The 72,089-nt window shown below is 42.7% G+C and overlaps 4 long non-coding RNA genes across 5 annotated transcripts; 3 read left to right on the top strand and 1 right to left on the bottom strand.

Annotated features, from left to right (window-relative positions):
• Positions 1-14,748: 14,748 nt before the first annotated feature.
• On the bottom strand, positions 14,749-17,075 carry LOC310840274. Its single transcript, XR_014561891.1, has 3 exons — positions 16,941-17,075; positions 15,886-16,009; positions 14,749-14,922 (listed from the first exon to the last, which is right to left on the bottom strand). It is a non-coding gene; the product is annotated as an uncharacterized lncRNA (long non-coding RNA).
• Positions 17,076-33,294: 16,219 nt separating this feature from the next.
• On the top strand, positions 33,295-45,492 carry LOC310842094. Of its 2 annotated transcripts, none has more exons than XR_014562855.1 (4): positions 33,295-33,425; positions 36,581-36,676; positions 44,345-44,468; positions 45,214-45,491. It is a non-coding gene; the product is annotated as an uncharacterized lncRNA (long non-coding RNA). The 2 variants fall into 2 exon arrangements; XR_014562854.1 differs by lacking the exon at positions 36,581-36,676 and adding an exon at positions 43,347-43,442 and having other exon boundaries at positions 33,303-33,425; positions 45,214-45,492.
• Positions 45,493-52,367: 6,875 nt separating this feature from the next.
• On the top strand, positions 52,368-56,585 carry LOC310842060. The gene is made up of 3 exons (XR_014562797.1): positions 52,368-52,526; positions 54,342-54,477; positions 55,790-56,585. It is a non-coding gene; the product is annotated as an uncharacterized lncRNA (long non-coding RNA).
• Positions 56,586-59,774: 3,189 nt separating this feature from the next.
• Positions 59,775-65,123, top strand: LOC310842059. The gene is made up of 3 exons (XR_014562796.1): positions 59,775-60,009; positions 62,048-62,177; positions 64,920-65,123. It is a non-coding gene; the product is annotated as an uncharacterized lncRNA (long non-coding RNA).
• The last annotated feature ends 6,966 nt before the right edge of the window (positions 65,124-72,089 follow it).

Genomic DNA, 72,089 nt, shown 5'->3' with positions numbered 1-72,089 from the left:
GGGCTGATTTCAGCCCCCGCGAGAACAGGGGAATCCCGGCCGGATCTGCCCTATTTAGGGCCGGCTCAGAGGGGGCTCGCCCTCTTTTCGCCGGCTAGCCCTCACGTTTTCCCACCCTCCCTCCCTTTAGGTATGGTTTAGGTAGGTCTTTGACTTAGCTATGGACTTCGGTCTGTCGCCGCAAGGGGCATGGTAGGATTTTTTCCCAATTGGCAATTTGTAGCCTTTTGGTTTTTCGCCTACCTCGTAGCAACTCGTCACAACTTTTCTGCATTGGCGGTAGGCATTGATAAGAAGTGGTTAAGAGGATGTGTGGGGGCGGGAGGAACGCCATCACCTCCCCCCAGTGAGCGAAGGGTGGTCAGTTAAAGGACTCTGGGGGGCGTGGCCCTGTCCGAAGCCTATGGAGGTGTGGGCCAAAGGCACGCCCCCGAGCGGTGACCCGGGGGAGCTCCTAGTCGACGTGCCTTGGCAGGAGACTCCCCCGGTAAAGTGTTAACCCTTCCCCGTGTCTCCAGCAAATGGGCTGGAGCCGGATAGTCGATAGGACCAATGCCTAAGCCAATGCCTCTCATTCCTGAATTCAATAAAGTTGTGGCCTAATTCGCCCAATTAACCTTAATTATGGTGTCTCGTGTCTTTATCCTGGTGGGGGGCGGGAACTCGCCACGCAAAGATGCTAGCACTATACCAGTAGCACCATTAAGTGGGTGTTTGGGATGAATCATGCACTAATCAGTGCTTTTTTCAACAACTAAAGGAGAAAATGTTTCATTAGCAAAGCATTTTTGAGATCAAAAAAAAGAAAACCTTCTTCCCTAAAGCAGAATATCTGTACATAAGAAAAGACTGCTTAAATGGGTCTTCTATTCCAGCATGCTCTTCTCACAATGATTGCCCAGAAGCCCATTGGAAATCTTCAAGCAGGGCATAACTGTCCACCCAACAACTGGTACTCAAAGGAATAATGAGCATATCTATTTTACCCCACCATGATCATTAGTATGTTCTCAATCGACCATACCTCCCCCACCAAGCCTCTTGAAAATCTACCATTAAAAAGTGGAGAGAGGTCTCCAAGTCTTACCAACTCGTTCTCCTGATTGCCTACAAATTCCAGTCCTCACTAGAGATGATCAGCTGGGCATATCAGCAAAAAGTGCACTATGTTACTCCATATATACACATCATAGGTTTTATTTCCCTCTGCAGCTATAATAATTATAATTTGTAATGATTTATCATTTATACCCCGCCCAGCTGGCTATGTTTCCCCAGCCACTTTGGGCAGCTCCCAACTGAATATAAAAAGACAATGCAGGATTAACCATTAAATACGTCCCTAAACAGGGCTGCCTTCAGATGTCTTTTAAAAGTAAGATAGCTACTTATTGCCTTGACATCTGCTGGGAGGGGGTTCCACTGGGCAGGCGCCACTACCAAGAAGGCCCTCTGCCTGGTTCCCTTTAAACTCACAGTGAGGGAACTGCCAGAAGGCCCTCGGCACTGGACCTCATTGTTCTGGGCTGAACAATGTGGGTGGAGATGCTCCTTTAGGCTATGTTATGCCTGGTCCAATCAAAATTCTACTAAACACAAAGGCCACACACACATCATCTACCGTTACACATTATCAAAGAGCTACTAAACTGATCTGTCATGTTTTGCAACTGGCAGCCCATTCTCTGGGACATGATGAAAATTGGTGATTTGATTCGACTAAATAGGGTTTTTTGTTTGTTTTCTTTTAATTTATTTATCTTTTCAAATAACATGTATGATGCAGTGGTAGATTTTTTTTCAATGACAGGCTGAATTATTATTTTAATATAAAGGGGGATTAATGGACCAGTAGGGTCATGGTTTGATTGGCTTAGGATTCGGGGGGGGGGGTTATTAGGCTTCTTGGGGTGTATACGAGGCCTCTTGGTCTTGAAGGCTTTCCAATTGGTCCATGAGGCATGACGTACTGAACCTTGTCACGTCTGTCAGAAAAAGACAATTTCATTTATTAGTTTGCTCTTACTTCATTATGCAACTCGCTACTACTTATGCTTTTCTTTTACTTCGTTACTTACTCATTTTTTTCAGTGTTTTCTTCTAGCATGTAACAAAATTTAATAAAAATAAGAGGGAAACAGGGACCTTCAAAGCACCACCACCAAGATAGTTCAGCGATTTTCATATATATATATTTTAAGAAAAGCTTTTCTCCCAAAATTTGGGCTCATTCTCAAATAAAAGAGCATTGTGAAGCAGCACATACCGCTGCTACATCAGTGTTGAGAGAAGGCATTGATCCTGTGGAGTGGGATGTCAGAATGGAAGGAGAGCCAAGCAGCATTGGGTCTACCTTCCACCAGGAAGATAAAGCTGGCAGACATATGGTAATGGAGCTTTTACAGTTTGTCTGCTTGAGGTCTGCCCAATACCTGCCTGGTGACCTGTCCCCTGACATCCCTGGATCCCTCTGGGCCATCCAACCTGGGCCATCCAAGTGTTCAACAAAAGACAGTTGAAAATGTTATATCCATGAGTGATCTCAGGGTTTCTAGGGACTAGGTCTTTCAGCAGTCAAATATCAACGTAAACACTGTGAACTGGGCTGGCCACAGTGACAGCCTCACCAAGGTCTCTTCTGCCAGTTGTAGGATCTGAGATTGAGTTGGACACTATGGGTGCTTTTCCATATTGTTTATTAAAGCTCTTATTAAGTCATTATGTTTTCTGTCTTCAAATAGGTTTGTGATATCTTTTTTTGCTTTACCATTCTTCAAATGACAGCACGATTTATTTGAATAGATACAATAGGGGTATGAAAGAGATTGTAGCTCACTCCTGAAGGTAACAATGTTTTAGCACAACCATTTTTGACTCAAACTTTCTTTTTGACACATGAAACATTGCTCATTGACGACACATTCATTAATTTACTGCTAGTGATTGTTGTTCTCACCGCAGGCAGCAAATCCATTCCTCCATTGGCTCACACATTCCGATGGCAATAAAATTGGGATAGCATTTCGAGACGCCACAGTAGCCCCCAACCTTATGACACATGTTAGCAATACCTATTCACATGATAACAAAAACAGCAAATGGAAGAGGACTATTCATTCATTTATTATTTTCTTTATTACATCCAAATATCTCAAGGTGGTTCACAATATGAAATAAGACCAAATACCTAGTACTAAGCTGCTATTTCTACCTCTACCACAACTGCCAATGGTGTTTTTTGTATACAGTGCCCTAGAGTGGTGGGCAGGGGGCACACACAACGTTCCATGAGTGGCTGGGGCAACCCAGCCAGATGGGTGAAGTATAAATAATAACATTATTGTTATTATTGTTAAAAAATAAAATACAACTAATAAATAAAAATAGAATAAAATAAAATTTAATAAGTTTGTTTTTTATTTATACCCCTCCCATTTGGGTGGGTTGCCTCAGCCTCTTTGGACACATATAAAATAGAATAAAACATTAAATATTAAAAACTTTCCAATACAGGGCTGCTTCAGATGTCCTTTTAAAGTTCTGTAGTTCTTTATATCCTTGACATCTGATGGGAAGGCATTCCACAGGGAGGGTTCCACTAACCTTAACCAGAGACACCCTCTGCCTGTTTACGAAACCTTCTCCCTCACCACAACCTTGGCCATGTGCAGCGTGAGAGAGGAGACCCCTGCCCAGCTTGGTACATCTTTTCTTGAGGGTGGGAGTGGGAGATTCAACATCTATCACAGAGATTGCCTTCTCTCGGGCCACCACAACTCAAGCTTCCAATGGTGTCCAAATGTCAAGAGGGCCCCGTCTGTTGATCTTAACAACCAATAAGGTTTGTGAGGAAGGAGACAGTATTCCAAATGATTGGGGCCTAGGTCATTTAAGATTTAAACACTGCTGTAAGCACTTTGACTGGGACTTGGAAACACCTTGGTTTAAGAACGGTTTTGGTTCAAGAATGGACTTCTGGAACAGATTAAGTTTTTAAACGAGGTACCACTGTACATTACTTCTGGTAAATGAGACAACTTAGCCGCTAGAGGGCCATGAAAAATTGTGTTCTGGGTTTTTCAATCATCTACCCATGTACTACGTGAAACCTAATGTGAAATATTTTGGCATTAATTTTAGCTCTCCTTCCCCATAAGATGGCTATTTGACAGTCTGACACACCTTCTCTCTATTATTGCCAAGAGAATCAACATTTTACCTAACCGGAGCAGGTTTAGATGCTCTAATGGTTGAGGTACAGTCCTAGCAGTCCTCTACCCCTTCAACCTACTAAGGATCTTTAAAAAAGTATTTCAAAGATTCCCCTGTGGGGAAAATGGTCCTGGTGGCCAACATCAAAAGTGGGTGGAGCAAAACCAAAGTGGGTGGGTATACTTCCTCCTCCTTTTCCTCTCTTCTTTCTCTCCTTCCCCTTTTTTTCTCTCTCATACACACACACAGAAACATTCACTAAATTTATCAAACACAAACACCACACATCATCCACCTTCACACATTATCAAAGAGCTACTAAACCAATCTGTCAAGTTTTGCAACTGGCAGCCCATTCTCTGGGAGATGCTGAGAATCAGTTATTTGATTCAGTGTAGCTGCCCTTTCAACTAAGTAGGCCTTTTTGTTTCTTTTCTTTACATTTTCTTTATATTTTCACAGAACATGTACGATGGAACGGCTGATCATTTTCAATGACAATATTAACTATATTTTTTTAAAATTTGGGCCGAGAGGGTGTTGGTTTGAGTGGCTTAAGCTTCCCAGGAGGCCTCTTGGTGGGTCTTGGTGGCTTTCCGATGGGTCCATGAGGGTTGGCCGGTTGAATCAAGTCACGTCTGTCAGAGAAAGACAATTTGGTATATAAGTTTGCTGTTATTTCATTCTGCAACTTTCTACTATTTAGGCTTTGCTTTCTCTTCGTTACTCATTTTTTGCAGTGTCTTCTTATGCCATGTAACAAAATTCAATAAAAATTGGGGAGAGACTGAGAGATTCAAAGCACCACAAGATGGTTCAGACTTTTCTTTTCGTGTGTGTGTGTGTGTGTGTGTGTGTGTGTGTGTGTATATATAACCAGTGTGGAGCAGCATGTGCCTCTGTTGCATCAGTGTTGAGAGAAGGCATTGATCCTGTGAAGTGAGATGCAAGAAAGGAAGGAGAACCAGGCAGCTTTGGGTCTGCTTGAGGTCTGCCCGATACCTGTCTGGTGACCTGTCCCCTAAAATTCCTAGATCCCTCTGGGCCATCTAACCTGATTAATGCATTTCTCAACCCAAGCTTAGGATGAATCCTGCTCAATAGACCCAACTTGTCTTGGGATTTGGCTGAATTTGGTGCACAGTCCAACAAAAGACAGTTAAAAGCATTATCTCAATGAGTGATCTCAGGGTTGCTAGGGACTAGGTCATTCAGCAGTCAAATAACTAGGTAAACATTGTGAACTTGGCTGGCAACAGTGACAACCTCACCAAGGTCTCTGCTGCCAGTTTTCGGATCTGAGATTGAGTTGGACATTATAGGTCAGGGGTGTCAAACTCAAATTCATTGGGGGCCGCATCAGCAGTTTGGTCACCCTCAAAGGGCCGGTTGTATCTGTAGGACTATGTGTCCACTCTTTATTATCATAAATTATTGTCACTGCATTCAATTATTACTGTAAGTAATAACTAGCTCTGAAAGCAGAAACATAGTCAGAATAATGGCAAGTAGATATTCAAATGTACAATTATTGTACAATTTATTGAAAAATGATTTTTGGTAACAGACAGTAATTTTTTTTAAAAAAACACACATACAAATATTGCCAAACACTGTTTATTACACATATGGCAAACACAAGGCATTAACTTTTTTTTAACTTTTCTGACTAGATGGCTGACATCGTTTTCCTGAGGTCAGTCCATCAATGTCTGGCGTTAGGTCTTGTGCTGTTGTTGTTGTTGTTGTTTAGTCGTTTACTCGTGTCCAACTCTTCGTGACCCCATGGACCAGAGAACGCCAGGCACCTCTGTCCTCCACTGCCTCCCGCAGTTTGGTCAAACTCATGCTGGTAACCTCGAAAACACTATGCAACCATCTCATCCTCTGTCGCCCCCTTCTCCTTGTGCCCTCCATCTTTCCCAACATCAGGGTCTTCTCCAGGGAGTCTTCTCTTCTCATGAGGTGGCCAAAGTACTGGAGCCTCAGCTTCACAATCTGTCCTTCCAGTGAGCACTCAGGGTTGATTTCCTTCAGTATGGAGAGGTTTGATCTTCTTGCAGTCCATGGGACTCTCAAGAGTCTCCTCCAGCACCATAATTCAAAAGCATCAATTCTTCGGCGATCAGACTTCTTTATGGTCCAGCTCTCACTTCCATACATCACTACTGGGAAAACCATAGCTTTAACTATACAAACCTTTGTTGGCAAGGTGATGTCTCTACTTCTCAAGATGCTGTCGAGGCCTGTCATTGCCCTTCTCCCAAGAAGCAGGCGTCTTTTAATTTCGTGGCTGGTGTCACCATCTGCAGTGATCATTGAGCCCAAGAAAGTGAAATCTCTCACTACCTCCATTTCTTCCCCTTCTATTTGCCAGGAGGTGATGGGACCAGTGGCCATGATCTTCGTTTTTTTGATGTTGAGCTTCAGACCATATTTTGCGCTCTCCTCTTTCACCCTCAATAAAAGGTTATTTAATTCCTCCTCACTTTCTGCCATCAAGGTTGTGTCATCTGCATATCTGAGATTGTTGATATTTCTTCCGGCAATCTTAATTCCAGCTAGGGATTCATCCAGCCCAGCCTTTCGCATGATGAATTCTGCATATAAGTTAAATAAGCAGGGAGACAAAATACAGCCTTGTCGTACTCCTTTCCCAATTTTGAACCAATCAGTTGTTCCATATCCAGTTCTAACTGTAGCTTCCTGTCCCACATAGAGATTTCTCAGGAGACAGATGAGGTGATCTGGCACTCCCATTTCTTTAAGAACTTGCCATAGTTTGCCGTGGTCGACACAGTCAAAGGCTTTTGCATAGTTGATGAAGCAGTAGATGTCTTTCTGGAACTCTCTAGCTTTCTCCATAATCCAGCGCATGTTTGCAATTTGGTCTCTGGTTCCTCTGCCTCTTCGAAATCCAGCTTGCACTTCTGGGAGTTCTCGGTCCACATACTGCTTTAGCCTTCCTTGTAGAATTTTAAGCATAACCTTGCTAGCGTGTGAAATGAGTGCAATATGTGCTGTAGCAATCCGCAAAACAGCATGGAGGTTATCATCAGTGATGCGTGATCTGAGCTTGGTCTTGTTCAGATTCATGACTGAAAACATCTGTTCACATAGATAGGTGCTCCTAAACATGGACAGAAGACGTGCAGCTTGAAGTTGGAGCTGTGGCATCAAAGCAGGGGGGAGGAGACGGTAAAAGTCGTTGACTGTCGCATCCTGGAACTTCGCTTTCAGGCTGCGGTTGCACTGAAGTTCTATTAATTCCATTTGAAGGTGATGTGGTACACTGTCAACATCGATGTTGAAGGGATTGGCAAAGCTGGTAAAGGTTAAGTTTTGTTCTTTAAAGTCAGAAAAGCGTCGATTGAATTCATCAATCAGCCGATTCACTTTGGTACCCAATCAAGCACATGAAAAAGTACCTGGGAATGAGGCTGAGATGCTCTGGCAGATAGGAAAGTGGGCAAGACTGTCTTTTTCAAGCTGTGACTTCCATAGGCGCAGTTTCTTCTGGAAAGCTGTTATTGCCTCATACATTGAGGTTATGACTTGTTTGTGGCCCCGCAGCCTCAGATTCAGTTGGGCGAGATGCTCTGTTATGTCAAACAACATGGCAAAATTGCACAGCCAGTTTGGATCTGACAGTTCTGACAAGGGCTTCCCTTTACTTTGCATAAAAAGAGTAATTTCTTCCAAAAGCTCAAAAAATCTCTTAAGAACGGTGCTCCTACTCAGCCACCTTACTTCTGTATGGTATGGCACATCTGTATGTTCCATGCCCACCTCCTTCAAAAATTGTTGGAACTGACGATGATTCAGACGCCGTGCATGCAGAAAAATTCACTGTTTTCGTGACTGTGGACATTATGTTATCCAGTTGCAGAACCTTGCCACACAGAGCTTCTTGGTGGATAATGCAGTGATAAGTTATCAGCGGCGTGTGGCAATTACTTTTTTTCATTTTCTCTTTTAACAGTCCAACCAAGCCATTTCTCTCTCCACACATTGCTGGAGCGTCATCAGTAGTAAGTCCCACCAACTTTTCCCAAGGTAATTTCATTTTATTTATGGATTCCTCCACTGCATTGAAGATGTCCCTCCCAGTTGTTGTCCCATACATGGCGACCACATCCAAGAGATCCTCACTGACAGACAAGTCTTCCTTCACACCTCTTACAAAAATAGCTAGATGAGCTGTATCAGTATTGTCAGTGCTTTCATCAACAGCTAATGAAAATGCCAGATAACTGCATGCCTCTTCAGCCAACTTTGTTTTAAGATTACAGGCTAGGTCCCTGACTCGGTCTCTGATGGTGTTTCTTGACAAGCTGACATTGTTAAAAGCCTGTCTCTGCTCAGGGCACACCTGTTCACATACCTTCAGCATACACTGCTTTACAAATGCACCTTCTGAAAATTTCACTTTGAAGCTTGCGCAATTTCTTCAGCCACAAGATAGCTGGCTTTCACTGCTGCATCATTTTTTGCTGTCATTTTTGCAAAAATATTCCGTTGAGAATGCAGGCTACCTTTTAATTCTTGAACCTTTTCTTGCTTTTCCTGGTGGCTAAGGTTAGCAAATTTGGCTCCATGTTTGGTCTCAAAATGCCAGCGTAAATTGTATTCCTTCATCACTGCCACTGCCTCATAGCAAATAAGACATACCGGCTTGTCTCCATTAATCACAAACATGTATTCACTTTCCCATCTCTCCTGAAATTGCCTTCCCTCTGCATCAACTTTTCTTTTCTTGGACATTTTTGGGTTATTTGATTGTAGTTTATGGTCCCTATACCACTGTAAAGTGAAACGGAAGTGGTCAGTATATCCAAAGTTTACCGCTCAGACTTTTAAGCAGAATAATAAGCAGACCCCCCTAATAAGCAGACCCCCCCCACATACATCATGTGTACTTACAGTACAGGAGAGAATGGTTCAGGCAGCCATTGGATCTGTCACATCACAGGATGGCATGCGCTCAATATAAAAAGAAGTGGAGGTTTCCTGAATGCATGTAAAGTGGAGTTTTCCTGTGTAGAACGGCCAGCGCCGCTAGAGGGCAGACGTTCTCTGACTTGTAGGCTGCCGCGCATGCGCTGAAGAGGCGGCTTTCTTGTGTCAAAAAAAAAAAGCAAGAATAAAAGGTGAAGGCTGGCGGCCGGTGGCGGCTACCTGGGCCACATGACGAGGTCTGGCGAGCCGGATTCGGCCCGCGGGCCTTGTTGTTTGACACCTGTGTTATAGGTGCTCTTCCATATTGTTTATTAAAGCACTTATTAAATTGTTACGTTTTCTGTCATCCAATGGGTTGGTGCTATGTTTTTTTGTTTTACTATTGTTCAAATGACTGCAGGATTTATTTGAATAGATGCATTAGTGGTATTAAAGAGATAGTACCTTCCCTCCTGGAGGTAACAATGTTTTAGCACAACCATTTTTGACTCAAAAATTCTTTTTGACACATGAAACATTACTCATTAATGACACATTGATCTATTTAGTTTTTGTGATTCTTGTTCTCACCTCAGGCAGCAAACCCATTTCTCACCACAGATTCCGATGGCCACAAAATCACCATAGCAGTTCAAGACGGCACAGTGGCCCTGAAAGGCATGGCACATGGTCTGGTCTGTTAAATTAGTAAAACCTATTCACAAAAACAAGAAATGGAACAGGACTATTCATTAATTTATTATTTTCTTTATTTCACTCATAGGTTTCAGGGTGGTTCACAATATGAAATAATACCAAATACCTAGTACTAAGCTGCTATTTCTACCTCTACTACAACTGCCAGTGGTGTTTTCTGTATACAGTGCCCTAGAGTGGTGGGCAGGGGGGTATACACAACTTTCCATGAGTGGCTGGGGCAACCCAGCCAGATGGGTGGGTTATAAATAATAACATCATTGTTATTATTCTTTAAAAATGAAATATTACTAATAACTAAATAATATTTAATTTAATAAATTTAATTTTATTATTTATACCCCTCGCATCTGGCTTGGTTGCGCCAGACATTTTGGACCATATAAAAACATAATAAAACAAGCATTAAAAACTTCACAATGCAGTTCTGCCTTCAGATGTTTTCAAAAATTTCTGCACTTCTTTATCTCTTTGACAACTGATGGAAAGGCATTCCATAGGGAATGTGCCACTAACACTAACAAGAGGGACTTTCTGCCTTCTCTCTCACCTCAACCTTGGCCATGTGCATCGCACGAGAGGGACCCCCCTTGCCCAGATTATAACATTTTTTGTGGGGGGTTCTACCTCTATCTCAGAGAATGCCCTCTCCTGGGCCACCACAACCCAAACTTCCAATGGCGTCCAAATGTCAAGAGGGCCCCATCCATTGATCTTAACAATCAATAAGATCGGTTAGGAAGGAGACAATATTCCATATGATTGGGGCCTAGCTCTTTTAAGACTTTAAACACTGCTGCGTGCACTTTGAGTGGGAATTGGAAACGAACTGGCAATCAACTGTACACAATACTTGGCTGTAGTGCAAAACTGAGAGGTTTCCTTTAATCTAGAGGTGATGAAAGAACTTACTTGGATCTGAAAAGAGCACCAAGACAATAAGGTACCAGGTCTTCATAGCTATGATAGGTCAAGGTGAGGTGTTTGGTGAGGGGGCTTGTGGTACCTGGGAAGTGGAAACCAAGGGGGAAACATGAGGCTATGGGGTTCCTCCACCCTCCTTTAGGTTGTAGAACTCTGTAGATTGCAACTTATTGAGTTATCCATTGGCTCTTCAGGGTGGGAGTGGGAGATTCAATAGCTATCACAGAGATTGCCCTCTCTTGGGCCACCACAACTCAAACTTCCAATGGCGTCCAAATGTCAAGAGGGCCCCGTCTGTTAATCTTAACAACCAATAAGGTTTGTGAGGAACGAGACAATATTCCGAATGATTGGGGCCTATGTCATTTAAGATTTAAACATTGCTTATTTATTTACGAGAAATGAAGATTATCACCACAACCTTGTCTTTCTGCTAAAAATGCAGAGAAACCTTGCATAATATATGAATGGCTACATACTAGGAATATGCATATACTCCTTTGTAGATGGGAGCAGACTCACCTACCCCAACAGAGCAAACACTTGCAGCCATTGTATAGCAACAAGGCAAGAGAGTGCCTTGGGTGAATGTGCTATGCTTCATCATTCAAAGCTTGGTGGGAGGGGCAGGAGAATTTGTGGCACCATCTTTGTGGCTTCCATCCAGTTCTGAACTTATTGCTCTGGACCATAATCCTTGGGTAGTGATTCCTGAGTGTTCTGTCTGCTGCTCAGCCTGTACTGTTACCTGGATGAATAATTAAGCTCCTCTGCATCCATGCATATTTTTGGTAGAAGGGTGGAAGGAGGTCATTGCTACAGCAAGCAGAGTGTAATAAAGAATGGACATGTAATTTTCTGCTTGAACTGTAAGAGAATGAGATAATCAATGACCTGTTGCTGAACTGAAGTTATGATGCCACATTATTTTGAAAGCAAAGATTATAATGTGCAGAACTCATGAACCTTGCTTCATGAGAAGCATTAGAGTTGGATTGAAATATTTAGGATTCCAATGGAGTGCATCGGACCAAATGCTATCTGTTCTTTGAATTGTTTTCAAAAGGGCTCTTTGTTTTTATAATACAATGGTTCCTTGGGTTACATACGCGTCAGGTTACAGACTCCGCTAACCCAGAAATAGTGCTTCAGGCTAAGAACAGAAATCGTGCTCCAGCAGCACAGAAGCAGCAGGAGGCCCCATTAGCTAAAGTGGTGCTTCAGGTTAAGAACAGTTTCAGGTTAAGAACGGACCTCCGGAACGAATTAAGTACTTAACCCAAGGTACCACTGTACACATTTCCTCCTGTGTACAGGCCATTCCCATCCTGAAATCAATTGAGTTTTAACTCTCTTGGAATTCATAGAAGCATAAAAATGTAAAGTTGGAAGCGACCTCCAAGAGACATTTAGGCCAACCGCTTGCAATGCCAGAATCTCAACTTACATTTCTATGACACTTAAGGTATGGGTGGCTAACTTATAGCCCTGCAGAGGTTGCTGGTCTCCAACTCCCATCAACCCTGACCATTGTCTATGATGACTGGAGTTGATCAGTACTGGTGTCCAATAACATTTGAAGGGCCACAGGTTCCTCACTCCTAGCTGTGTTTTCATTGGGTAGAGGAATAATTGTGAATTGTTTCTTGGAAATGGGAAATTTTCCTTCTGTAATAACTATTTTCTTTCTGTAATAATTTCAAAAAATTCTCAAGAGTGGCTGCAGGAATAGTGGATCTTTGTCTCTCACCCCTTTAACTGTATCGAACAGTGGGGGGGTGGTGGTCAGAGGAGAGTTCCAGCTGCTCAGAGTTTCCTTTTTAGACTGCCCCTTACAAAGATGCTAGCACTATACCAATAGCACCATTAAGTGGGTGTTTGGGATGAATCATGCACTAATCAGTGCTTTTTTCAACAACTAAAGGAGAAAATGTGTCATTAGCAAAGCATTTTTGAGATCAAAACAAAAGAAAACCTTCTTCTTCCCTAAAGCAGAATATCTGTACATAAGAAAAGACTGCATAAATGGGTCTTCTATTCCAGCACGCTCTTCTCACAATGGTTGCCTAGATGCCCATTGGAAATCTTCAAGCAGGGCATAACTGTCCACCCAACAACTGGTACTCAAAGGAATAATGAGCATATCTATTTTACCCCACCATGATCATTAGTATGGTCTCAATCGACCATACCTCCCCCACCAAGCCTCTTGAAAATCTACCATTAAAAAGTGGAGAGAGGTCTCCAAGTCTCTCCAAGTGGAGAGAGGTCACCAACTGTTCAATAAAAGACAGTGGAAATGTGATCTCAGTGTTTCTGGGGACTAGGTCTTTCAGCAGTCAAATATCAACGTAAACACTGTGAACTGGGCTGGCCACTATGGGTGCTTTATGAGACCCCGCAGTAGCCCCCAACGTTATGACACATGACCTGGCCTACTATGTTAGCAAAACCTATTCACATGATAACAAAAACAGCAAATGGAAGAGGACTATTCATTCACTTATTATTTTCTTTGTTACATCCAAATATCTCAAGGTGGTTCACAATATGAAATAAGACCAAATACCTAGTACTAAGCTGCTATTTCTACCTCTACCACAACTGCCAATGGTGTTTTTTGTATACAGTGCCCTAGAGTGGGGGGCGGAGGGGCACACACAATGTTCCATGAGTGGCTGGGGCAACCCAGCCAGATGGGTGAAGTATAAATAATAACATTAGTGTTATTATTGTTAAAAAATAAAATACAACTAAAAAATAAAAATAGAATAGAAATTAATAATCTTAAAACCAATGGGGCACATTGGTTGCCAGATGTGAAATATATTGGCATTAATTTTAGCTCTCCTTCCCCATAAGATGGCTATTTGCCAGTCTGACCCACCTTCTCCCTAATATTGTCTAGACAATAAATATTTTACCTTACCAAGGCAGGTTTAGACTCCCTAATTGTTGAGGTACAGTCCTAGCAATCCTCCATCTTTTCAACCTACTAAGGATCTTTAAAATAGTCTTTCAAAGATTCCCCTGTGGGGAAAATGGTCCTGGTGGCCAACATCAAAAGTGGGTGGAGCAAAACCAAAGTGGGTGGGTACACCTCCTCCTTTTCCTCTCTTCTTTCTCTGCTTCCCCTTTTCCTCTCTCTCATACACACATACAGAAACATTCACTAAATTTATCAAACACAAACACCACACATCATCCACCTTCACACTTTATCAAAGAGCTACTATACCAATCTGTCAAGTTTTGCAACTGGCAGCCCATTCTCTGGGAGATGCTGAGAATCAGTTATTTGATTCAGTGTAGCTGCCCTTTCAACTAAGTAGGCCTTTTTGTTTCTTTTCTTTACATTTTATTTATCTTTTCACATAACATGTACGATGGAACGGATGATCATTTTCAATGACAATATTAACTTTTTTTTCATTTTGGGCCGAGAGGGTGTTGGTTTGGGTGGCTTAGGCTTCCCAGGAGGCCTCCTGGTGGGTCTTGGTGGCTTTGCGATGGGTCCATGAGGGTTGGCCAGTTGAATCATAAGTTTGCTGTTATTTCATTCTGCAACTCTCTACTACTTAGGGACACATACCTGTGGTGGCCAATAGCTTGCCTTGGGTGAGGACAATATCAAAAGTGGGTGGAGCAAAACCCAAGTGGGCGGGTCCACCTTGTCCTCAGTTTCTCTCTTCTTTTTACCTTTTCTCTCTCTCATACACACACACACACACACACAGAAACATTCAACCAAATTTATCAAACACAAAGGCCACACATCACCCACCTTTACACGTGATAAAAGAGCTACTAAAACAATGTGTCATGTTTTGCAACTGACAGCCCATTATCTGGGAGATGCTGAGAATCGGTGATTTGATTCAATTAAGTAGCCCTTTTCGTTTGTTTCATTTTAATTTTATTTATCTTTTCAAATAACATGTATGATGGAGTGATTAATCCTTTTCAGTGACAGGCTGAATTATTATTATTTTCTATTAAGTGGAAGTCTCGGACCAGTAGGGTCCTGGTTTGATTATATTATGATTCTTGGCGGGTGTACGATGTCTCTTGCCAGGTCTTTGTGACTTTCCGATGGGTTCATGAGTTTTGGCCCGTAGAATCAAGTCACGTCTGTCAGAGAGAGACAATTTGGTATATTAGTTTGCTTTTATTTCATTCTGCAACTCTCTACTACTTAGGCTTTTCTTTTTCTTTCATACTCATTTTTTTCCGGTGTCTTCTTCTAGCACGTAACAAAATTCAGTAAGAATTGGGAAGAGACAGGGATTTGGGCAAATTCCCTGCAATAAAAGAACATTGTGAAGCAGCACATACCGCTGCTACATCAGTGTTGAGAGAAGGCATTGATCCTGTGGAGTGGGATGTCAGAATGGAAGGAGAGCCAAGCAGCATTGGGTCTACCTTCCACCAGGAAGATAAAGCTGGCAGACATATGGTAATGGTGCTTTTACACTTTGTCTGCTTGACGTCTGCCCAATACCTGCCTGGTGACCTGTCCCCTGACATCCCTGAATTCCTCTGGGTCATCCAACCTGATTTATGGATTTCTCAACCCAAGCTCAGCCTGAATCCCTCTCAATGGACCCAACATGTCTTGGGATTTGGCTGAATCTGGTGCACAGTCCAACGAAAGACACTTAAAAGCATCATCTCAATGAGTGATCTCTCGGTTGCTAAGGACTAGGTCTTTCAGCAGTCAAATATCAACGTAAACACTGTGAACTGGGTTGGCCACAGTGACAGCCTCACCCAGGTCTCTTCTGCCAGTTGTAGAATCTGAAATTGAGTTGGACACTATAGGTGCTCTTCCATATTGTTTACTTAAGCACTTATTAAATATTATAATTTTTGTCATCAAATAGGTTTATGAAATATTATTTTTTACCATTCTTCAAACGACTACACAGTTTATTTGAATAGATGAGTAGTGTTATGAAAGAGATTGTAGTTCACTCCTGAGGGTAACAACTTTTTAGCACAACCATTTTGGACTCAAACATTCTTTTTGACACATGAAACATTGCTCATTAATGACACATTCATTTATTTAGTGCTTTTGATTTTTGTTCTCACCGCAGGCAGCAAACCCATCTCTCACTACAGATGTCGATGACCTCAAACGCATCCGGGCACCTCAAGGGGGCGCAGTGGCCCCCAAAGGCAGTGCAGAGGATCTGCAGTGATATCATAGCAAAACCTATTCACAAGAGAACAAAAACAACAAATGGAACAGGACTATTCATTCATTCATTATTTCCTTTCTTACATCCAAAGGTGACAGCATGGTTCACAATATGAAATAATACAAAATCCCTAATATTAAGCTGCTCTTTCTACCTCTAATGCAACTGCCAATGGTGTTTTCTGTATACAATGCCCTTGAGTGGCTGGGGCAATCCAGCCAGATGGGTGGGGTATAAATAATAACATTATTGTTATTATTCTTAAAAAATAAGTTGGTAGTAATAAATAATTATAAAATAAAATAACATTTAATTTAATTTAATAATTCTAATTTTATTATTAATACCCCTCCCATCTGGCTGGGTTGCCCCAGATATTTTGTACCATATAAAAACATAATAAAACATCAAGCATTAAAAACTTCTTCATACAGTTCTGCCTTCAGATGTCTTCTAAAAGTTCTATAGTTCTTTATCTCCTTGACATCTGATGGGAAGGCATTCCACAGGGAGGGTTCCACTAACCCTAACCAGAGACACCCTCTGCCTGTTTACAAAACCTTCTCCCTCACCACAGCCTTGGCCATGTGCAGCGTGAGAGAGGGGACCGCTGTCCAGCTTGGTACATCTTTTCTTCGGGGTGGGGGTGGGAGATTCAACATCTATCACAGATAATGTCCTCTCTTGGGCCACCAAAACCCAAACTACCAGTGGTGTCCAAATGTCAAGAGGGCCCCATCTGTTGATCTTAACAACCAATAAGGTCTCTTTGGAATGAGGCAATATCCTAAATGATTGGGGCAAGGTGATTTAAGACTTTAAACACTGTTGTGAGGACTTTAAATTGGGCCTAGAAATGAACTGGCAATCAACAGTACACAATACTTGGTTGTAGTGTAAATCTGGGAGGTTTTCCTTTTATCTAGAGGTGATGAAAGAACTTACTTGGATCTGAAAAGAGCAGCAAGACAAGAAAGTACCAGGTCTTCATAGCTATGATAGGTCAAGGTCAGATGTTTGGTGAAGCGGCTTCTTGTACCTAGGAAGTAGAAACCAAGGGTGAAACAGGAGTTTTTTGGGGGGTTCCTCCATCCTCCTGTGTCCTTTAGGTGGTAGAACTCTGTAAATTGCAAGTTATTGAGCTATTCAATCCATCAGAGTGGGCTTATTTATTTTCAAGAAATCTAGATTATCCCCACAAATTTCTCTTTCTGCTAAAAATGCAGGCGAACCTTGCATATTATATGAATGGCTGCACACTAGGAATATGCATATAATCCTTTGCAGATGCGAGCAGACTCGCCTGCCCCAACACAGCAAATACTGGCTGCCATTGTATTCCCACAAGGCAAGAGAGTGCCTTGGGTGAATGTGCTATGCTTCATCATTCAAAGGTTGGTGGGAGGGGCAGGAGAATTTGTGGAAACATCTTTGTAGCTTCCATCCAGTTCTGAACTTATTGCTCTGTACCAGAAGCCTTGGATAGTGATTCCTGAGTGTTCTGTCTACTGCTCAGCCTGTACTGTTCTTTGGCTAAATAATTAAGGTCCTCTGCATCCATGCATATTTTTGGTAGGAGGGAGGCCAAAGGTCGTGTGATTTTCTGCTTGAACTATAAGAGAATTATGTAATCAATGACCTGTTGCTGAAGTGAAGTTATGATGCCACATTATTCTGAAAGCAAAGATTATAATGTGCAGAACTCATGAACTTTGCTTCATGAGAAGCATTAGAGTTAGATTGAAATTATTAGGATTTTAATGGAGTGCATCGGAACAAATGCTATCTGTTCTATGAATTGTTTTTAAAAGGGCTATTTGTTTTTATAATATAGATTTCCCCCTGTGTACAGATCAAGTTACAGGAAAGGAACATACGACTAAACACCAGGAATGACTTTCTGACAGTAAGAGCTATTCAGCAGTGGAACGAACTCCCTCGAGAGGCTGTGGTTTCTTCTTCAGTGTAGGTTTTGAAGCAATGGTTGGATGCACATCTGTCATGGATGCTTTAGTTGAGATTTCTGCATTACAGGGTTTTTGGACTAGATGACCCTCTGGATCCATTCTAAATCTACAGTTCTACAATTCTCCTTTCCCAGTGCCACACTCCATGAAGCTACTCAGGTTGTCTGTGTCCAATATCCCGTTATCAGAGGTGGCATCCCTCTAAGTACCAGTAGCTGGTCCAACTTGCAGACTTCCCCAGGGCATCCGGTTAGCCTGAGAACAGGATGATGAAGTAGATAGACCTTTGGCAAGGCTCATCTTCTTTTATTGTAATATTGTGTAGCCCCGCACTCTTTATAAATCACCATTCCCCCAAAGAGCTCAGGGCTTTCTAAAGTAATAGCATACCTGTATCAGAAAACATTATCAAGTCAAGGACAAATAGAAGAACTTAACAGGTTTCATCGTCATGATACAGCAGAGATAGGATGTTCAGTTGGGAACCATATCCCTAAAACAAGAGCAACAACAGATAAGGGAGATGTTGTTTTAATATCAGGGTCCATAATGGTAGAGGTTCACATGAGCCCCTCCACACTTAAGGGGTGAGGTGGAGAGAGCCACAAAGGCAAGTCCTAACTTTTGACATCACTGTATGTTGTCACCATGCTAACGCAATGTCAAAGGGAGCTCTGTTTGCAAGCCAAGGGATGCCATTTGCAGGAACAGCATATCCTCCCAAGTGGATGAGGTCTGCCAAACTACAAGCATGCCCATTAAGGGGCTTTCAGTATAGACAGCTTCATTCATAAATAAATTAATTAAATAATAATAATAATAATAATAATAATAATAATAATAATAATAATAATTTTTTATTTGTATCTCACCCTCCCCGGCCAAAGCCGAGCTCATAGCAGCTAACAACAGGTAAAAAAGCACAGTGTACATAAAATTGCACCGTCAATTAATTAAAATATATTCTAGAATCAATTTGGAATCAAATTAATGGCAACCAAGGGGTTAGAGTTCTATGAAGATTACAGAAGGAGAAAGGGAGTCAGACTGTGCCTTGGCCAAAGGCCTGGCAAACAGCTCCACCTTGCAGGTCCTGCAGAAAGATGTCAAGTCCCACAAGGCTCTAGTTTCTTGTGACAGAGTGTTCCACTAGATCGGGGCCACAGCCGAAAAAACCCTGGCTCTGGCTGAGGCCAGCCTAACCTCCCTGTGGCCCGGGATTCCAAGAGGTTTTTATTTGAAGACCGTTAGGTCCTCTGTGGGACATACCAGGAGAGGCAGTCCTGTAGGTACAAGGGTCCTAGGCCGTATAGGGCTTTAAAGGTTAAAAGCAGCACCTTAAACTTGATCCTGTACTCCACCAGGAGCCAGTGCAGCTGGTATAGCACTGGGTGAATGTGATCCCGCAGCAAGGACCCCGTAAGGAGTCTCGTTGTGGCATTCTGCACCCACTGGAGTTTCTGGGTCAGTCTCAAGGGCAGCCCCATGTAGAATGAGTTACAATAATCAAGCCTGGAGGTGACCGTCACATGGATCACAGTGGGAAGATCAGAGTGAGAGAGGTAAGGGACCATCTGCTTAGCACGGTGGAGATGGAAAAATGCTGCCTTTGTTGTAGCTGCAACCTGCGCCTCAATAGAAAGGGAGGTGTCAAAGATTACACTGAAACTCTTAACAGACAGCACAGGCACTAATTGCACCCCTGCAAGAGATGGGAGTTGGCCTCCTCATTATAATTGCTTTTAGCAAAATAAAGCATCTCTCTCTTTTTAAGAAGGTTGCCTGAAGAGTTCCTACCACAGGCCTGTCATCAAAGGAGGAATTGTGCTGGTTCATTTGTGGAAAAACATGCACAGTTCATGGCCCTTGGTTTATGGGAACAATTAGGTCAGCGTGAAATATTAAGGGTTTAAATGGAGCGCAACAGCACAAAGAACATCTGTTCTTTTAAATGATTTCCAAATTGATTTGTTACTTTTACCTCTGATTCTTCCTCAAATATGGTATACGTAGGCATTCTGGAAATTACCCATTGATGCAAAATTCTAAGTTCTCCCTCAGATTTCTAGGACTTCCTGAAAAGATTAGATAACTGTTATATAATATTATATCTGCATAGTATGTAGTAGCTGATCGTTTTTATATGTTTGTGGCACAGTGGCCATTGCAGAACATGGGAATAGTACAAGTACCTGCAATCACAAATTGGTAGCAGATTTAAACTCTTGCTAGGAGAAACATCTGGCAAGCAAGGGTAAGACATAGCACTATATAACACTACTAAGTATCAATACAAACTGATACTACTAAGTATCAATACAAATTGAGATTAACAACAATATCAAAATACAGGTGAAACTCGGAAAAGTTCATTTATTTCAGTAATTCAACTTAAAAGGTGAAACTAATATATGAGATAGACTCATGACATGCAAAGTGAGATATATCAAACCTTTATTTGTTATAATTGTGATGATCATGGTGTACCCCTGATGAAAACCCCAAATTATCAATCTCAGAAAATTAGAATATTAAATGAAATCAGCAAAACAAGGACTGCAAATAAAGCAACATTGGACCTCTGAGAAGTAGAAGCATGCATATGTACTCAGTACGTGGTTTGGGCCCCTTTTGCATCAATTACTGCCTCGATGCAGCATGGCATGGATGCTATCAACCTGTGGCACTGCTGAGATGTTATGGAAGACCAGGATGCCTTGCACAATTAAGTCTCCATCTATCAAAGCCAAAGTGAGAGCATTTGGGTCAAAATTAAGGGAGAGAAGAATAACAGTGACCTCATTGTGGGAGTTTACTATAGATCCCCAAGCCAAACAGAGGACATAGATGATGCCTTCCTGGAACAGGTGGCCAAGCATGCAAAAGGAAGGGAGATAGTAGTAATGGGGGACTTCAATTACCCGGATATTTGTTGGATGTCAAACTCAGCCAAGAACATAAGGTCAAACAGATTCCTCACTGGCCTTGCAGACAACTTCGTTGTCCAGAAAGTGGGAGAAGCAACAAGAGCAACAGCCATTTTAGATCTGGTCCTAACCAATGTTGATGACCTGGTTAGTGGGGTAGAAGTGGAAGGATCATTAGGCGTGAGTGATCATGCTCTTCTGAAGTTTACTATACAGCGGAAAGGAGCAGCCAAGGATACTAGGACTCAATTTCTTGACTTTAAGAAAGCCGACTTCATAAAACTTAGGGAAGTGCTGGGTGAGATCCCATGGACAGTAATACTAAAAGGAAAGGGAGTTCATGATGGCTGGGAGTTTGTTAAGAGGGAGATAGTAAAAGCACAACTTCAGGCAATACTAATGAGACAGAAACATGGAAGGTGCCTAAAGAAGCCAGGGTGGCTATCTAAAGAACTTTTAACTGAGTTAAGATTAAAAAAGAATGTGTACAAAAAATGGAAAAGGGGGGAAATCACCAAAGAGGAATTCAAACAAATAGCCAGCACGTGTAGACACAAAGTCAGAAAAGCTAAAACACAGAATGAACTCAGGCTTGCTAGAGAGGTTAAAAGCAACAAAAACGGCTTTTATGGGTATGTTCGTAGCAAAAGGAAGAACAAAGAAACAGTGGGGACACTCAGAGGAGAAGATGGTGAAATGCAAACAGGGGACACAGAAAGGGCTGAACTCCTCAATGCCTTCTTTGCCTCAGTCTTCTCCGATAAAGAAAACAATGCCCAACCTGAAGAATTTGGAGCAAATGATTCAGCAGAGGAAACACAGCCCAGAATAACTAAGGAGATAGTACAAGAATACTTGGCTAGTTTAAATGTATTCAAGTCTCCAGGGCCAGATGAACTCCAAGAGTATTAAAAGAACTGGCAGATGTGATCTCAGAAACATTGGCAGTCATCTTTGAGAATTCCTGGAGAACAGGTGAAGTCCCGGCAGACTGGAGGAGGGCAAATGTTGTCCCTATTTTCAAAAAGGGGGAAAGAGAGGACCCAAACAATTACCGCCCAGTCAGTCTGACATCAATACCAGGGAAGATTCTGGAGCAGATCATTAAGCAAACAGTCTGTGAGCACCTAGAAAGGAATGCTGTGATCACCAATAGTCAGCATGGATTTCTGAAAAATAAGTCATGTCAGACTAACCTGATCTCATTTTTTGACAGAATTACGAGCCTGGTAGATGAAGGGAACGCAGTGGATGTAGCGTACCTTGATTTCAGCAAGGCATTTGACAAGGTGCCCCATGATATTCTTGTAAAGAAGCTGGTAAAATGCGGTCTTGACTATGCTACCACTCAGTGGATTTGTAACTGGCTGACTGACTGAACCCAAAGGGTGCTCATCAATGGTTCCTCTTCGTCCTGGAGAAGAGTGACTAGTGGGGTGCCACAGGGTTCTGTCTTGGGCCCGGTCTTATTCAACATCTTTATCAACGACTTGGATGATGGACTCAAGGGCATCCTGATCAAATTTGCAGATGACACCAAACTGGGAGGGGTGGCTAACACCCCAGAGGACAGGATCACACTTCAAAACGACCTTGACAGATTAGAGAACTGGGCCAAAACAAACAAGATGAATTTTAACAGGGAGAAATGTAAAGTATTGCACTTGGGCAAAAAAAATGAGAGGCACAAATACAAGATGGGTGACACCTGGCTTGAGAGCAGTACATGTGAAAAGGATCTAGGAGTCTTGGTTGACCACAAACTTGACATGAGCCAACAGTGTGACGCGGCAGCTAAAAAAGCCAATGCAATTCTGGGCTGCATCAATAACAGTATAGCATCTAGATCAAGGGAAGTAATAGTGCCACTGTATTCTGCTCTGGTCAGACCTCACCTGGAGTACTGTGTCCAGTTCTGGGCACCACAGTTCAAGAAGGACACTGACAAACTGGAACGTGTCCAGAGGAGGGCAACCAAAATGGTCAAAGGCCTGGAAATGATGCCTTATGAGGAATGGCTAAGGGAGCTGGGCATGTTTAGCCTGGAGAAGAGGAGGTTAAGGGGTGATATGATAGCCATGTTCAAATATATAAAAGGATGTCACATAGAGGAGGGAGAAAGGTTGTTTTCTGCTGCTCCAGAGAAGCGGACCTGGAGCAATGGATCCAAACTACAAGAAAGAAGATTCCACCTAAACATTAGGAAGAACTTCCTGACAGTAAGAGCTGTTTGACAGTGGAATTTGCTGCCAAGGAGAGTGGTGGAGTCTCCTTCTTTGGAGGTCTTTAAGCAGAGGCTTGACAACCATATGTCAGGAGTGCTCTGATGGTGTTTCCTGCTTGGCTTGCGGACACCTGCCCGAAGCACGGGGCGTGCTCCACAGTGCGCCCCGAGCTTCGGGCTGCAGGCTGCCACCCCAAGCCTTGCACGCACGAGGCTTGCAGATAGCTTCCTGAAGCCTGGTGAGCAAGAGGGGTCGTTGCGCACCGACGCCTCTCGCTCTCTAGGCTTCAGCAAAAGCCTGCATTCGCCACATAGGATGCACACACATTTCCCCTTCATTTTTGGAGGGGGAAAAGTGCGTCCTAAAGCGTGAAAAATACGGTATTTTGTTCTGCTATTGTATCTAGTCAAAGAGACTGTGCATGCTCTTGAAACACTGACAATAAAATTCTTCATAAACCTGTAAGATCGTGAATGGGTATGGGAGAAAAGTACATACTATTGCATCTTGCTACCCCCAGCAGAAGAAACAATAGTTGTATTTTAATGATGACGGCAGGGTTTTCTAAGGTGATCTAGGGATCTTGGATAATTAATGACAGCAGAGGGTGAGACAAAGAGAGAAACCCAACCATTCTGAAGGGCTTATTTACCCAAACTTTCACCTGTATTGCTACAGCTATTTATTCAACATTGGACTACATCTAGAATAAAATTTAGGGTCTCTCCCACTTGAACCCTCATAGAGGTGGTCTTCGTTTTCTATGCCTGGTTCAGGAGCAATTTGGTATCATCTCTAACTCGACTGAGTACATAAGTAGAAACATCCCCACCCAAATTCTCCTGAACCATGCCTAGAAAATGAAGACTAATCCAGAACGCGGCAGCCAGACTGGTGACTGGGAGCGGCCGCCTAGACCATATAACACCGGTCTTGAAAGACCTACATTGGCTCCCAGTACGTTTCCGAGCACAATTCAAAGTGTTGTTGCTGACCTTTAAAGTCCTAAACGGCCTCGGTCCAGTATATCTGAAGGAGCGTCTCCACCCCCATCGTTCTACCCAGACACTGAGGTCCAGCACTGAGGGCCTTCTGGCAGTTCACTCACTGCGAGAAGCCAAGTTGCAGGGAACCAGGCAGAGGGCCTTCTCGGTAGTGGTGCCCTCCGTGTGGAATGCCCTCCCACCAGATGTCAAAGAGAACAACAACTGCCAGACTTTTAGAAGACATCTGAAGGCAGCCCTCTTTAGGGAACTTTTAATGTTTGATGTATTATAGTATTTTAATATTTTTTGGGAAGCCGCCCAGAGTGGCTGGGGAGGCCCAGCCAGATGGGCGGGGTATAAATAATAAAATTATTATCATTATTATTAAGACTACCTCTATGAAGGCCCAAGTGGGAATGACCTTTAATTTTATTTTGTTCACTTACTAGTTCAGAAAGTGCAAATTCCGGGTTGACTTCCGGGTTGGCGCCATCGCCGAATGGCGGACTCCCTCCGAGCTCCGGAGGGAGCCTGCTCGGCAGGGGCTGGGTCCTACCGCGCCGGCGACACGGGGACCCTCAAAAACCATGGGCGCTGAAACCCATGGACATGGTGACTCGGCTGGCACCTTTTGCACTCCCCCCCAGCCCGCGAAGGAGCCTTTTTAAAGGCTACGGAACGGGTGATGGGGGGGTGGTGCTTTGAGTCCTCCGCTTCCCCTGCCGAGCGAAGCCGCATGCCATTCGACGGAGAGCGCTGACTTCTTCTATTGAAAATCTGGACCTAAAAGAATAACCCGTGAGTAATTGGAACCTGGACTAAAAAGGGGGACAAATTTTTAAAAAATTCGGAGCGCAAAAAGGAAGTCAGCCCCCCCCCTGTTGTAGATGAGTTAAAGCAAAGGATTTGACATCTAAGATCGAGTGCAACCCTATTTTTACAAAGATATTAATTTCGCAACGGAAAACTATAAGACTGAGCTGGAGGAGAAAAGTGGAATTGATTTAAAAGTAAACCCCCCCCCCCCCGGAACCCTGGGAGCGTTTTGTGAGAGCGCCGGGAGAAGACAAAGAGAGGTTTTGACAGCTGTCAAAGAGCTGTCAAAGCAGAAGAACAAAATGAGAACTTTGTTACAAGGACTTTGCCGGTTACATTTGTTATAAATTGGATACAAATTGTTTAAAGCAAGGAATAACAAGCTATTTGGACTGATTGGGGTGATCTGGAAGGGAACTGAGTTATTGCAATCCACCTAGAGGAGCCGAGGGATATTACAAGTTGTTGACATGGAATTTGAATAGAACTTTCTATCTCCTGGGAAACTGCAGAAATGGAACACTATTTTGACTACAGAGGCTGACATACAATAGACTTATCTATTGAAAAATGGAAGGGACTTGGCATTATGTTTCGTTCCTGAATAACAGAGCCTCTGCAGCTGAATTTGAAGCTTTTGGAATTAGAACATTTGTGCAGGAAAACAGGGGGGGGGAAAGAAAAGGAGAGAGATCAACAAGAACAACAAGAATAACAAGAATAACAAGAATTGGATAAAGTTGAAAGAAGGAACATTTGGGACATCCAGACCTGAAAGGTTTTAAGAAATAAAATTGGAGTTTTTACTCCTAATGTATAAAAATCTGGATGGAAAAAATGGGCCTTTTTGAGACAGACTCCTTCCAAGATTGGACTTTCGAAATTAAAGATGACTGGTAAAGGGCTATGGCTTAAATAAATTGTGGGAGCTCCAGGAAGACATCAGATGTTGATAAATTTTGGGAACGCAACCGGGAAAAGGGGGAGGGAAATTTGGAATCCAAAGGGTGTTAAACTATATTTTATTTCATTATATTCTAATCTGTAATGTATGTTAAAGTGGGGAACGCGTGGAAGGGAACAGGTCGATTTTAGGAGATGGGAAAATATTTTTAAATTGGGTCAATGACAATAAGTTCATAATTTGGGATAAGAAATTGCTGAATTTATAAGTAAGAATTGGAATACAAGAGGGGAGGGGAGGGGAAGTCCTGGAAAGATGTTATGGAAAACAAGATTTTAAATTTGGATGTTTTGTTTTTTATTTGGTTGTAATTGGAAACTTTTAATAAATATTATTTAAAAAAAAAACAGAAAGTGCAAATTAGAAAAGCTTGCAAACCAAATGGTTTTCGCCCCACTCCTAATTGGGACATACATTTATTATTATTATTATTATTATTATTATTATTATTATTAAACTACATAAGAGGTCAAACTTTCATAAGAAGATCGCTGCTGGATCAGGCCAAAAGCCTATTTAGTCCAGCATCTAGTTCTCACCGTGGCCACCACATGCCTGTGAGAAGCCCAATGGCAGGAGTTGATTCCAACACCCCTCTCCCCACTTGCAATACCCAGCAATAGAAATTGAGATACATTCCACCTCCGACAATGGAGGTTTGACATAGCCATCCTGGGTTCTGCTAGGGGTTGATTTAAAAAGGAGTAAGTTGCCAAGCAGAGACACCACCTTGCCGACAAAGGTCCATATAGTTAAGGCTATGGTTTTCCCAGTAGTGATGTATGGAAGTGAGAGCTGGACCATAAAGAAGGCTGATCGCCAAAGAATTGATGCTTTTGAATTATGGTGCTGGAGGAGACTCTTGAGAGTCCTATGGACTGCAAGAAGATCAAACCTTTCCATTCTTAAGGAAATCAGCCCTGAGTGCTCACTGGAAGGACAGATCCTGAAGCTGAGGCTCCAAGACTTTGGCCACCTCATGAGAAGAGAAGACTCCCTGGAAAAGACCCTGATGTTGGGAAAGATGGAGGGCACAAGGAGAAGGGCACGACAGAGGACGAGATGGTTGGACAGCGTTCTCTAAGCTACCAACATGAGTTTGACCAAACTGTGGGAGGCAGTGGAACACAGGAGTGCCTGGCGTGCTCTGGTCCATGGGGTCACAAAGAGTCGGACACGACTAAACGACTAAACAACAACAATTTGCGTCGACATGCAATTTGTTCGTAGCTAATTTGTCCATATTATCAATCCATGTGCTCAATTGAATCTTTTTGCAGCTCTTCCAATTCATCAAAACAAGTTTTTTTGCTTCTTGTATAGCACGGTACATCCATTTTTTTTTTTACCACTTGAAATCTCCCACGTTTCTGGAATATAACTGAGAATTCAATGCAGTTCCCCTAAATAACAATTTCTTTTTATTACTCTCGCTATAAATATCCTCACCTCGCACCAAATGATCTTATCATCGGGCTGTTAATCATCATATGTACTAAGTTCGCATTTTTACTCCCACATCTCCAGCAGTTGTCTGCACTTGTTATTTTCTTTCTTTCTTTTTATTTTTTTTGGAAAATTTATTTAATTATTTTTTGATACAGAGAACAACCATAAAAGACACATACAACAAAAACCTGGGGGAGGGGGGATATCTATGAAGATCCAGTTCTTGGGGGCAGGGAGTGAATCAAGTGTACACATTATTTTATTTTTTATTTTGGCCTGGGCACCGCATAGTCCTTTCTTCCATCTGGACCCAATCAAGTACGGGGGGGTGGGGTGGGAGGGAGTATCCTTCAAGTCACAAGAGACTCTGTGCATAAAAGCTGCCTGTCAAACCAAATTCAGCCGGTGATACTTTCATCACTCTCTCTAATACACAACTCCAATTGCTCATTCAATCGCTTATTGGAAAAGGGCATCTGTGTTTTCCTGGGAGAAGGTAGGAGTGGGCTGGGGATAACTTGGGCTGCAGGGAGAGTCTTTCCAGCACAACCTTCAGTTGAGCCCAGTGTCAAATTTGCAGGGTTGAGTCCCAAGTTGGAAGAAACAGATTTCTACATGAAACCTTCGAAAGGTAGTGGGGGGGGGGGGAGTAAACAACAGGGAATGCTTACTGGTTAATGTTCTTAATATCCTCCACATACCTCTGAAATAGTTTTCCATGGCAGTTTTGAATGCTCTGCATCTGAGAGGGACAGAGTAGGAAAGTGAAGGATGCATACCATCACATTCCTATCCTAGATCTTATGGTATGTCATAGTTACTCCATCTCTTCAGGAAGCCATGAAAACAAGGAAGATCTGGGGGAGAACATTGTGCCCAGAGCACTTTATTGGCACAGGATCTGTTAGGATTCTTGCTCCATGCTTGTAGTCATGGGATTGTTGTCTATCACATGACGTTGTATGTTTTCATTCCACATAGTGGGAAGTGATGGAGACAGGATGTTTTGATGTTACTTTGTTCTGTGATGTGGGACTATTGTCCTTTGTCCTTTCTCTTTGCTGTCTGATGAGAAAGAGGAAGGAGCTGAGGTACAATGCTCCGAGTCTATTATATATAAATAAAGTAGATTAGCCAAAATACTGTGCTGCTGAATTTGTTATGTTAACTGCTAACACTCTGCAGGATCCTAGAGTGTGCTAATGCCACTTGGCATCAGTCGCTGTGATGTTAGGGCTGGAGAAAGCTTTTGAAGCTCCCGAATGACTTACCAGGAGGGAGAGAACATGCCAGTTGGGCATGTGTCTCTGCCAGGGTCCTATACACGAGTAGGACAATCCTAACACGATCACCCCCCCCCAAAAAAAAAAAACCTCTGATAATGCTACACATATAGTTGTTGAGGAAAAGGCAGCGGTAGAAGCAACAGACTATACAATTCTATGAATCTATGAATCTGCATAAGATCTAAAGAACAAACATACAGGCAAGATTTTTTTTTTTGTTAAAAAAATGGCTAGACAGAGAATCTGGGTTGACCATGGTAAGAGCTATGAGTTGTTTATTAATAGAGCATATGGCTTTAGATTGCTCTGTTTCATGGTTATATTGCATCTTTAAGTTTACTAGTCTTATATCTTCTTGTATTGTTCTTAATCATCTTTGTATCTTACAGTAATACTGCTATGTAAGATGGGTGTACAAAAAACTTTAATCATCATCATCATCATCTGTTCCTGGAAACAAATTGGTAGGCCCAGAATGTTCTCAGGTGCAGCCTGTTCTTAAATTCTAATTTAGCATCTGGCTTACTTTTGCGGGCGAACTTGGATTTCTACTAAGAAAGACAGTAGATCCAACAAGCTTAAACTATGCATGCCAGCATTATTATTATTATTTTTTAAAAAAATGTCTGCTGTTACTCTTCTTTTAGGTATAGAGTTCAAAGCTGAACATCTTGCTTCTGCCTTATCATGATGATGAAAACCTGTCAGCTACTTTTTCTGCTTTCCTTGATAATCTTTCCTGTTCCAGGTATGTTATTACGTAAGGGAGCCCTAAGCTATGTTGGGGAGCAGTGATTTATAAAGGATGCTATGCTATACAATATTACAATAAAATCAGCTGAGACCCAGCCAAGGTCCACCTACTCCATCATCCTGTTCTCTGCATGGTTTATCAGATTCCTCTGTGAAGCCTACAAGCTCAGAAAGAAATTTGTAGCCTGTATGGTCAAAGCAAGATTGATGAGTGATATGCTCAGAACTTCTGATCCTGGTCAGCAATTTGCACTAGCTGCAGTTTCTATACTATTTCCAAAGGTAGCCCCATGTAGAATTCATTCCAGTAATCTAAGATACCAGATGTGGGTCTGTCCCTGTTCAGAGAGGTGTGCGGCTAGGTCACCAGCCCAAGCTGATGAAAGACACTGGGCACTCCTAAGGCCACAAGTGACAGGTGTGGAACCAGAAGCACTCCAAGCTATGCAGCTGCTTCTTCAGAGGAGAGTGACCTCATCCAGAGCAGGTCCATGCCCTAACATCCAGTCTTGGGATTCAGATGGTGTAGAGAAGAATTTGAGCTTTGGAACATCAGCGAATAACTGATAATACACTTCAAAGCTCCGGATTCACAAGCACTGTAGTTTTGTGTAGATAGTCAATGTTTGGGGAATGCACTTGACCCCTGCAGCCTCCCACGCTGAATGCGCCATTGGACAGACCACAGAACTACTTGGAGCAATTCAGGTTGCTTCCCAAAGTGGCAGATGGAGATCTGAACCACATCATCAGGCCAGCACACTTACTTACTTACTTACTTACTTACTTACTTACTTACTTACTTACTCACTTACTTACTTTATTGAGTTCTGCTCTGTTGCAGGACAAACTGACATCGTTGGTGAACCAACATGTCATTTATTCAGTGGTTTGTGCTTCAGGTTTAGATGTTTCTTACTCATTCACTCTATTGCTTGTTGCAGGAAATACTGACGTTACTAATACACAAGACTGTCAATTCCTCAGTGGTATATGCTTCCGGTTAATATGTCCTTCATCACGTTTCAATGTTGGAGTATGTGGTCCGAACATGGTTTGCTGTGTAACGTAAGAATAATGAACCCAACACACACAAACACACGGTTTCACATGGATGTTATGTGTTTGGGGCAGGATGTGAGTGGGAATGCCACCCCTGTGGTGGTTGGTAGTGGGACATTTTGGCCTCTGAGGCCAAACACAAAATGGCACCACGGGTGGGAGGAAACCAGCAGTGCCTCCTATTCATCAAGAGGTTGCTGTAGAGGAGGCATTGCAGGGAGCAGCTGTGGAGGTGACAGATTCGCCCCTGAAGTACTATGCCCCAGTTATTCTTCCCACCACAGAAGCAGCAACAGACGATATGTTCCTTGTGGCCAGATCTGCTGCCCCTTTGGATCCTGCCAACCAAGGCAGTCACCTCACACCTTGCCTCATGAGTGGCCTGGCCCTGTGTGGTGGTGAGCAAAGTCATACAGGGTCGAGGAGTTAAGCTAGTCCCATCAAAACCCTTTCTTCCTCTCCTTCAACAAATATGTTTCAGAATCTGCAGACACAGCTCAGCCAACCCTCTAGCCTGGTAGTGCTGATGCTAGATCAGCCCAGAATAAAGCCTCAAATATCCATTATTTGATTGTGAATGACAGACCTGACATAGCATATGTAACTGAGAATTGACACCCCTCCCTATAGTCAATATTATGTTCTCCAAATATTTCAGTACTGCCTCTGAGTGATGGGAAGACACCTGATCTCTGCTTGAGGAATCAACAATTCCAGCTTTATCACGACCCTTGCCAAGAATGCACTTCTGGCTCTTCTGCAGCTGAAACACTAGGAATAAATCTCTGCTGTGAATGAGTTGAAGCTCCCATCTTAACAACAACGACAACAACAAGGACAACAAGGACAATAATACAAATCAGAAGGGACAAACAGTTCCTTTTATGTACCTTTCTTTCGGAACATAGTTATTAAATGATGGAGTCGTTATTCGATGATGGTGGTACATTCTATAATATATGTTTTTTAAAAATGAAAATGGGCAAAGTGCAAATCGGTCAAATGTGGAAGGGGAGGGAAATCTGCATTTTGCAATTTCAAAATCTATTTTTCATTGTCATTGTAAATTTTCTACAATCAGACCATAAAATACTGGGCTGGTTTAATATTACTATTATTACCACTAATTTTTAATCACTTTTCTTTTATGAAAAGAAAGCCAAAGAAACTTAAGAAATAGTACAAATATTATTACCAGTAGAATACCAAGTCAAAATAAAAACCTGAAAACTTATCAGTATTTGTGGTATATATATATGTCATGTGCAACACATCACACACACTGAAAGAAGCTGCAGGTTTTGAAATCCTGTCCAATGCATGGGCAAAAGTTGTGGGGAAAGACAAACATTTCCCCAGACCATCAAATCACCCAGACAGCATTAGATGGTCCTTAGGTGATGCCTCAAAGTCAAGAGGAAAGTGGGTGATGTTATCAATGATATCTAGTTAGCATTCATGCCTTTTGATTATACTACCCACATGAACCCTCTGCAAACCTGCAGAACACTTCTTATTTTAACTCACTGGTGGTGGGTGGGTGAAATGTTTGAAGTCTTTCCAAAGCATCCATGAAGCATTACACCCACGTCAACCATTCCAGAATGGTCACATCTGCCTGGAGAACTGACAGCAAATTCCTTGCTTCACAATGGTAGTTGGCATTAGAGTTAAGGACAATGGAAATCAAGACTGAACCCACGCAGTGAATTTAATCCATCAATAATGCCTCAAGCCCCTATAGATATCATTTTTCTTTAAATAGCATGGAGTTAATTCAAAATTCGGTCCCAGTAACACAATATCGTATTCAGGAGAACCTGTGAAACCCATTAGTAGAGTGGTCATCTAGAGAACTGTGTCGTTTTTACAACTCCCAGAAAGAAATACTATCAAAGAAGAAGAAACAAATTCATGGAGGAGAAGACTATCAATGACTACTAGCCATGAGGGCTATATTCTGTCTCTATGGTTAGAGGCAATAACATTTCTGAATGCCAATTGCTGGAAGTTTAAGGAGGGTAGAGTGCTCTTGAACTCTGGTCCTGCTTGCACAAGCATCTTGAGAAAGCCACATCTGGTTGGCGCGCGTGAGCACAGGATGCTGGATTAGAAGGGCAATTGACCTAGGTCAATAGCTCAATGGTAGAGAGATGCTGTGCATGAAGAGGCTCACAGGTCCAATCACAGCAGCAGCAAAATATGCCACACCTGAAACACTGGAGAGCTGCTGCCAGTCATTCTTGACAATTCTGACCTACATAGACCACTGGCTTGACTTGCAAAGCTTCCTTTGTAAATGTGTCTTGTATTTCTATTCAAATATGGATTATATTTTCTCTCCTATATAAGGAAATAATAATAATAAGTTCCAAATGCATTATACCTCACATTCTTTACCAATTTTGGTAGTGGGAAGCTGCAGACACCTGTCTAGTGTTTTTTGGAAAGCTGTGAATTCTGGTAGGAAGCTAAGAACTGATGATGTCATATCAGTTCCATCTGTATCAGATTTTGCCCCTTTCAAATGTCTCAAAACAGAGGTTGGTCAGGGAACCCAATGTGAGAAGACTCACTCAATGGGAAAGATTGAGGTTGGTTTTGTACAGGGTCCCTAGTTCAGGTGCTTGCAGGCTTGGGCGAGACTGAGGGGGAAAGTCGTTATGAAGGTCCACTTTATGGGGGCAGCGAGTCAATCAAATGTTTCGTTTCATTTTGGTCTGAGCACTGCATAGTCCTTCCTTGCATCTGGACTCATTATCAGACTTACCCAATCAAATGCAAGGAGTCTGGGAGGATGCTTTGTGCACCTTGACACCTGTGCTTATAAAAAAGCTTCCTGCCAAGCCGAATTCAGTAGGTGAAACTTTCATCACTATCGCTAACCCACCACCTGCAAGAAGTTATATTCAGATCTACAAATTTTCTCAAGTTGACTCCAATTTCTTATTCAACCACTTACTGGAGAAGGCCATTGGTGTGTTGCTGGGAGAAGGTAGGAATGGCCTGGGGATAACTTGAACTGCAGGGAGAGTCTTTACAGCCTAACTTTCTTCTGAGCCCATTGGCACTTAACACTCTCTGCTGTTTGCCAATGATGGAGAATATGGGGGTTTTCCTTGTGTTCTGTGGCAAACACAATATTTAAAAGAGGCTGGAGTTGCTTGTTATTCTGCTCTGACAACTAGCTGTGAAAATCAAATATCTTGCAGCTATTCAGTGATATTTAGAGAAAGTCATATTCAGGGAATGCTTACAGGCTAATGTCCTTAATGCTATGCACATACCTCTGAATTATTTCCCCATTGCACTTTTGAAAACATTTCGCATTTGAGACACACAGGTTAAGGTAGAGAAGGATGCACATCATCAGATTATATATCACAAGTCTTATGGTATATTGTAGTTATATTTTCAGGGAGCCCTGAAAACAAGGGAGATCTCAGGGAGAATACTGTGCCCAAGGGCCAACGAAGAGAATATTGTGCCCCTGGCCCATGATTCCCCAAACACTCTGAAAACGCTGCATGCACAGTTGCTGAGGAAGAGGGAGGGAAAAGCAACACATCAATTTGAAAATCATTTAAAAGAACAGACATTCTTTGTAACATTATACTCCACTAGAATCCACTAAAAGCTCATTTTGACTTTATGCTGGCATATTTCGTACATGAATATGGGGCTTACATCTGTGACTCTCCTACTTCCATATGTGTTAAACTTCATATGCTGCTTCACCCATAAGGAAAACCTCTAATATTTCGCTAGACATTTTCCAGAACACTCTTCTAGCACAACATCCATCTGCTACAGCTTTCGGAGTTTCATATTTTGCAAAATGAAAAATGGTAAAAATCAGGGGTGGACCAAGGGTAGATTAGGAATTACAGGCAGACCCCTTAATCACTCAAAGTAGCTTGGCATGGCTTCTGACTGATGACCTTTTAACAATATCAAAACAAAATCACTTTTCCTCGGACCTGAAATGAGACTCAGGGAAGTGGAGAACTATCATAGTTCCATCTCCCAAATAATGGTATATAAAGATATGGGACTCTGCAGAAATGGTGAAACTAGAAGAGAGACTGGGGGGGGGGCACAGGGTTCTGTCTTGGGCCCGGTCTTATTCCACATCTTTATCAACGACTAGGATGATGGACTCAAGGGCATCCTGATCAAATTTGCAGATGACACCAAACTGGGAGGGGTGGCTAACACCCTAGAGGACAGGATCACACTTCAAAACGACCTTGACAGATTAGAGAACTGGGCCAAAACAAACAAGATGAATTTTAACAGGGAGAAATGTAAAGTATTGCACTTGGGCAAAAAAAAAGAGAGGCACAAATACAAGATGGGTGACACCTGGCTTGAGAGCAGTACATGTGAAAAGGATCTAGGAGTCTTGGTTGACCACAAACTTGACATAAGCCAACAGTGTGACGCGGCAGCTAAAAAAGCCAATGCAATTCTGGGCTGCATCAATAGGAGTATAGCATCTAGATCAAGGGAAGTAATAGTGCCACTGTATTCTGCTCTGGTCAGACCTCACCTGGAGTACTGTGTCCAGTTCTGGGCACCACAGTTCAAGAAGGACACTGACAAACTGGAACGTGTCCAGAGGAGGGCAACCAGAATGGTCAAAGGCCTGGAAACGATGCCTTATGAGGAACGGCTAAGGGAGCTGGGCATGTTTAGCCTGGAGAAGAGGAGGTTAAGGGGTGATATGATAGCCATGTTCAAATATATAAAAGGAGGTCACATAGAGGAGGGAGAAAGGTTGTTTTCTGCTGCTCCAGAGAAGCGGACACGGAGCAATGGATCCAAACTACAAGAAAGAAGATTTCACCTAAACATTAGGAAGAACTTCCTGACAGTAAGAGCTGTTTGACAGTAGAATTTGCTGCCAAGGAGTGTGGTGGAGTCTCTTTCTTTGGAGGTCTTTAAGCAGAGGCTTGACAACCATATGTCAGGAGTGCTCTGATGGTGTTTCCTGCTTGGCAGGGGGTTGGACTCGATGGCCCTTGTGTTCTCTTCCAACTCTATGATTCTATGATTCTATTATTCTATAACTTATTATTTAGGAATTGGGATAGCTCAGCCTGTAGATATTAATATTCACCCTGAGACCTCCAGGTATAGGGTGGTATATAAATAAAAATCAATAAGAATAAGCATAAGAATAAGTTTAAGAATAAGAATAATAAATATGAGGGTCATGGATTTGAGCCCCATGTTGGACAAAATGGATTCCTACATTGCATGGGGTTGGACAAGTTGATACTTGTGGTCCCTTCCAATTATACAATTTTATGAATCTTTGAATTTACCTAAGATATAAGAAACAAACACAGAGACAAGATTTATTTATTTATTTATGCATACTTGCTTATGAAACTGGGTTGACATCTGTAAGAATTATTAATTAGTTATTAGTATAGCACAGGGCTTTGCAATTTGGTTTCGTTCCTGGTTCCTTTGTGTCTTTAAGTTTACCAGTCTCGTATATTATGGTATTGTTGATTAATCATCTTTTTATCTTGCGGTATAGTTGCTGTGTAGGGACGCAGGTGGCGCTGTGGGTTAAAGCCTCAGAGCCTAGGACTTGCCGATCGAAAGGTCGGCGGTTCGAATCCCTGCGGCGGGGTGCGCTCCCGCTGCTCGGTCCCAGCGCCTGCCAACCTAGCAGTTCGAAAGCACCTCCGGGTGCAAGTAGATAAATAGGGACCGCTTACCAGCGGGAAGGTAAACGGCGTTTCCGTGTGCGGCTCTGGCTCGCCAGAGCAGCGATGTCACGCTGGCCACGTGACCCGGAAGTGTCTCCGGACAGCGCTGGCCCCTGGCCTCTTGAGTGAGATGGGCGCACAACCCCAGAGTCTGTCAAGACTGGCCCGTACGGGCAGGGGTACCTTTACCTTTACCTATAGTTGCTGTGTAAGACAGATATGTAAAAACCTACGTCATCACCTGTTATTGGAAACAAAGTTAAAGGCACAGAATGTTCTCAGATTAAGTATGTTCTTTCATTCTGAAAGTGTTTTTTTGTTGGTGAATTTGAGTTTCTTGCAAAGAATACATACCAGCCTGAAGTATGCCCACCACCATCATTATTTTTAAAAAAGTATTGTCTGTTGTTTCTCTGATTTTCAGTTCCCAACTGAGCATCTTGCCTCTGCCTTATCATAATAATGAAAACCCGGTATGTTCTTCTGTCTCTCTTCACCTTCACAATCTTTCTCAATCCAGGTATGTTATTTCTTAAGAATTTCCTGAACTCTGTTGGGGAACAGTGATTTATAAAAAGGTTTAGGCTACACAATATTAGAATAAAATTAGATCAGAACTGCCAAAGGTCCACCTACTTCAGCATCCTGTCCTCTTCATATTCTATCGAATCCCTCTGTGAAGCCTGCAAATAGGTCTTGAGGGCATCAGCACTCCCCCAACCCATAATCCCCTGTATTGGGATCCAGAAACTAATAGAGCTCAGAAAGAAATCGAAACCCGGTATGGTCATACCAAGATTGAAGAGTGATATGCTCAGAAACTCTGATCCTGGTCAGCAATTTGCACTAGCTGCAGTTTCCATAATATTTCGAAAGGCAGCCCCATGTAGAATTCATTGCAGTAACCTAATATACCAGACGTGGGTCTGTCCCTGTTCAAAGAGGAGTGCGGCTAGGTCACCAGCCCAAGCTGATGGAAGACACTGGGCACTCCTAAGGCTGCAAGTGACACCTGTGGAGCCAGAAGCACTCCAAGCTATGCAGCTGCTTCTTCAAAGGAGAATGACCTCATCCAGAGCAGATCCATACCCTGGCATCCAGTCTTGGGAATCAGGTGGTGTAAAGAAGAATTTGAGCTCTGGAACATGAGTGAATGGCTGATAATACACTACAAAGCTCTGTATTCGCAAACGCTGTAGTTTTGTGTAAATATTCAGAGTTTGGTGCAGCCACTTGATCCCTGCAGCATCCCACACTGATGGCGCCATTGTACAGACAACAGAACTACATGGAGCAACTCAGGTTGCTTCCCAAAGTGACAGATAGAGATCTGAACCAAATCTTCTAGGCAGGACACATCCTTCCTTCCTTCCCTCCTTCCTTCCTTCCTTCCTTCCTTCCTTCCTTCCTTCCTTCCTTCCTTCCTTTCTTCCTTCTTTCCTTCCTTCCTTCCTTCCCTGCCTGCCTACTTTATTGAGTTCTGCTCTGTTGCAGGAAGAACTGACATCCAAGGCGTACGAACATGTCATTTATTCAGTGGTATGTGCTACTTCTTTAGGTGTCCTCTAACACGTTTCAAAATCGGAGAATGTGGTGTGGTTTACAAGTGCTGTGTGACGTAAGTATAATGAACGCAACACACCCAAACACACGGTTTCACATGGATGTCATATTTTTTGGGACACGGTCGAGGGAGGTAGGGTGCGAGTGGGAGTGTCACCTCTGGGGTGGTTGGTAGTGGGAAATGTGCAGGCAGGGTTGGCCTGAGAAATTTTGGGCCCTGAGGCCAAAGACAAAATGGCACCTCCCAGTCAGGCAAGAATGGCAAGTGAAGATCTACACTGGGAACACGGGTGGGAGGAAAGCAGCAGTGCCTCCTATTCATCAAGAGGTTGCTGTAGAGGTGACATTGCAGGGAGAAGCTGTGGAGATGACAGATTCGCCCTTGAAGTATTATGCCCCAGTTATTCTTCCCACCACAGCAGCAGCAACAGACAATATGTTCCTTGTGGCCAGATCTGCTGCCCCTTTGGATCCTGCCACCCAAGGCAGTCACCTCACACCTTGCCTCATGAGTGGCCTGGCCCTGTGTAGTGGTGAGCAAAGTCATACAGGGTCGAGGAGTTAGGCTAGTCCCATCAAAACCCTTTCTTCCTCTCCTTCAACAAATATGTTTCAGAATCTGCAGACACAGCTCAGCCAACCCTCTAGCCTGGTAGTGCTGATGCTAGATGCTAGATCAGCCCAGAATAAAGCCTCAAATATCCATTATTTGATTGTGAATGACAGACCTGACATAGCATATGTAACCGAGAATTGACACCCCTCCCTGTAGTCAATATTATGTTCTCCAAATATTTCAGTACTGCCTCTGAGTGATGGGAAGACACCTGATCTCTGCTTGAGAAAACAACAATTCCAGCTTTATCACGACCCTTGCCAAGAATGCACTTCTGGCTCTTCTGCAGCTGGAACACTAGGAATAAATCTCTGCTGTGAATGAGTTGAAGCTCCCATCTTAACAACAACGACAACAACAAGGACAACAAGGACAAAAATACAAATCAGAAGGGATGAACTGTTCCTTTTATGTCCCTTTCTTTCTGAACATAGCTATTAAATGATGGAGTCGTTATTCGATGATGGTGGTACATTCTATAATATATGTTTTTTAAAAATGAAAATGGGCAAAGTGCAGATGGGTCAAATGTGGAAGGGGAGGGAAATCTGCATTTTGTAGTTTCAAAATATATTTTTCATTTTCATTGTAAATTTCTACAATCAGACCATAAAATACTGGGCTGGTTTAATATTACTATTATTAACACTGCTTATTAATCACTTTTCTTTGACAAAAAGAAAGCCAAAGAAACTAAAGAAATGGTACAAATATTATTACCAGTAGAATACCAAGTCAAAATATAAACCTGAAAACATATTAGTATTTGTGGTATATATGTGTGTGTGTGTGGTGTGTGTGTGTGTGTGTGTAATGTGTAACACATCACACACACTGAAAGAGGCTGCAGGTTTCTAAATACTGTCCAATGCATGGACCAAAGTTGTGGGGAAAGACAAACATTTCCCCAGACCATCAAATCACCCAGAGAGCATTAGATGGTCCTTAAGTGATGCCTCAAAGTCAATAGGAAAGTGGGTGATGTTATCAAAGATATCTAGTTACTGTTCATGCCTCTTCATTATAGCACGCACCTGAACCCTCTGCAAACCTGCAGAACACTTCTTATTTTAACTCACTGATGGTGGGTGGGTGAAATGTTTGAAGTCTTTCCAAAGCATCCATGAAACATTACAGCCATGTCAATCATTCCAAAATGGTCCCATCTGCCTGGAGAACTGACAGCAAATTCCTTGCTCCACAATGGTAGCTTGCATTAGAGTTAAGGAAAATGGAATAATAATAATATTATAATATTTTATTATTTATACCCTGCCCATCTTGCCGGGCCTCGCCAGCCACTCTGGGTGGCTTCCAACAAAATACTAAAATACAGTAATGCATAAAACATTAAAAGCTTCCCTAATCAGGGCTGCCTTCAGATCTCACGACTGAACCCACAGATTGAAGTCAATCCATCAGTATTGCCTCCAGCCACTATAAATATCATTTTTCTTTAAATAGCATGGAGTTCATTCAAAATATTGTCCTAGTAACACAATATCGTATTCAGGAGAACCTGTGAAACCCATTAGTAGAGTGGTCATCTAGAGATTTGTGTCATTTTTACAACTCCCAGAAAGAAATACTATCAAAGAAGAAGAAACACATTCATGGAGGAGAAGACTACCAATGTCTACTAGCCATGAGGGCTATATTCTGTCTCTATGGTTAGAGGCAATAACATTTCTGAATGCCAATTGCTGGAAGTTTAAGGAGGGTAGAGTGCTCTTGAACTCTGGTCCTGCTTGCACAAGCATCTTGACAAAGCCACAAGCATCTGGTTGGCGCGCGTGAGCACAGGATGCTGGATTAGAAGGGCAATTGACCTAGGTCAATAGCTCAATGGTAGAGAGATGCTGTGCATGAAGAGGCTCACAGGTCCAATCACAGCAGCAGCAAAATATGCCACACCTGAAACACTGAAGAGCTGCTGCCAGTCATTCTTGACAATTCTGACCTACATAGACCACTGGCTTGACTTGCAAAGCTTCCTTTGTAAATGTGTCCTGTATTTCTATTCAAATATGGATTATATTTTGTCTCCCATATAAAGAATTATTAATAAGTTCCAAATTCATTATACCTCACATTCTTTACCAATTTTGGTATTTGGAAAGTGCGGACACCTATCTAGTTTCTTTTGGAAAGCTGTGAATTCTGGTAGGAAGCTAAGAACTGATGATGTCATATCAGTTCCATCTGTATCAGATTTTGCCTGTTTCAAACGTCTCACAACAGAGGCTGGTCAGGGAACCCAATGTGAGAAGACTAGCTCTATGGAGGAGATTGAGGGTGGTTTTGTACAGGGTCCCTAGTTCAGGTGCTTGCAGGCTTGGGTGAGACTGAGGGGGAAAGTCGTCATGAAGGTCCACTTTATGGGGGCAGGGAGTCAATCAAATGTTTCGTTTTATTTTGGTCTGAGTACTGCATAGTCTTCCTTGCATCTGGACTCATTATCAGCGTGACCCAATCAAATGCAAGGAGTCTGAGAGGATCCTTTGTGCCACTAGACACCTGGGCTTATAAAAAGCTTCCTGCCAAGCCGAATTCAGTAGGTGAAACGTTCATCACTCTCTCTAACCCACCTCCTGCAAGAAGTTATATTCAGAGCTACAAATTTTCTCAAGCTGACTCCAATTTCTTATCCAACCACAGTGTTGCTGTGAGAAGGTAGGAATGGCCTGGGGATAACTTGAACGGCAGGGAGAGTCTTTCCAGCCTAACTTTCTTCTGAGCCCATTGGCACTTAACACTCTCTGCTGTTTGCCAATGATGGAGAATATGGAGGTTTTCCTTGTGTTCTGTGGCAAACACAATATTTAAAAGAGGCTGGAGTTGCTTGTTATTCTGCTCTGACAACTAGCTGTGAAAATCAAATATCTTGCAGCTATTCGGTGATATTTAGAGAAAATCATATTCAGGGAATGCTTACAGGCTAATGTCCTTAATGTTATGAACACACCTCTGAATTATTTCCCCATTGCACTTTTGAAAACATTTTGCATTTGAGACACACAGGTTAAGGTAGAGAAGGATGCACATCATCAAATATATATCACAAGTCTTATGGTATATTGTAGTTATATTTTCAGGGAGCCCTGAAAACAAGGAGATCTCAGGGAGAATATTTCTTATCCAACCACAGTGTTGCTGTGAGAAGGTAGGAATGGCCTGGGGATAACTTGAACGGCAGGGAGAGTCTTTCCAGCCTAACTTTCTACTTTCTACTTTCTTTGCCAGTGATGGAGAATACAGTACTGTATGAAAGTTTTCCTTGTGTTCTGTGGCAAACACAACATTTAACAGAGGCTGGAGTTGTTTGTTTTTCTGCTCTGACAACTAGCTGCGAAAATCAAATATCTTGCAGCTATTAGGTGATATTTAGAGAAAGTCATATTCAGGGAATGCTTACTGGCTAATGTCCTTAATGCTATGCACATACCTCTGAATTATTTCCCCATTGCACTTTTGAAAACATATGGCATTTGAGACACACAGGGTAAGATAGAGAAGGATGCACGTCATCACATATGTATCACAGGTCTTATGGTGTATTGTACTTACCACATCTCTCCAGGGAGCCCTGAAAACAAGGGAGATCTCAGGGAGAACATTGTGCCCATGAGCCAATGAAGAGCCTTCTCAGCATTTCATTGACCCATGATTCCCCAGACACTCTGAAAACGCTACATGTACAGTTGTTGAGGAAGAGGAGGAGGGAAAGGCAACACATCAATTCGAGAATCATTTAAAAGAACGGACATTCTTCGTGACATTGTACTCCATTAGAATCCGTTAAAAGCTCATTGTGACTTTATGCTGGCATATTTCCTACATGAATGAAGGGCTTGCATTTGTGACTCTCCATACCTACTTCCATATGTGTTAAACTCCATATGCTGCTCCATCTACAGTGGTCCCTCAAGTTAAGTACTTAATTCATTCCGGAGATCCGTACTTAACCTGAAACTGTTCTTTACCTGAAGCACCACTTTAGCTAATGGGGCTTCCTACTGCCGCCGCGCCGTGGAAGCACGATTTCTGTTTTCACCCTAAAGCAAAGTTCTTAACCTGAACCACTATATCTGGGTTGGCAGAGTCGGTAACCTGAAGCGTATGTAAGCTGAAGCGTATGTAACCTGAGGTACCACTGAAGGAAAACCTCTAATATTTCCCTAGACATTTGCCAGAGCACTCTTCTGGCATGACATCTATCTCCTATAGCTTCCATGGTTTAATATTTTGTAATCTGAAAAATGTTAAAAATCAGTTGTGGACCAAGGGTAGATTAGGAATTACAGGCAGATCCCTTTATCACTTACAGTAGCTTGGCATGGCTTCTGACTGATGACCTTTTAACAATATCAAAACAAAATCACTTTTCCTCAGACCTGAAATGAGACTCACGGAAGTGGAGAACTATCATAGTTCCATCTCCCAATAATGGTATATAAAGATATGGGACACTGCAGAAATGGTGAAACTAACTAATTATTTAGGAATTAGGATAGCTCAGCCTGTATAGCACGAGCTCTTAATATTCAGACTGAGATCTCAAGGTATAGGGTAGTATATAAATTCAATCAATAAGAATAAGAATAAGTTTAAGAATAATAAATATCAAGGTCATAGATCTGAGCCTCATGTTAGACAAAATGGATTCCTACATTGCATGGGGTTGGACTAGATGACACTTGTGGTCCCTTCCAACTATACAATTCCATGAATCCTTGAATTTATGTAAGATATAAGAACCAAACACAGAGAAAGATTTATTTATTTATTTATTATTTCTTTCTTTCTGCTTGATTAAGAAAGTTGGTTGACCACTCTTAAAGTTATTAATTAGCTATTAGTCTAGCACAGGGCTTTGCAATTTGTTTTTTCTTCCTTTTTCTTGCTGAGAATGCTCTCAGATGCAGCCTGTTCTTTCATTCTGAAAGTGAAATATGCTCACCACCATTATTGTTTTTTTAAAAGTATTGTCTGTTGTTTCTCTTATTTTCAGTTCCCAACTGAGCATCTTGCCTCTGCCTTATCATAATAATGAAAACCCGATATGTTCTTCTGTTCCTCTTTACCTTCGCAATCTTTCTCAATCCAGGTATGTTATTACATAAGAATTTCCTGAACTCTGTTGGGGAACAGTGATTTATAAAAAGGTTTAGGCTACACAATATTAGAATAAAATTAGATCAGAACTGCAAAGGTCCACCAACTTCAGCATCCTGTCCTCTTCATATTCTATCGAATCCCTCTGTGAAGCCTACAAATAGGTCTTGAGGGCATCAGCACTCCCCCAACCCATAATCCCCTGTATCGGGATCCAGAAACTAATAGAGCTCAGAAAGAAATCGAAACCCGGTATGGTCATACCAAGATTGAAGAGTGATATGCTCAGAACCTCTGATCCTGGTCAGCAATTTTCACTAGCTGCAGTTTCCATAATATTTCGAAAGGCAGTCCCATGTAGAATTCATTGCAGTAATCTAACATACCAGATGTGGGTCTGTCCCTGTTCAGAGAGGTGTGCGGCTAGGTCACCAGCCCAAGCTGATGGAAGACACAGGGCACTCCTAAGGCCGCAAGTGACAGCTGTCAAACCAGAAGCACTCCAAGCTATGCAGCTGCTTCTTCAAAGGAGAATGACCTCATCCAGAGCAGGTCCATACCCTGACATCCAGTCTTGGGAATCAGGTGGTGTAAAGAAGAATTTGAGCTCTGGAACATCAGTGAATGGCTGATAATACACATCAAAGCTCTGGATGCTGAATAGATGTTTTGTGAAAATATTCAGAGTTTGGGGGATGCATTTAATCCCTGCAGCCTCCCAGACTGAAGGCGCCATTGGACAGACAACAGAACTACTTGGAGCAATTCAGGTTGCTTCCCAAAGTGACAGATAGAGATCTGAACTAAATCTTCTAGGCAGGACACATCCGTCCTTCCCTACCTACCTACCTACCTACCTACCTGCCTACTTTATTGAGTTCTGCTCTGTTGCAGGAAGAACTGACATCCAAGGCGTACAAACATGTCGTTTATTCAGGGGTATGTGCATCTACTTTATGTGTCCTCCACCACGTTTCAAAATCGGAGAATGTCGTCGGTATTACAATTGCTGTGTAATGTAAGAATAATGAACACAACACACCCAAACACATGGTTTCACATGGATGTCACGTTGTTTGGGACACAGTCGAGAGAGGTGGGATGTGAATGGCAGTGTCACCCCTGGGGTGGTTGGTAGTGGGAAATATGCAGGCAGGGTTGGCCTGAGAAATTTTGGGCCCTGAGGCCAAAGACAAAATGGCACCTCCCAGTCAGGCAAGAAGGGGCAAGTGAAGATCTACACTGGGAACATGGGTGGGAGGAAAGCAGCAGTGCCTCCTATTCATCAAGAGGATGCTGTAGTGAAGGGAGCAGCTGTGGAGATGACAGATTCGCCCTTGAAGTACTATGCCCCAGTTATTCTTCCCACCACAGCAGCAGCGACAGACGGTATGTTCCTTGTGGCCAGATCTGCTGCCCCTTTGGATCCTGCCACCCAAGGCAGTCACCTCACACCTTGCCTCATGAGTGGCCTGGCCCTGTGTAGTGGTGAGCAAAATCATACAGGGTGAGGAGTAGGGTTTGTCCCATCAAAGCCCTCTCTTCCTCTGCTTCAACAACTTCATTTTGGAACCTGGTGACACAGCTCAGCCGACCCTCTAGCCTGGTGGTGCTTTTGCTGAATGCTAGACATGCCCAGAATAAAATCTCAGTCATCCATTATTTGATTGTGAGTGACAGGGCAGACTCCGCAAGTGTAGCAGAAACCTGGCCGCCCCCCTTCCCTATAGTCAATGTTGATTTCTGTTTTCCAAATATTTCAGTGCTGCCTCTGAGTGATGGGACAACACCTCATCTCTGCTTGTGGAATCAACAATTCCAGCTTTATCACCACCCTTTGCAAGAATGCATTTGGGGCTCTTCAGCCCTCCCACCAGATGTCAAAGAGAAAAACAATTACCAGACTTTTAGAAGACATCTGAAGGCAGCCCTGTTTAAGGAAGCTGTTAATGTAAAATAGACTATTGCATTTTAATATTCTGTTGGAAGTTGCCCAGAGTGGCTGGGGAAACCCAGCCAGATGGGCGGAATATAAAAATAAATTATTATTATTATTATTATTATTATTATTATTATTATTATTAACAAATTTTCACTTTGAAATTATTAAAGATTCTATGCTAACGACAGCTACACAATAAAGATGGGTCATAGGGTTCTTTTGAAAGTGGTGGGAGTAGCTTATTACGGGATAAAGGTCCCTTTATGATATGTTTTGAAATGTCAATGGGTCAAATGTTCTTTGTGTGTTCCTTTGCATCTAAATGTTGTGGGAGGAAATTATTGCACAACGTGCTGTAATATATTCTCTTGCTGAAGCTTAGAAGGCTTACTACTCAGATAGCAAGAGGCTGAACACAATGCTGTGCTATGTTTGCAGAAATGAGGGCACATGATCTACCTGCTTGGCTTTCAAATATCCATCAGGGCAACCATGTGGGTGGATGTAGCATCCTCAGAGAAGCCACACAGGATAGCATCTCCCATTACCACACCAGCAGATAAATATATAGATATATGCAGATGACACAACATTGATGGCAGAAAGTGAGGAGAAATTAAAGAACCCTTTAATGAGGGTGAAAGAGGAGAGCACGAAATATGTTTTGAAGCTCAACATCAAAAAAACAAAGATCATGGCCACTGGTCCCATCACCTCCTGGCAAATAGAAGGGGAAGAAATGGAGGCAGTGAGAGATTTTACTTTCTTGGGCTCCATGATCACTGCAGATGGTGACAGAAGCCACGAAATTAAAAGATGCCTGCTTCTTGGGAGAAAAGCAATGACAAACAAACCTAGACAGCATCTTTTAAAGCAGAAACATCACCTTGCCAACAAAGGTCCTTATAGTTAAATCTATGGTTATCCCAGTAGCAATGTATGGAAGCCAGAGCTGGACCATAAAGAAGGCTGATCGCTGAAGAATTGATGCTTCTTTAATTATGGTGGTGGAGGAGACTCTTGAGAGTCCTATGGACTGCAAGAAGATCAAACCTTTCCATTCTTAAGGAAATCAGCCCTGAGTGCTCACTGGAAGGACAGATCGTGAAGCTGAGACTCCAATACGTTGGCCACCTCATGAGAAGAGAAGACTCCCTGGAAAAAACCCTGATGTTGGGAAAGATAGAGGGCACAAGGAGAAGGGGACGGCAGAGGACGAGATGGTTGGACAGTGTTCTCGAAGCTACCAACATGAGTTTGACCAAACTGCGGGAGGCAGTGGAAGACAGGAGTGCCTGGCGTGCTCTGGTCCATGGGGTCACGAAGAGTCGGACATGACTAAACGACTAAACAACAACAATATTCATTTCTAGGAAAAACACCCCCTCCCATGCAAGACCTTTGTAAAAGAGAAGACTCAAGGTACACACAACAAAAGCAACATACATACATATATTGAGGGCACAAGGAGAAGGGGACGACAGAGGATGAGATGGTTGGACAGTGTGAATAAGACTCCAATAACATAGGCCACTGGACCTCTAATTAAATAAAAACAGATAATATGGAATCAAGGACACAAGAAAAGGGGTCTGGTGTCAATTATAAGTCAGGAGTTTTTAAGTATAACTACTGGCCATTTAGAGAGCCTTAAAGCTACAAGGGGAAAGGATCTTAATACTAGTATTGAAGATTCCATATAGAACAGCATTTGGTCACCTAAACAGTTCAAACCTGCATCTGCATATATATGTGAAGGCTCTCTGAAAGTTATACCCAAATAGCCTTGTATGCCAGTTCAAATTTCACACACAAACTCTCAGTCTTCCCAACTTTGTTGTAGGTTTGCTCTCAAGAAGAAGAAGAAGAAGAAGAAGAAGAAGAAGAAGAAGAAGAAGAAGAAGAAGAAGATTATTTTATTTATACCCCACCCTCCCCAGCCAAGACCGGGCTCAGGGCAGCAGCTAACACCAAATATAAAATACAGTAAAAACATTTTAAACAACAAACAAACAAACAAACAAAAACAGTTGATTAAAATATAGGTTAAAATACAACTTAAAATACAGCCTCATTTTAGTGGTAGCCCATAAATCAATATCATAAGGGGAGAAAATGTCAAATATTCACCACGGTCAACTATCCATGCTGGTTCTACAAAGGCCAGCAAAAAGAGCCAGAGAAAATTTATATACAAAATCCCATATAAGGGGTTCAATCAAATAATAATAATAATAATAATAATAATAATAATAATAATAATAGGGGGCCAGACTGAGTCCAGCCCAAAGGCCAGGCGAAACAGCTTCATCTTGCAGGCCCTGCGGAAAGATGTCAAATCCCGCAGGGCCCTGATCTCCTGTGGTAGGGCATTCCACCAGGCCGGGGCCAGGGCTGAAAAGGCCCTGGTCCTAGTTGAGAACAATCTAACCTCCTTGCGGCTTGGGACCTCCAAAGTGTTGTTATTTATGGATCTTAAGGTCCTCCGCAGGGCATACCAGGAGAAGCAGTCCCATAGGTACGAGGGTCCTAGGCCGCATAGGGCTTTAAAGATCAAAACCAGCACCTTGAACCTGACCCTGTACTCCACCGGGAGCCAGTGCAGCTGGTAAAGCACTGGGTGAATGTGAAGGCACTTTTCTTTCCATTTCTTGTGGGAATGCCCACTGGTCTCAGCTTTTGGGATGGAAGTGTTTGCAGAAATATCATAGAGTTGGAAGGGACCCTAAGGGTTATCTAGTCCAACCCCCTGCAATGCAGGAATCTCAGCTAAAGCACCCATGACAGATGACCATCCAACCTCTGCTCATCTCCTTTCTTATAACTTGAAGCCATTGGTTGTGAAGCCATCACAAACATTTAAAGCTGAAATGGAGACATGCCCACAATTAGCACTATTAATATATAGGGTGATACTCTAAAATGACTTTTTTCTAAGAAAGATCTGCCTCTGGAAATGTAGTATAAGAACTTAGTGGAACCCTGCAATTGCTGAACAGATAACTCATGAGATTTGTGTAATGGAAGGTACAAAATGAGCAGAACAAGCTTATGAAATCTGGTAGGTTTACTGATTGCTATCATGCCTGAGGAGAGGTATTTTGTGCTGGAACCTGATTTAACAGGAAGTATGGTGTAAAGAGTATTGCCCTTTATTTACCCAGGTATGTCAAAATCAGCACCATAGTTGAATTAAGTATTTGGCAAGAGTAGTATTTTCCACCTCCAGGGGGGATTGGATTACCTACTGAAAGTCTCAACCTGGTCAATCATTGCTTTATCAGTTTCTGCCAATTCCTGTTCAGCTGTACCGTCTCAAGGTTGAAAGTGAGGTCACCTGGCTCTGGAGCTTGAGCTAATATGTAACAGGCTATCAGGGTGTGAGTCACAGCATGCCTCACTTTCCCATTTCAGTATATTGTATCTATGAAAGGGCTGGCATGGGCTGCCATTTCACATAACTAGTGGGGTAGGAGAGCTGGAAATAAAATTCAATCTAGCAACCAATGTGCCCCTTGGGTTTCAGATACTACATGGGTTGATGAGCCTAAAAAGCCAGAAACACAAATTTTCACAGCCCCTCTAGCCTCTTAGTTTGGTCAGAATCGAGTACCATATACTTTCAGAGTTAACACTAAATACATTACTTCTGGTAAATGAACCACCATAGCCTCTAGAGGGCCATGAAAATTTCTGTCCCAGGCTTTTTAGACTGGTCTAACCATTGTTGTAAATAAAAAATATGCCCTTTTCCCTTATGGGGTATCCAAGAGCCCATATAGAGTCCTTACATAGGTTCCCTATTGGTAGGAGAAAATAACAGAGGCCAACCAGAGAATATTGAGAAGCAAAGCAGCTAGTAAGCTTGATCTTTATTGATCTGTTGCAACAGGGTGCTCCCCTCACACGCAGGAGAGGAAGAGGACCCAGAACAATGGCCTGCAAGGCCTCATAAAGACTATTGAAATTGCCACCCTGTAGATCAAGACCACCCCCAGAAACATTATGCATTCATCACAGAAGGGGTGTAACCTAAGACCACCCCTCAGATAAGGCGGTCTAAAACAGAACATTTGCATGTTGTTTTCTCCTGTCGCTTTGTTTATTTCCTGTCTGGCAGGTTACTTGATTGGATTTCTTGGGGAGCCTGGGCAGTCTTGTAATGATAAGGCTCACACCCTTATTCAAAGACAGATTAAGACAGGATTTGTGAAGGAAGAGACAATGGGGAGGCTTTTCCATTTTGACCATGCAGAGAAACATTTGCTCAGTTTAGGAATCAAAATGGTTCCAGGTTGGTTTTCCTGTGCTGATCTATGTACGTGTGGTTATGAACGTTGCCATATATCTAAAACCATAAAATTCCTATCACATTATCCCCCCTTTGGGGCTAGAATTTTTCTTAAAAAATTTTGCCCCACAAATAATAACATCGTATGTTGTAAATGGATGCCTTTGTATAAATATATCATATAAAAATAACATATGTTGCATTTTGTTACTAAATTACTTGTGGCATTCTAGCTCTTGGGAGAAACATTTTCTCAATAGTGGCTATGCTTTACATTTAGCAGGAAGGTCCACTAATGACTGAAAAATGCAGTTGGTGTTTTGTCCTTTGCCATTTTTGTGTTTCTCAGGTGTCAAGCTAGCTCTTCTGTGGTCTCACACTGGCATAGTGCTACAGCAACACATCCTGTCTGTTGAATCCCCTCGGGGCTTTCATTTAACCATGTCGCCTGGCATTCACCATAGCTGGCACAGGTTTGCACATCTCATGAGAGAGATGTCTTTGCCTTGGCCTTTCTATGGGATTTGATTATATTGGCGTTGGTCTTGCACTCTAGGAAAGTTGCTCACTTGCTCTTAAAGGACCAAAAGCTAATTGCAGCCTGGATACACTTGCCCAATTCAAACTGAGTCCAATTATAATTTATCTTGCCCCGTGGTTCTCAACTCTTCAAACCAATCTGTTAAAAGAAAATCATTCTTAAGAAGGGCACTTGTCCAAATAAGTCAATTTAACTCTATAAGGGATCATTGCTGCTAAACCAAAACATATCCACCTTCATGTATCTTAGAAGCTTCTCCTTGGTAAAGCGAGTTTTAGCACATTTTAAAAATGGGTAGGGAAGGTTGGCATAGTGCCAGGTGGAACAATCTAAACATTGGACTACACAATAGCCTGGTCTATTAGAACGCATAAAATGTATGAGAATCCTCCACTGGGGTGTAAGGAATAAGACATTAAACATAAAAACAATTAAACACAAAAATAGCCCCCCCCCCTTTGTGGAAATAACACACTGTCAGACACATTTCAACATTCCCACATAATAACACATAATACCAAAAAAAACTAATTAAATATCAGTTGCATATCTTGAGACAATTGTGATCTTCTCAATCCTGGAGCACAGTCTTAAGGTTCAAAAGTGAGAAAATGTCCTTGCAATTCAACTCCTCCCGCCTTTGTCAGCCCCACTCCCCAGTCAGTCTATATCCTTTGAAAGAGATAGCTGTGGGCACTTTGAAAACTTTGGGTTTCAGATACTACATGGGTTGACAATCCTAAAAAGCCAGAGACACAAAGCCCCTCTAGCCTCTTAGTTTGGTCAGAATCGAGTACCATATACTTTCAGAGTTAACACTAAATACATTACTTCTGGTAAATGAACCACCATAGCCTCTAGAGAGCCATGAAAATTTCTGTCCCAGGCTTTTTAGACTGGTCTAACCATGTACAGTCATACCTCATGTTATGTTTGCTTCAGGTTGAGCGTTTTCAGATTGCGTCCCGTGGCAACCCAGAAGTTGTGCATGCACAGATGTGCAAAATGACATCACACACAAGTGCAGAAGCGGTGAATGGTGACCTGCACACAAGCAGACACGCAGACGCAGGTTGCGCTCTGCTCATATTGCGAACAGGCCTCCGGAATGGATCCCATTCGCAACCAGAGGTACCACTGTACTATCTGAAACCAAAGAGTCACATTGGCTGCCAGATGTGAAATAAATTTGCATTATTTTCAGCTCTCCTACCCCATTAAACTAAGAAGCATTTACTTGTTGCAGGGAATAAATGAAGAGGGGGAGAACCATATTGACTATCTTGATTGACCAACCAACCACCATTTCCATTTTTATCTGAACTGGGAAACAACAGTTACCACTTTCAGAACAGGCCAGGAATTCAAATTCATTTCCAACCATGCATTAATATCCTGGCCTGTTCCAAAATTGGAGACCACAGTCCCAGAAGCTACATATCAGATGGTACACTTTACATGGTTATGAATACTCGCTGTGCTGTTTGGAAACCAGTAATGATGGGAAATAGCGAACAAACAAACATCAGTTTTTTATTTACATTTTTCAGATAAATAACCACCCTTAATTGCTCTGATGTGGCGTAGAAAGATGGTGGGGTGGGCTAACTCTTAAGAAGACCAGGGAAAAGAAGGAGGAAATGAACAGGAAAGAAAGATCTCCACATGAAAGAATAGGACAGCATCAGAAGGCATTGGGAAACACCCAAAATGAGACTGGGGTCCACTGCTTGCCTGTTTGTGCTGTAGAAACCAAAACAGCTCCAATTGGGGCTTGGTTAATTATGGAAAATATATGCAGCTCCCCATCAGGCAGCCTTTATTGCAAAACAGAAATTATAGAAATGGACTTTGGGGTTTATGGAAATTGTGTCATGTTGGCTAAAGACCTGCATTGCTTAAAACCCACTACCCTTTAGGGGATTAGCTCACTCTCAGGTGGAAAATCTTACCTCAGTCACTTGGCTGTTTGCCACAGTTGAGAGCAGCAAAGGTGTTGTGTGGGTGCCAATGGAAGGACATTGCAATGTTTGTGTGTCACTGACCTCTGTGGTCAGAAAGGGCAATGGAGATTCTTTTGTACATAGTCAGATGTTCCCAAACTTCACCTTGTTCCGGAAATACTGTTTTGCAATTCTCCAAAAACCTTATATATATGGTCTCCTTTTTCATAAAGGACCTCATCTGGGCTTCAAATCATCTTCTCACTACACTGCCAAAGCGAGATAGCATCAAGCCTCAGCCATGAAGATCCTTTACTTTCTCTTTGCGGTCTTCTTAGTCTTCATCCAAATAATTCCAGGTAAGAGATGGGTGGATAATTCTGAGGTACAGAGTCCAACAATAGGTTTAGAGGTGATTCTATAAACTGGGCAGCATGGAGTCATTCAGCTGTGAATTACACTGTATTTAATAAATTTTTTTTCCATGTAAGTGTGCCTACAAAATAGAGAGCTACCACTCACTTCCTTGCAGCTGCAGGAACTGCAATCCTCAGATAAATTGGCTTACTGAGCCCATGTCAGTCCTGCTTGTACAATGTTATTTGTGCAACGGCTGTATATTTGCAAAGCTAAACAGGGTCCAGTATGGTTTCAAATTGGATTGGGGGGGCTACATGTTGAGATTCCTGCATTACAGAGGCTAGGACTAGATGACAGTAAGAGTAGTTCTACAGTGGAACGGTCTCCCTCCGGAAGTTGTGGACTCTCCTTCTTTGGAGGTTTTAAGTAGAGGTTGGATGGCCATCTGTCCTAGATGCTTTAGCTCAGATTCCTGCATTTCAGGGGGTTGGACTGGCTGACCTTTGTGGTCTCTTTCCAACTTTACAATTCTTTGATTTTTATGATTCATGAAGTCTGTTCCAACTCTACAATTTGATGAATCACTGATTGTATCTAAGCAAACCCCCATAAAAGGATACGGTTGCTAGAGACTTCCCCCAACAAAGGGACCTCAGATGTCCCTTTTGACACCTTCCAAGGCCACCAGACCACCCGCTTCAGTCATCATCATTATTAATTGAGGATATTTGTGTGTGCTTTCTTTGGTTGAAGAGGCTGCATTTGGTTGTGTGCGAGGTTAGCATGGTTCAGTGAAGGCTTCAGATTGGCTACGCACAGGGATTCATTAGTGAGGTTGAAGGGCTGCGGACCCCTCCTGCTGTTCCCTTGAACTCCAGAGAAAGCAGCAAAGGAGAATTGGAAAATGGTCCTAAGGCCTTGGCAAATTGCAGGTGTAATAATAAGGAGTGCTTCCAATGATTTACAGGGCCTTAACATATCAATTGAGCTCCCGTTGCTCGGTCCCAGCTCCTGCCAACCTAGCCATTCGAAAGCACGCCAAAAAAGTGCATGTAGATAAATAGGTACCACTCTGGTGGGAAGGTAAATGGTGTTTCCGTGCACTGCTCTGGTTTTGCCAGAAGCGCCTTAGTCATGCTGGCCACATGACCCGGAAAAACTATCTGCGGACAAATGCCGGCATCCTTGGCCTGTAAAGCAAGATGAGCGCCGCACCCCCAGAGTTGTCTGCGACTGGACTTAACTGCCAGAGGTCCTTTACATTTACCTTTTTTAACATATCAATAACATTAATGTCATATATACTTACAGAGGTCATCCCCCTGTGCATCCTTATTATTAGTATTATTAATAATAACAATATCTTGGGTGGGGGAACATAAAATCATGGAAAGGAAGGGTGGAATTAAGTATCCTGGCACAGGGCATGGCCTCCTTCTGGAATCTTGAGCAGGAGCCAACCCACAATGCAACATTTTGTTGCAGGTCTCACTCAATTGGTAATTTATTAACAGCAGTTCTGAGGGCAGGAGGGCAGGGGATATAACCTTTCTTCTTTTTAAGAGCATTAACAAGCCATAATCGCAATTAAAAAAGAAAGAAAGCAAAACAGGAACAGAAGTGCCTCCAGCACTAAAGTGGTTTGCACAGCTCAGGAGAGGGCAAGCTTCTTTCGCTGAGGGTGTGAGACGAGGTATTGCAGGCCAGTTGCATTCGCAAAAAAGTTTTCTGCTCTGCCCCCTGCATCTCCCCTACTCAGCTCCTACAAGCCAACTCAGGAGGTTCTTTCCCTTTCTCTTTTTTTATTGTAATAGGAAGGGCTGGATATCCTGCAGATGATACCATGGAATGCAGGCTTGTACGAGGTTTCTGTAAATATGGACAATGCCCTCCTAGGACACAACATACTGGGGGAACATGCCAAGACGGACGTCTATTGTGCTGCAAAAGGTAATGCAACTGTCACCAGGATGGTGTTGGGCAGTGTGGTGGCAAGGTTAGCATAGTTGAGGCATACTGCTGGGGGCATCAGATTGGCTCCACCAGTGTGCCTGGACCACCCAAACCTTTCCACTGCCATGCCATCCCCTCTTGCTTTCCTGATCTGCAGCAGGGATCTTGCTGCCAGGAAACCAGGTTTTGGGCACTGCGCCTTCCCACATGGGTCTTAATACAATCATGTTTTCAATTGGACCATTCCAACATCCTTTTCATTCATTCATTCATTCAATCAATCAATCAATCAATCAATCAATCAATCAATATCTGTATCCTGCCTTTCTACCAATTTGTAACCAAATTGTGGCCTTAAAAATCAGAGCATCCTGTGGCTCGACCTCTAATGCAGTACAAAGAGATGCTGTTAGAACAGGAAATCCAGAAGATCCGAACATGCTTGCAGAATTCTCTGAATCACAGACGGTGCTTTTATTCAAGCTCAGCCCCACCAAATGAGCACTGAATGGTAGAAATGTGAATAATTGGTTGCTTTCCTCACATACACTTTCCCCTACGCTGCGTCCTCTTTTGGCTTGAGCTTTTCAAGAGTTGCATAATGTTGGATGCTGCTACTATTATGTCACGGTTCCTCTACAATTCTATGATTCTGTCTCCAGTCTGCTGCTGTAAAGGGTTGAAAACGTGGCTGTCTGACATATAAACCCCTTGCTGCCAACTGTAATACTTGCAAGTCATTGCCATTCAATTCCCACATGAAAATGCTTCCTTTTATATACATGCCAACCAAGTTTTCACTTCACACGTCTGAAAAAGTGGACTAAAGTCTGTGAAGTCCATTATGCTGCAGTCAATTATAGCTAGTCTCCAAGACTCCAGTTGTTTTTTTTCCTGCAAGAGACTATAATGTCTACCCCTCTGCAAATTCCTAATTCTAGGAACTCATCAATAGAATCCTATTCATTTGTAACCAGAAGTACAAATGAAGTCTGGACTAGGATGCCTGAAAAACTCCTTACTCCCATCGTCATTACCAATGCAGACCATAATTGTGTTAGTCAATAATTAGATAAACTGCTCAGTTAATATGAGATGAAGCATAACCATTACGTCACTGCCTCCTTTATTTTGTCCCATAGGGAGAGATTAGAATCAAGACAGCTCCTAATTTTATCAGTATATCGTTGTCTTAGGTTAGGTTGTACGGCTGTAGAGTGTGGGAACTGTAGAGACTTGCCATTTAAGAGTGTATCAGACAAAGTATGACCAGAGTTGGGTATTAATGATCTGTCTTTTATTTCGGTAGTCCTTGGAGTCAATGAGCCAAGTACAGTCAATGCAAGACCTCTGATATTCTTCTCTGTCTACTTCTGAAATGGCTGAGATTAGCTTTGGAGTCAAGGGTGAAGAGCTGCTTATCTGAATGGATTTAAGTGCTGGAGAAAATCGACCCCTTCCTCGATTCACACAGTTCTGTATGCAACATTTTGGAAATGAAACAAATTCCCAATAGTTAATAAAAGGTTAAAAAAAGGGGATTTCTCTGCTGTGACATTGAAAACCAATGGTGTTGAAAGATGGAGAAGGAAAATATTTTTTAATAATAATAATCCGTTTTTCTAGATTTATTAAAAGTTATGTATTAAATTGGGGAATATTTGTTATAAAAATACATAAGGTGAAATGTATGATCTATTGCCTTATGATATGCATTATAACATGCATATTTTAAAAGTCTTCTCTTTCATGCACCTTTTAGTTTGGATTGGAGCAAGACTTCCAATCATGCTAGGAGAAGAACAATGGATTGTAATAGGTCTACTCTAAACATCACTAATTATGGTTTTATGTCCATATTTCCCAGTCCCTCTCTTTCTCTGGCACTCTGCAAGTACTATGTGGCATTGTCTTATATCCCATGTTAATTGTGATCCCTGTAGATCACCACAACCTCATATGGATCTTTGGACAGACACACTAGTCTAAAAAGTCTTTGGTCACTGTGAATGCAAACATGCAATATGGGGTGTGTTATTTGCATTGATTGATCATTCTGTGTTTTTTTCTCCTGCAAAACCTTAATAAAAAAAATTCATCTTCAACAGGACAATTTGAAGCATTTATTTTCTTTCTGTCTGTGGATCCACAAATAATGGCTTACTCTCTCCGTTTCTAATTCAAAACACTTATCCATCTCTTCCCCATTGCCAGTTCTCTCTCTTCGTAATACATAACTTATATGGATTGAAGGTGACTAACCTTGATCAAGCCAATGGCCACATTGATCCATGGCCAGCCCTCTGAGGCCCACATTTCAAAGGGAGCATGGCAAGAAATGCTGCTCTGAAGGTTGCCTTCCAAAAGAGTTTCTCAAGCAGTTATTTCTCTCTCCCTCTCCCTCTCCACCCCCCTCACACACACCACCCTTCCAAGTGTCCCTATTTTCCAGGGAGGGTCCCAGATTTACAGAAGCCATCCCACAATGTCCAGCTGAAGAAAGTGTGCTGGGGAGACAACACGTTCAGTAAACAATGAAGAAATGCAAAAATACATTTTGCTTGCCTTTAGTTACAAAACCAAAAAGTCTTCTTACATTAAATCTATAAGTATGATCAATCCATTCACCAGGGTACTGAGAGAGGTATACACTGCTCTTTATATACTATACCCAATTGCTGACACAGTTTAATTACCACAACTTAACAGCATCTGCTATACTGCTTCACAACTGTAAAACTAGGTCATGATATTTACTCTGGCCTTCTATCAGTTGAAGCTGATAGAAGGCACTCCAACCCACTGAGGCTAACTTAGCCTCAAGCAACAAGAAAGGATCCAGGAGGACCCCCAAGCTATGAACTTGCTCCTTCAGAGGAAGTGTAACCCCATCAAGAGCAGGCAACCTCCCTCCCATCTGGTCTAGGGAACCCCCCAGTAACAGTGCCTCAGTCCTATCTGGATTGAGCTTCAGTCATCCAGTCCATTACCAAGGCAAGACACTGGTCCGGCACTTCCACTGCCTCACCTGCAGATGTAAAGGAGAAATAGAGCTGAGGGTCATCAGCATACTGCTGACAAAGTACTCCGAACCTCTGGATAACCCTACCCAGCAGATTCATGTAGATGTTAAACAACATGGGGGATAGGACTGAGCCCTACAGAACCCCACATTGAAGGTTCCACAAGGCTGAAAACCACTCCCCCAGTAATACCCTCTGGGAACACCCATCCAAGTAGTACTGGAACCACTACAAAGCAGTGCCACCCATCCTTAGTTTGGAGAGTCGCTCCAGCAGGATACCATGATTGATGGTATCGAAAGCCACTGAGAGGTCAAGAGCAATTAACAGGGACATGATTCCCTTGTCTTTCTCTCAACAGAGGTCATCATATAGGCAGAACCATAGCTAGGTGATCTTGCACCCCTGGAAGAACCATCCCGATTGCGCCCCCAAGCCATGGACAAATTAGCTCTTCTTTCTGCCTCTCCTCCAACACCCCCCCTCCACCCATTCAATTCACCCTCTATTAAAAACCATTTCTTATGAGGCAATAATCAATTTTTATATCAATGGACATATTTTTAGCTGATGTTGCACCACCCCCATCACCTGTGCCCCTGGCGCGGGCCCACCTCACCACCCCCTAGCTACAGCCTTGCATACAGGTTGACCAAAGTGGTTTCTGTGCCTAAACGAGGCCTAAACCCTAATTGAATTGGATCCAGAAAGCCAGATGATGATGATGATGATGATGATGATGGAATAAGACATCCCTATTTTGACTGGAGAAATGTTGAGGGGTATGGCCACACACATTTTGGGAGGGTCTTGGTGAGCAGGAATGTTTCTAAATTCATCCTGTACGTTAATAATGAAGGATACAGACACACTTCATCAAGGGAGGGCATTCCACAAATAGGATACAGGATGTACATATATGGACACAGCACCGCCCACAACATCTACCCATTTTTCAAAGTGTCCTTTCTTCTCACCCCCCCCCCCTCACCACAACATTGCGCTAAAGACCCAGAAGTATTTGTGAACACTCTGTAACCTGGAGTTCTGGTGAACTCACTTCTCTCTCAATGTCACTGCTACTTATTAACATATTAAATGGTTGCAATACCTGGAAAAAACCCAGCATATTTTATCCCACCTCCCTTTCCCTCCAATCCCAGGTCTTTGGTAGAAACTGCCCACTACCAGTTCAGAACAGGCTATATGAGTTCTAATACATTTTGTGACTCCCTGCGTCAATAGTTAAATAACTCAGGACATGAGTAGATTTATTGAGGGCTACCATTAGGAATGCTGAATGAGAAGGGTAATCCCATTTGGGTCAGGCCCTTCTCCAGATTTTGCAGTGCTGACCAATGCACAAGAACTGTGCCCCAAAATATGTATTTTACATGAAAGTTGTGTACATAAAAGTGTAGTTTATGGATGAACGAATTAAAAAACATTGAAAAGATTTTAACTGGTATAAAAAAATGTGTGTTGCATGTAAAAAGTACATTTGAAATGCATGCAGTTTAAAACAAGGCCTTTCACGCACTATTTTTTTTAAAAAAATGATAAAATAAAATACTAGAGTGCTGCATTTGGTTTTGCAAGCATTTGGCCTTCATGAGATAGCTTTATAAAGAGATGTGAAGGTAGGCCATTCTCTAAGTCTCACCACTCTCTCAGGTAGGCTTGGTAGGAACACAGGAAAGGGCCATCTGAGTTGCTAGTCATTACCACATCTTATGGAAATAAGTTCCATAGGAACATAAAAAAACAACCCTGCAAAATACCCAGGTCTGCCTGCAAAATACCCAGGTATTACTGCATCCTATTCCTCTAGTTGCCAACCACATCCCTATGAGATGCCATCAAGCAAGACAGGAGGGCAGTAGCACTTTTTGGCTTGCGTCCTATAGCAACTGTCATAGAGAAGAATATGGACTCTGCCACTGGAGGTAATGTATAGTCATCATCAATAAGAATCAGAGCTGTACATCAAATCTGGCTGAATCCTGGACCCTGAACTGAACTGGATTGATTCTGATCAAAATTCAACTAGATTGAGTTCATAGGTTGGAATGCCCTTCTTATGAACATCTGCTGGAAGCAGACAACTGGAGGAGATGGACTTTGGTCTGAATCAGCAAGCCACCTCTGTTCTACTCCAATCCGAAGTCCTTTGTGGAAACAGCCCACCAACAACTAGGGAATGGAAAAAAACACCATGTTGCGTAATTGTGACATTTTGGCCACCTTATGTATCCAAAGGGGGGGGGGGTAGTTTTGTAATACGCTTGAATACCTCTTTAATTTGTAACTCTAAGTGGATTATTAACCCCCCTTTTCCTCTTGGGTCCCACACCAACTTCATAAATAGCCAGCTCCTCAGTTGCCAAATTCTACTTGACCTGACTTTCAGATTCCTGTCTCTAGCAAGGATTGCATTGAGCTTCAGCCATGAAGACCCTTTTCCTTATCTTTGCCATTGTTCTGATTTCATCCCAAGCTGTACCAGGTAAGAAGACCCATAGGGTCTCTATGAGAAATAGAGCTCAAAGCAAATTTGCTTGGTAGATGTCTGCTATTTATCAGCAGCCTTGGGAAGTGGTGGGTGTTTTGGTTTACAGAAGTGTTTGTGCATGTATGTGTCTTCCCAGTGAGAAGGGAATTTAAGGATGACTTCTGGCTCTGGACCTCTTTCTTCACTGTGAGAGAGTACTACAGGCCAATAGTGTCTTTGCAATGTACGCTTGTTTATAAATATACAAGCAGAGCATATTGAGAGCAAGGCAGCTCCTGAAGCTGATAGCACAACCACCAATCCTGAATTGAGTTCCCAAAGAAAATCCTTTTCTGTCACCAACCCACACTCAGCACTGCTAGAAGACAACTTGGTTGGCTAAATCAAGCCAAGTTCCCTACTCTGTGTTCAACTATTCTTCCCAAATTGATTGAAGGTACATAAGTAAAGGTAAAAGGACAGGGGTCCTGACCATTAGGTCTAGTCGTGACCGACTCTGGGGTTGCGGCACTCATCTCGATTTATTGGCCAAGGGAGATGGCGTACAGCTTCCAGGTCATGTGGCCAGCATGACTCTGGTGAACCAGAGCAGCACACAGAAACACCATTTACCTTCCTGCCGGAGTGGTACCTATTTATCTACTTGCACTTTGACGTGCTTTCGAACTGCTAGGTTGGCAGGAGCAGGGACCGAGCAATGGGAGCTCACCCCGTCATGGGGATTCGAACTGCCGACCTTCTGATTGGCAAGTCCCAGGCTCTGTGGTTTAACCCACAGCACCACCCGCGTTGGCAAGCAAAAAAGAGTTTTTTCTCGGGGGCGGGGAGGTGGGGTTACAAAATTATAGGGACAGACCAGTTCTAATGATCAAAGCATTGGAACGATAAAAATGTGCCTGCCTCTAATAAAAGAGAGTGTATCTTTGTAAGTTGACACCAGTGACTTTTTAAACTAGTGAATCTATCACAAGACTGACTTCTCATAGCAACTGGCATAGAATAAACCAATGACTTTATTATTGCATCTTTTCAACCAGGCATTGAGATGAGATTTGTCTGTTTGACTCCTGTTAGACTGTTTTATTGGCTGGAAATGTTAAATTGATGTGTTTTAAATGCAGCTTTATGGGTGGTTGTTGACTATGTTAGATTTCACTTTTGGTATTTCCCAGCCCGAGTCAAGCACTATTTATGCCACATAACCTCTCGACAAATGACAGTCAATCAATAAGGTGATGTTTGTTGTTTCCTAGGCTTGGAAATAGGTCTGAGGTGAGGATAGGAATGGAAGGAATGACTGCTGATGTCATAAAGACATTCATATCTTGCTAAAGCTGGGGAAAGGGGTACCTTTATGTAGTTTGCCCCTTCCAGCTACACAATTGTATAGGAAGAGGAATTTGGGAGACTCTTGGGGGAAAGGCTACAGTTTCACCAAGCACAGATAGTTATCTTTCCAGAAGAAAGTCTCCAATTTGTGCCAAAAACAAAACAAAACAAAAATCAGGAGGTGGACATGTCCGAAACCAAGGGTGGAGGAATCCATCCTCTGGAGAACCACAAAGGGAGACTTCCTACCACCATGTTGATTTTGTACCAATAGCTCTGTTCCTTTGATGTAATACAGTAGCTTCCTTCAGATTGACTCAGGAAAAAACCCCTGACTTTTCCTTCTTCTTTTTCTGGAAAAGCTCCATTCATTTCAAAGGTGATTTTGCTATAATATGCTCAGCTCTATTGGGAAACATTCGATGCAAGTAATTATACCCCTTCCCCCTTTTATGGTGGTTTTTTTTGGGGGGGGGCAATAAATGATCACCAGTGCTTGTTTGTTTTTCTGAAACAAACAGGGACATGTTTGCTTCTGCATGGTTCTAACTGAACTTGCATTTCTTTGTTGACATTTCAGTTTATTCTGCAAACCCGTTTATCGCAGTGGGGAATTGGGCTCAGTCCATAGGCTGCCTTGTTTTTCCTTTTTCATCTTGAGCAGTTCTCACGGGTGGAATCTTTTTTGGTTTGTGATATACAGGGGATGCCCAGGCGCCTGAGGATACAATTGCATGTGGCCGGAGTGGTGGTGGCTGTCAAGTTGGGGCTTGCAGACCCGGTTTCCAAAATGTGGGGACCTGCAGAGGAGGAATGATGTCCTGCTGCAGATGGTAAGTGATAGCCCCTGTATATGACATTTTTGCTGAGTTAGAGTAGCCAAAAAGAGAAGGCACCAGAAAGGAGGGCATTGTTGTTGTTCTTTAGTCATTTAGTCGTGTCCGACTCTTTGTGACCCAGGCACTCCTGTCTTCCACTGCCTCCCGCAGTTTGGTCAAACTCATGCTGGTAGCTTCGCGAACACTATCCAACCATCTCGTTCTCTGTCGTCCCCTTCTCCTTGTGCCCTTCATCTTTCCCAACATCAGGGTCTTTTCCAGGGAGTCTTCTCTTCTCATGAGGTGGCCAAAGTATTGGAGCCTCAGCTTCACGATCTGTCCTTCCAGTGAGCACTCAGGGCTGATTACCTTAAGAATGGATCGGTTTGATCTTCTTGCAGTCCATGGGACTCTCCAGAGTCTCCTCCAGCACCATAATTCAAAAGCATCAATTCTTCAGCAATCAGCCTTCTTTATGGTCCAGCTTTCACTTCCATACATCAGTACTGGGAAAACCATAGCTTTTACTATATGGACCTTTGTTGGCAAGGTGATGTCTCTACTTTTTAAGATGCTGTCTAGGTTTATATGTACAGATACAAACTTAGAAATAACAGACTAGCATTTAAACAGAAACACAATAAATCTCACCATTGTGAGGAAGACTATTGCCAGGGGAGGTGCCTTCTCAGTCTGCTGTTCAAGCGCTAAGCTGCTGTAGATGAGCAACTTCAAGGTCCTCACTGCTCTCCATTCTTACGGGCTGGTGGGCTTGGATCAGAAAGCCCTCCAGAGAAAGGACTTCTTCAAATAGAGCAGAGGTGGGGAGACTTCAGACCTTGGGGTTGAGTGTGACAGACCCAGGCCTCACTATATGGACTTTGCTTCTCTCCTTGGACCAAGATCCCATCCCAGGCCACACGTCTTACCACCCCTCCTCAAGTGCTTCTGTCTGGCTGAAATCTGGCCTTGAACTGTAGTACAGTGCTACCTCAGGTTACAGACGCTTCAGGTTACAGACTCCACTAACCCAGAAATAATAAGAACTTTACTTCAGAATGAGAACAGAAATCGTGCAGTGGCGGCACAGTGGCAGCAGGAGGCCCCATTAGCTAAAGTGGTACTTCAGGTTAAGAACAGTTTCAGGTTAAGAACGGACCTCCAGAACGAATGAAGTTCTTAACCAGAGGTACCACTGTATGTCTGTTTCTTGCCTCAATGGAGAATGGAAAGATGTGTGTGCACAAGAACCTCTGGTTTGTGTGTAGCTGGGATGTACACATACATATAGTGCAAAGGTGGGATACACATCCATATCTCCATCCACTTTTGTTTCTGGCTCTGTCCACCAGTGGTATGTTATCCCTAGAATGTTTCCAATGAAGGCATGAGGTCTTTGGGCAAAAAGATATTCTCTGCCCTTGAAACAGACTCTTCTGACAGCACTTCCAATGGATAATTGACATCTGCGGTCCTGCACAGTTTTAGCTTAAAAACATGTAAGGAAGTATTGCTGAGAATGTCCCTAGGGTTTGGGGTGTGGCATAATCATTTAAATAAAGTTGGACAAGGGTCCCCCCCCCCTCATATTTGCTCCACCAGGGGTGAGGAGCCACTGGCCCATGGGATTGATGAGTCCGCTGGGGTTTGCCCATGCAACCTTCCCTTCCTCTTCCCTTCTATACCTTCCTACATGTTGAATGGAGGATCCTCAAGACCATGTTCCAGGGCCATATTTCCGTGCAAGTGACATGACCTGCGTGGAACACCCTCCCGTCAGATGTCAAGGAAATAAGCAACTACAGTGGTACCCTGGTTCTCAAACTTAATCCATTGTGGAAGTCCATTCCAAAACCAAAGCCTTCCAAAACCAAGGTGCGCTTTCCCATAGAACAAAAAGGATTAGCCCGTTTCAGACTTTTAAAAACAACTCCTAAAACAGCAATTTAACATTGAATTTTACTATCTAATGAGACCATTGATCCATAAAATGAAAGCAATAAACAATGTACTGTATTTTAAAATAAATAAGTCAGTATTGTAGATGATAAAAATCTAAATTATTATTATTATTATTTTAATCGGCACTGATGATAGTCACTGTTTGGATGGGGGGCTTTTATCCATTTCCACAGTCACACAATCCATCAATCAGTAGCCAAACTGGGTTCCACACAGTCAAAAACAACAACAACAAATTAACCAAAAAAGTCTCAAAAACAAAATCGCAAAATAATTAGCAAAAACAAAAAGCGCCAAACTTAATCCATTCCAGAAGTCCGTTTGACTTCCGAAATGTTCGAAAACAAAGGCACAGCTTCTGATTGGTGCAGGTGCCCTGGAAACAATAGCCAACAGCTGCATCGGATATTCGGCTTCCGAAAATCTTTTGAAAACTGGAACACTTACTTCTGGGTTTTTGGCATTTGAGAACCAAAGTACCACTGTATCTGACTTTTAGAAGACATCTGAAGGCAGCCCTGTTTAGGGAAGTTTTTTATGTTTGATGTTTTGTCGTGTTTTTAATATTCTATTGGGAGTCACCCAGAGTGGCTGGGGAAATCCAGTCAGATGGGCAGGGTATAATTTATTATTATTATTATTATTATTATTATTATTATTATTATTATTATTAATGCTTCTCATTCCAACCCCATTCACTACAACAAGGCTTGTATGGCTAAAGTTGCTGGTGATTTGTGCTCCCTTTCTAAACTTTCTAAGCTTTCTAAACTTGACTTTCTTCTCTTTCCACAGGCCTCGCCCAGGAGCATAAGTTATCCGGCGAGATTTGAGTAGCACAAATGGCTCTGAAGGTTCCCAGTCCTGGTACCTGGATACAGAGTGTTCACATGGAGTGCAAACCTTGGGAAAACCAGGGAATTTAATCTTAAAAAACACACAGCTGGTATTGCTAGTTAGGTTACAATGGCTTCCCTGTGCAATAAAGGTGAATAATATCTTTCTGCTCCTTGTTTCTGTTTTTAATCACTTAAAACACACTCGTTCTTTGGTCTGACGAATCTGGGATTGAGCATGTTCCACTTGGCTGGGCACAGCCTGGCCAAAGTTCAACTTACATTTCAAATTCCAAGCTGCTTCAAGACCTTCACAGTCAAAAGTGGGAAATTAATAATTTTTTTTAAATGAAATAGCATTTCCTATGCCTCGTTGATTTAACTGGGAGGGACTTGAGCATGTAATTAATTATCATATTGAAAGCCCTTTATCCCTGATCAAGCTAAGGGGGGGGGGGGAGAGAGAGAGAGAGACTGTACAGTGGTACATCGGGTTAAGTACCGTACTTAATTTGTTCTGGAGATCCGTTCTTAACCTGAAACTGTTCTTAACCTGAAGCACCAGTTTAGCTAATGGGGCCTCCTGCTGCTACCGTGCTGCCAGAGCACAATTTCTGTTCTCATCCTGAAGCAAAGTTCTTAACCTGAAGCACTATTTCTGGGTTAGCAGAGTCTGTAACCTGAAGCGTATGTAACCTGAAGCATATGTAACCTGAGGTACCACTGTATATGGGTAAAGGATTGAAGCCCTGGGAAGTAGGATTTCCTGATAGATGTTTACTGGTCCAAGGTCAGGCTGTGAGCTTCATGGATTTGAACCCTGGTCTCCCAAGTGCTGGTCCAGCACTCTTAACTGCTACAGTGTGCTTTTTCACATTGGGAATGGTAAAACTGAGAGTCCTAGTCCTTTTTCCAGTATAGTGAAAAAATACTTTACTGGGGCTCTGGAGTGCCCACACTGCTCCTGTTACAGTAAGAGAGGAGGAAGAAAATTGCAGCATAGGAGATGAGATTGGCAACTTATTTCATCATTGTTCAAACTGGATCTGTGCAAGAGTTGAATATCAGGTTGAATATTGGGGAGTATGTGCAATGCATCATGCAGAGATACAAAGAGCCCCCTTTGGCTTACAGCAGCCTGCAGCTATTATTGATTTATTTACCTATGACATGACTAGCAGTTGACTCTCTTCTGCCTTGGGTCATCCCTGGAAATGTTTTGATGCTAGGATATGCTTTGAAAAGGTAAAGGTAAATGACCCCTGACAGTTAAGTCCAGTCGCAGACAACTCTGGGGTTGTGGCACTCATCTCGCTTTACTGGCCGAGGGAGCCGGTGTTTGTCCACAGACAGTTTTTCCGGGTCATGTGGCCAGCATGACTAAGCCGCTTCTGGCAAAACCAGAGCAGCACACGGAAACTCTGTTTGCCTTCCCGCCGGAGTGGTACCTATTTATCTACTTGCACTGGCATGCTTTCGAACTGCTAGGTTGGCAGGAGCTGGGACTGAGCAACGGGAGCTCACCCCGTTGTGGGGATTCGAACCGCCGACCTTCTGATTAGCAAGCCCAAGAGGCTGAGTGGTTTAGACCACAGCACCACCCATGTCCCAGGACAAGCTTTAGAAATAGGTAAAAAGAAAGGATGTGGTGGGACCTACATGGAAAAGGAAGTTCACAGAGGGGGAATGGGCAAGATTTTATTAGGTCATTTGCTGCATCTTTCTCCCTAAAACAAATAGAATACTAAAGGGTATGCAACACTTGCAGAAAGTCCCCTCAATGGGACTATCAATACTATATATATAGTATTGATATATATATAGGGGGGGGGGACAGGGGCGGGATGTTTGGATCAGGAAAACAGAGCACCAACTCAGAGACTATGAATTGTATTCAGTTTCCCCCATGTTCTACATAGATGTATTGGAATGAATGGATATGGCCAGACAAACAAAGAATGGGAACAAAAGAACAGCAAGAAGTCAGATAGCTTTTACTCAACTTCGTTTAATTTTAGTTACAGATAGGTAGCCGTGTTGGTCTGCCATAGTCAAAAAAAAAAAAAAATTCCTTCCAGTAGCACCTTAAAGACCAACTAAGTCAGTTCTTGGTATGAGCTTTCGTGTGCATGCACACTTCTTCAGATACCGTATCTGAAGAAGTGTGCATGCACACGAAAGCTCATACCAAGAACTGACTTAGTTGGTCTTTAAGGTGCTACTGGAAGGAATTTTATTTTTTTTCGTTTAATTTTATTACATGTGGGATTTAAAAAGAACCTGAATAAAAAATCTCAGCCGCCCCCCGGAATTTTTTTTTGAAAGATACTTAAAGGGGGGGATTAATAATCATCATTATCATCATCTTTTATTTATATCCTGCCTTCCCTGGCCGAAGTTGGGCTCAGGGCAGCTAACATTGGTATAAAATCAAACAATAATTAAATTACCTTCTAAAAACAGGTCGAAATCAAATTAAAGTCTAATTAGATGGCTTTCTACGGGGTTGGTTAATTATAGGTGCGACATTTGTCTTCAGCCTCCTCACGCATTCTTACCTGAAAAGAAATGACAAACAAATGTTTTAAAAGGATTTTAAGAAATTGTTTTAAATTTGCTTCGACACATTTGACTATGAGGGTATTAAAAACTCCAGATTTAATTGGAAGAAGGATTCTGGTTTTGAGTCATTGTGTTTGCTGTCTTCATTGTATGCCTAGTCTAGGATTGTCAACCAGGTCTGGGAAAGGTATATCTTGCTCCTGATCCTGTCTTCTTGAGGTACTTCCCCTACAAACAGTAGCCTCCATGTTTGCTACCTTTTCTGTGAGTGTTTGTTTTAGAAGCCAGACTTTGGTCTTCTGTGCCTTGCGCATGACTGAGGCCTCATCTACTATATGCTCCCAGTATAAGTTAAACAAGCTATAGATTACGGCCCCACTCTCTTGGGGGCCCCAAATAAACTAAAGGAAAAAATACATATTTTGTTATGTGCAAATGTCTTTACATAGCTATTAGGTCCATAAATTAAAGGTAAAGGGACCCCTGACTATTAGGTCCAGTTGTGGCCGACTCTGGGGTTGCGGTGCTCATCTCGCTTTATTGGCCAAGGGAGCCAGCGTACACCTTCCGGGTCAGGTGGCCATCATGACTATGCCACTTCTGGCAAACCAGAGCAGCGTACGGAAACGCCATTTACCTTCCCGCCGGAGCGGTACCTATTTATCTACTTGCACTTTGACGTGCTTTCGAACTGCTAGGTTGGCAGGAGCAGGGACCGAGCAACGGGAGCTCACCCCGTCACGGGGATTCAAACCGCCGACCTTCTGATCAGCAAGCCCTAGGCTCTGTGGTTTAACCCACAGCACCACCCGCATCCCTTAGGTCCATAAATTACCATATAGCATATATTCAACAACAACAACAAAACAGCGACAATTTGTTGTTGACAAAGGACAGCTGGACATATAAAGGGCCCCATTACCTTCAGTAGCTTAGGGCCTCATCAAACCTAAATGCAGCCCTGGCTCCCAGGGAGAGAGTTTGCCAGTGTGACTTCCTCATCTGTGCTGAATTCACCCCTCATCACTTCTTATTCCTTCTGTGCTTGCTCCTTTGATTGTATGTATGTTGTGTGTTTGTTGAATCTTTATTAGAGTTTGGATTTGAAGAAGAGTTTGTATTTGATATTCCGCCTTTCACTCCCTTTAAGGAGTCTCAAAGCGGCTAACATTCTCCTTTCCCTTCCTCCCCCACAACAAACACTCTGTGAGGTGAGTGGGGCTGAGAGACTTCAAAGAAGTGTGACTAGCCCAAGGTCACCCAGCAGCTGCATGTGGAGGAGCGGGGAAGCGAACCCGGTTCACCAGATTACGAGACTACCGCTCTTAACCACTACACCACACTGGCTTACTGGCTAATTCCTGAGTCTTCTTTAAGGTGCATTGGCAATGGGCTAATTTAATTTGCTTCCAACATTGTAAAGAAAGATCCACACTCATTCACTGTGCCATAAGACTCCATCTTGTCAGGGCTTCTTGAAATTAACACAGTCCCTTCAGAAAGCCCTGGCTGGGATAGAGTTTTACACACAAAAGTGCAAAATGTCTTCTGTTAAAGTAAAATAATAATAATTAAAAGAGCTCCTGGCCAGCCCCCAGTAACATGTTTCCATCCATCCACCTTCTGAAAGAGGCAGAAAATAAACATTTCTCAGGGAGCAATCTTCATGATGGCAGCAGGATTCAGCAGGGCAATAATTCTGGTGCTGCAGCTCCCAGCCAATAGCACATGACTAGATAGTTCAGCTGAAGAATTTGGATTTGATATCCTGCTTTATCACTACCCTAAGGAGTCTCAAAGCAGCTAACATTCTCCTTTCTCTTCCTCCCCCACAACAAACACTCTGTGAGGTGAGTGGGGCTGAGAGACTTCAGAGAAGTGTGACTGGCCCAAGGTCACCCAGCAGCTGCATGTGGAGGAGCGGGGAAGCGAACCCGGTTCACCATATTACGAGTCCACTGCTCTTAACCACTACATTACACTGGCTTGGTTAGAGCATGGTGCAGATAACTCTAAGGCTGCAGATTTCATCAGCTGTATAGTCCTGCATTACAGAGGGTTGGACTAGATGATCCTTAGGGTCCCTCTCAACTTGCTTCTATGCTTCTATCACTTTGGGAGCATATCTGTGATATTCCTCTTGCCCGAAAATTTAAGAGTCTAGAGGTGTGGGACCTCAGGTCTTGGAGCTATGAGACGCAGGTAGGTGGAAAAAAAAGTCTTGGTAAATATGATATGTCTGCCATCTCCATATTGGTCCTGTCTGGTATCTAATGCTCACCATTTTACAGCAATCTTCAAAAGAACATTTTCCATGAATACTTTCACATTCGCAGCGAAGGCGGCCTTTCTCTTGGCATAGTGCTCCTCCGTGTGCACAATCATGGTGGCCAGTGAATCCTGCATATATGAAAATGATAGAAATATCAAGAGCCCAAACCAGTTCAAGATGCTGTTCAGTGAGCAAGTATGAGAAAGTGCAGAAGATGCCATCCCTCCCCACATGCAAATAAAAAAAGATTTTGTGTAGGTTAAAGGGGTAATAATTACTTGGAAAGATCTGCAGGGTTTGGAACTGTAACCGGTGACGGGCTTTCATATTCAGAAGGTGAGCCTTAGCATCTAGAGCAAACGTAGGATTGAGGCCTTACATGGCCTTCCATCTGACCCTCTGTGTCATCAGCCTCAAGGAATTGTCATGGGCACACACAGTCGGATCAAGAGAGGAGGTGGAAGACCTCACCAAATTAGACCTCAGCAACATGGGGGAGGTGCCCAGGGTGGACGGGGAGGTGACGGCAGGATCCAAAGAGATATTGGAACCAGGGGAGGAGAGTGGTTGGTGAGAAAATGTACAACCTGATCCCTGGGAAGGGCTGAGCAGGTTGCTGGAGTAGTACATTTCTTCTAAATGTTCTAGTCAACTTGTTGCAATGCTACCTCTGGCACCTACTCCTGTGGAGGAGACACCAGATGACAGGACTGATGCTGAGCTGATGCTGATGACTCCCCTGTCTCCTAGGTCAAGGAGATCGCAGAACACTCAGGCCCAATGCATTCAAGGAGTGCCCATTTGGTTGCCTCATGGTGGTTGTGCTGAAGACTATGGTCATCCCTCTTCTTAGAGGGAAGGGACAGGGGCATGCCACTCATTGGTTCAATGTCTCAACTTGAGACATTCCTCATGCAATTTACCTGCTGTGCCTTTGAACCCTTGCCTTCCTTATGTAACCTGACTGGAACATTTTGACAGAAACAGAAACCCAAGTTGGAGTTCTTTGTCAAGTAGCAAGGGTCAGGGCACATCCTAGGCCATCTTGAATCCTCTTTCTATCTTCTGCTGTATTAGCTACCCTTCCATCTGAAAATTTGATAAGCATCCCCTCAATTCCTTCATCCAAATTGTTCATAAAGATATTGAACTACAACTGGTCTAGGACAAAACCCTGTGGCATCCACTTGTAATTCCCAGGATGATAAGGAACCATTGGCGAGCACTCTCTGAATTTTGTCAGTCAACCAGCTACAGATCCACCTAACAGTATCGTCACTTAGCCCACATTTTACAAGCTTTTAGCTCTGTGACAATAGACATTGGACCAGGCTACTGAGCAGATATGGGTCTGCCTCAGTTCCCAAAGTGTTCAGCAAAGCTTTTCATAACTGGGTATGAGGAAGACCAGAAGCTGGAGGTGACCCAAAGTCATAACAGTCTAGCAGCTGTTCTGCATGGAGTAGAATTTTTTAATATGAATAACAAAATGGAATAAAACATACCTAGATCTGCATAAAGCATCAAGAAAAGGACAACAAAGGGAAGCAAAGAAATCTTCATCATGATTGAAAGTTTCCAGTGGAAGTTCTGTATCACATGGGATGTGAGATGTTAATCTCATGGGATGTGAGATGTTAGTGCAGGCCAGGGATGGTCCTTCAGTTTATATACTACTCTGGGTACTCAAATGTGCGAAGCCAAGGAAGTTTAGGAATTGTTTATTGCATCTCTTGGTTTAATCAACCTTTCCAAAGGAGAGGTTCTATCAAGGGTTATCAGCAGTGCCAGCTATTAAGAATGGTCAGCCGTGACCACCAAGTGGAGACAACATGTACAAAGGGAAATATGCCCCTGCTGGGGTCAGCCATGGGGAAAGAACACATCTTCCTTATGATCCCCTGAAACTTAATTATTTTATTCACTATTACATTTCAATCCCATGTTTTCTTGAAGGACCTCAAGGTACATGGTTATCCCCCATCCTCATTTTATCCACACAATAATGCTAGGAAGTAGGATAGTCTTAGAGAAGTTCACTGGTCTGGGGTCATGCAGTTAGCTTCCATGGCTGAGCAGGTATTCAGACCTTGGTTTTTTCATAGTTCACTGAGCCAAAAAGGTTGTCTACCCCAGTCTTTGCATGGGGACTTGAAGACTGGCATGAAGCTACTTTCAGCTCTAGAAGCCAGCAAGTTTCAGCAGTGAGAAGCAGTTGGAGGAGGAATTTAAGGCCTTCCCTCTCAGTATGCATTGTGAGTTTAGCTGTTTATCTTAGCGGGGCTAAGCAGTGAT

The sequence above is a fragment of the Podarcis gaigeae genome (assembly GCF_964106915.1).
Source record: "Podarcis gaigeae genome assembly, chromosome: 3".
In the NCBI taxonomy this organism is placed as follows: Eukaryota; Metazoa; Chordata; class Lepidosauria; order Squamata; family Lacertidae; genus Podarcis; species Podarcis gaigeae.
The sequence above is the reverse complement of the archived record's forward strand: the minus strand, read 5'-3'. Positions and strand labels throughout refer to the sequence as shown.